Source organism: Lottia gigantea (genome assembly GCF_000327385.1).
Source record: "Lottia gigantea unplaced genomic scaffold LOTGIsca_13, whole genome shotgun sequence".
Taxonomy (NCBI): domain Eukaryota; kingdom Metazoa; phylum Mollusca; class Gastropoda; family Lottiidae; genus Lottia; species Lottia gigantea.
Genome location: NW_008707425.1, coordinates 3,542,584 through 3,614,672, shown reverse-complemented (window position 1 = coordinate 3,614,672; position 72,089 = coordinate 3,542,584). Strand labels below are relative to the sequence as shown.

The 72,089-nt window shown below is 33.7% G+C and overlaps 8 protein-coding genes across 8 annotated transcripts; 5 read left to right on the top strand and 3 right to left on the bottom strand.

Annotated features, from left to right (window-relative positions):
* Positions 1-3,687: 3,687 nt before the first annotated feature.
* LOTGIDRAFT_111382 (hypothetical protein) lies at positions 3,688-4,635 on the top strand (the record flags this gene model as incomplete). Its single annotated transcript, XM_009049078.1, has 1 exon — positions 3,688-4,635. The coding sequence occupies one exon, from the start codon at positions 3,688-3,690 to the stop codon at positions 4,633-4,635; it is 948 nt and encodes a 315-aa protein (XP_009047326.1).
* On the top strand, positions 4,629-4,796 carry LOTGIDRAFT_80581 (hypothetical protein; the record flags this gene model as incomplete). The annotated part of the gene is made up of 1 exon (XM_009049077.1): positions 4,629-4,796. A coding segment is annotated over one exon (168 nt), but the record flags the coding sequence as incomplete, so codon positions are not given.
* A 17,018-nt stretch (positions 4,797-21,814) lies between these two features.
* On the bottom strand, positions 21,815-23,768 carry LOTGIDRAFT_111275 (hypothetical protein; the record flags this gene model as incomplete). The annotated part of the gene is made up of 5 exons (XM_009049076.1): positions 21,815-22,055; positions 22,346-22,434; positions 22,714-22,941; positions 23,397-23,492; positions 23,667-23,768. Coding segments are annotated over 5 exons (756 nt in total), but the record flags the coding sequence as incomplete, so codon positions are not given.
* A 4,895-nt stretch (positions 23,769-28,663) lies between these two features.
* On the bottom strand, positions 28,664-30,968 carry LOTGIDRAFT_157319 (hypothetical protein; the record flags this gene model as incomplete). Its single annotated transcript, XM_009049075.1, has 5 exons — positions 28,664-28,784; positions 28,951-29,235; positions 29,397-29,965; positions 30,107-30,233; positions 30,757-30,968. The coding sequence occupies 5 exons, from the start codon at positions 30,966-30,968 to the stop codon at positions 28,664-28,666; spliced, it is 1,314 nt and encodes a 437-aa protein (XP_009047323.1).
* A 2,373-nt stretch (positions 30,969-33,341) lies between these two features.
* Positions 33,342-36,034, bottom strand: LOTGIDRAFT_157318 (hypothetical protein; the record flags this gene model as incomplete). Its single annotated transcript, XM_009049074.1, has 6 exons — positions 33,342-33,462; positions 33,620-33,898; positions 34,040-34,608; positions 34,743-34,997; positions 35,146-35,272; positions 35,823-36,034. The coding sequence occupies 6 exons, from the start codon at positions 36,032-36,034 to the stop codon at positions 33,342-33,344; spliced, it is 1,563 nt and encodes a 520-aa protein (XP_009047322.1).
* A 4,447-nt stretch (positions 36,035-40,481) lies between these two features.
* Positions 40,482-45,549, top strand: LOTGIDRAFT_230563 (hypothetical protein). Its single transcript, XM_009049073.1, has 10 exons — positions 40,482-40,581; positions 40,676-41,190; positions 41,486-41,590; positions 41,811-41,944; positions 42,357-42,472; positions 43,062-43,198; positions 43,605-43,699; positions 44,027-44,321; positions 44,486-44,592; positions 45,082-45,549. The coding sequence occupies exons 2-10, from the start codon at positions 40,681-40,683 to the stop codon at positions 45,170-45,172; spliced, it is 1,590 nt and encodes a 529-aa protein (XP_009047321.1). The 5' UTR covers positions 40,482-40,581; positions 40,676-40,680; the 3' UTR covers positions 45,173-45,549.
* An 11,523-nt stretch (positions 45,550-57,072) lies between these two features.
* Positions 57,073-58,820, top strand: LOTGIDRAFT_157316 (hypothetical protein; the record flags this gene model as incomplete). The annotated part of the gene is made up of 2 exons (XM_009049072.1): positions 57,073-57,101; positions 57,653-58,820. 2 exons carry the CDS (start codon positions 57,073-57,075, stop codon positions 58,818-58,820), a joined length of 1,197 nt encoding a protein of 398 aa, XP_009047320.1.
* Positions 58,821-66,557: 7,737 nt separating this feature from the next.
* Positions 66,558-67,718, top strand: LOTGIDRAFT_157315 (hypothetical protein; the record flags this gene model as incomplete). The annotated part of the gene is made up of 1 exon (XM_009049071.1): positions 66,558-67,718. One exon carries the CDS (start codon positions 66,558-66,560, stop codon positions 67,716-67,718), a length of 1,161 nt encoding a protein of 386 aa, XP_009047319.1.
* Positions 67,719-72,089: the final 4,371 nt, after the last annotated feature.

Here is a 72,089-nt window from a genome sequence, read left to right as displayed (position 1 = left end):
TATTCAGCTTTGTAGTGAAAATATTTTACCTTCTCAGTATTTCAAAATGTAAGTTGTGAAGTTTTGTCTGGAGATAATTTGTAGGTTATTACCGAATTGCCAAATGTCAGTATGAACAAATCCTACTAATTTATAATGTCAATGTCTATAAACAAATATCTGGTGTTCCAGAAACATTTAGGCTGATATCATTAAGGCATTGTAAAGATGTTTTCTAAATTTTGTATGTGTATCGGGACACTGATAACATCAATTTGCACCATTCCAATTTTCGATTGCGAAGGGCCTTATGTGATAAAGCATGTTCTGCGATTAGTAACATCATTAAAAACTTATTTTCAGTGAATTTGCAGGAACCTAAGACGCCTGATCGAAAAAGGGCATGGCTCAAATTGATGCTATCAGTGTCCCAGATACACATAAAATATTCAGAAAACCTCTTTACAATCCCTTTAAAGGTTACGTCATCATTCAGTCAAGTTTTTACATAAACTACAGCCGCCAGAATGATGCAAATATAAACTTTTGGTGTCATTGTTACGTACATAAAAGCTAGAAAACTTCTTTTGAATCAGTTCAAATCAAAATTGTGTTCTTACATAAAACCAGATTTTTTAATTAGTTAGTACTTGAAACTTAGATAAACACGAGAGTTATAAATCTTTCAGTTTTTCATTATTAAAGATTAACACTGATTCAGTGTTTATATCGTGTTAAGTCAAATATTTTACAAAATGTCGGACATGCCACTTCTACATCGTGTATTATAAAAGAAACTCTAGCGCTTAAGCTACGGGTAGATAATTTTGTCACGAATTATGATATGTTGAGGATTTATGCCTCCAGAAATAAGAACCATTGACTCAGCCATTGTTCTGAGGTAATAATGCAGTTACAAGAATCATGTTTGTATGCTTCCGTATACACCAGATACACAGTGATCGCTACTAGGTCGAATTGAGAAAATTTCTAACATTATTATACCCTACACCAGGGGTTATCAACCCTTTTCCTTCTATTACCTCTTTCATTTCGTGATTTCTCTTCGTTATCCCTGCATTCGAATAGAGTCCAGCTGAATAAAAAAACTTGAATTATAATTAACCAAATATTTTTTGCTAGATTACAAAGCCCCTAATTACTCCCCAAAATTACTCCAAGGTTGAAAACCCCTCCCTTAGAGGTCGCTTTCAAGAGAAAGCTTGGTATCTCAAAACTCACCATCTTAGTATGTAACACACTTCACATAACAAGGTAAGACGATCGTTTAACAGTAATGTAAATTATCTTGTATCAGGTAACTGTATGTCAACATGTTATTGTATTCTAGGTGTTACCAGTCTTTGTAATTTGGGGCGAGATTCTTATAATTTGACCGACTGGACAGGTGAACTTCATAGTCCCGGTTACACAAGTGGGTCTTATCCTGACAATCAACTGTGTACTTGGACAATCCGGGTCAGTAAGGGCAGTCGCATTAGATTGACGTTTACATCCTTTCAACTTGAAGATGGAGCTTTGGCTGGCGAGAAAACGGCTTGTTATGATGAAGTTCAGGTATACACTTTTAAGTCATAATTACAAAGTAAGAGATTATCCAACTGGAAACAAATGCGTAATATCTCTTTTGAGTAAGTTACACCATCAAACGAATGTCAGTATTTTCTCTGAATGAAATGAATGGATTTTCATGTCCTACTTTCCCCATGTCAACCCAAGCAATCGGAAATCACTGACATGGAGTTACCGAGTAAAAAATCAAAACGTATCATCTCGACCTGGACCTTCAGGTTACTGAGCAAGCGTCCCATCCACCAAGTCATCGCGGCACCCAATATTTTCTTTTAGTAACTTAGAAATGGCAAAGAGCGTGGTATTGCTGTGTCAGTATAAAAACACCGGTGATGGAAGGAAAATAAATTTCAGGATTACCAATTACCTCTCTTACAATTATCTCCATCTTTTTTTTTCATATCCTTTAACCACTCACGTTGTTTCTTAAATGATAAAATGTACTGTGTAGATTATAGAAGGAGGTACAGAGTTATTAAAAGAATGTGGGAGTCAAGTAAACCTACCACCAATAGAGACGAGAACCAACGAAGTTACAGTTATATTTACTACGGATGAGAAGTCTAGTAACTCTGGATTTAGACTTGAATATACAGGTACCACTTTATAACCTTAATTTACAAATAGCTGTTGCCTCGTTCAGTATATGAGAACAATACATAAATTGTATATTCTTTCCATCCGTCCTTTTCCAGCCTGGTGTGCTTCTATCTTAATGGCTCGTCTCCATAAATTTGATATAAATGGATGTTTTAAGATCCCATGCCGATCGTGTTCTGTACATTATTGGGTAATAAATGCGGAAAACGCCATGTTATATTTAGCGAAAATTTGCAATCAAGTTTTCCGGGACGAACTAAATATCTTTCAAAAGCGAGGGAGCAAGCTGAACCATTGCTGCGAAATTCGTTCGCTTTGAGATTCCTTATTCGCTAATATACTTTGCTGAGTAATTAACGATGTCTTTCAGGAATATGTTCCATCGATATATACCAGAACAGTACGATCGAAACTCCAAATTACCCTAATTCACCTCCAGATGGTGTTAGATGTGATTGGAATATCAACATACCGAACGATACAGCGGCTGTAATACAACTGAATAATCAACAGAATAATCTACCGTCATGTAATATTTCACCGTTAGTGGTAGGTGCATTGTCTTTAGTTTTGCGGATGTTTGTATTGAAATAGATCAATAAAAATAATGATAAACTCTTTATCTTACATGGGCCAGCATAAGGTTCAATACACAAGGACATGGTCCTATCTAACATTAAGCCCATGGGAACAATATAATGACTGAATGAAAAATAGCTTCTATGAGATCAGTTCTTTTGTTCTTAGTAATTCTTGTTGAAAGCTTATCAGAATTTTGGAAGCATTAGATCATCACCATTATTCAAATATTCATAGTACAAGTCGTTATAGATACAGTATTTTCATTAACCATGATTACCTCAAATATCAAGTACACAGAGGCGACTAACACAAATCAACTTTTCAGCAATCTCATTTTGATATGTTCCTTTAGGTTACAAGAAAACAGGGAGCACAAAAGACTCACAAGATATGCCTATTGGAATCGAAGTCGTTGCTGTTTAAAGATGTTATCTTTAGTTATGATCCTACTGACGGTAATGTCCCTTGGAATGGTACCTTGAAAGTTGAATACTTGTGTAAGTATTTTACATACATGAATATTTTTTATTATCATATCATGGATTTTTCAAAAATATATATCTCTTAAAGAATATTTCAAATTTAATATTCTGTTCTCGAGAATAAGTGTAGTACTTAGAAATAAGTTGTGCGTTGCTGTGCAGTTACATACAGCTACACTTGTGATATTTTGATCCATTTGTGTTTTCTTTTTCAGCGAGTCCACAATGTGAATATTTATGTGTAAATGCTGATAATTGTAAAATACCAAGATTTGTGAATGGTCAAGGTTATAGGTGTATCTGTAACGATGGTTACACGGGTAGGAATTGTGATGTCAAGCAAGAAATCGTCGACCCATGTTTCCCGAAAAGTTGTCAAAACGACGGAATCTGCGTACAATTAAGAGGACGCATGTTCACCTGCAACTGTCCAGTCAACTTCACTGGAGAAATGTGTGAACTTCCGGTAGTTCGATGTTCTCCTAATTTCTGCTTGAATGGTGGTATTTGTGAAGACACCCCTGGTAAACCAGATTGTGATTGTCTTAAGGATTTTACAGGTGACAGATGTGAGATTCAAATTAATCCTTGTGATTCTTCCCAACCACCTTGCCAGAATCAAGCCAAATGTATACCCAGTGGTATCGACTACGAATGTGTTTGTCCTCCAAATCTCAACGGGAAGAATTGTGAAAATGTAATTGACCCTTGTTTCCCAAACACCTGTCTGAATAATGGTGTTTGCGAAAAGAACGACATTGAAGCACCACGATGTTCTTGTAAAGCTCCATTCACTGGTCTACGTTGTGACAGTTTAACTGATCCATGTACTGGACAAGAGTGTCAAAATGGCGGAATATGTACATCTAATGGAGCATCTTTCAAATGTACATGCGCTCCTGGATTTACTGGTCTTACATGTTCAGTTAAAGTAGACCTTTGTACTCCCCAATCGTGTTCAAACAATGGTGTTTGCAGCACCATAGATGGTGGTATTCAGTGCAAATGTTCTTTTGGATTTACTGGACCAACCTGCTCTGTTCAGGAAGACTTTTGCGCTACAGAGTCATGTTTAAACAATGGTGGTTGTTCCATTGTGGAGGGAAAAGTTCAATGTACGTGTCGGGATGGATTTACCGGCCTGAAATGCGAAGGTGTGGTTGACTTGTGTACACCTGAATCTTGCTTAAACAATGGTATTTGCAGTACAACAAATTCCCAGATTATGTGTAAATGTCCAAATGGTTTTTCTGGTCTGAGATGTGAAGTTGAATTGGTTAGCCATGCAAAAATGGCGGAACATGTCTTCCCAACAAAATGCTGTTTACCTGTAACTGCACTAAAGAATTTACAGGAGCGACATGTGAGACAAACCTATGTAAAACCATTGACTGTTTAGATGGTGAAATCTGTAGCGTTGCTGATGGTGGTCCTAAATGCTTTTGTCCTGATGGCTTTGGTGGTGCGTCTTGTAAAACAAAATTAAATTCATGTGTCTCAAATCCTTGTCAGAACGGTGGTTTATGCTTGGAAACCTCGTCTGGATTTAGATGTGAATGTCCACTAGAACTAACTGGAGAAACTTGCGCGGATTTTAACATCTGTCAGGCACTGTGTATGAACGGTGCGACCTGTGTTGGTGATGGTGATGACGTCTCTTGCCAATGTAAGGATGGTTTCTCTGGCTATATGTGTGACGTGATTGATAATGGTTGTGCTTCTTCGCCATGTAAATATGGACGGTGTGTTCCTGATGACGTACTTGGTTTTAAATGTGTTTGTGATGATGAAATGACAGGAAGATTTTGTGACATTCATAAAGGTATACCGTATCTATCTACTTTTTGGTTGGGGACAATTTTGATATTCCGACAAGCATTATTTGCGAAGAGAATCAATATCCTTGACCATAAACATGTAGTGCGAGCCTTGGATTCTGTTAAATCACCTTAATCGTGATGTACCATATGCTAGGAGCCAAGGAAAATATGTAAAATTGCCTTTTGCTAGGTGGCATCATAGCGTGGACCTAGTGTTCAACTCTTTTCATCAACACCGGATCTGAAAAGCTTATGGATAGGTCGATTACTTTATTAAATGAAACACATTATAATAAAAACAACTGATATGAAGGATATACCCATTGTCCGATATGACAGAAACCACATGGCATTGTACAACTTCCCTTTTATATAAGTTTAATGAATTACTATCACAGTTATTCTCTGACCCTACAGCTCTTGGATAACCATAAAAATATCTAATGATACTATAATGTATACTATCTAGGTCAAAGCCATTGTACTGAAGATCAAGATGATATTGAATCAAGTCGTATTGTATGGTACGCTACAAATACCAACTCCTCTAATACCCAACCGTGTCCAGAGAATATCATAGGTAAGTCTTGGTATCAATCCGATTAAAGATTGCGTATTTAGATGTTTCTCTATACTTTATACAAATACTCCATACAAATTGCTCTGTAATCTAAAGACAAAATATTACCAATGTGGAATGGAGTCAAGTGCTCCGAAAGGGTGAAATACCTGCCTCTATTTACAAACCAAACACGGTCATTTAATTATTCAACGAATAAATGCTCTACTTAATATATCGTTTTATTTATTGCTCCCCCAAGAACAATTGGATTTTAAATTCAAATTAACTGAAATAGACAATTTGGCCCATATATTTTAATTCAGGTCATGTTTTAGCTCGCGACAAACCACACAGCATGTAAATAAATGGCATGTGAGGGGAAATGTATTAAAATGTTATGTCTTGAGTAAACTTTGTCTTGAGTAAACTTGTTGCTTGAATTAATTTAAGTTATCCTATAATTAGCGTTGGTTGTGAAGAGAATGGAATATCAGGCTAGACCTCTAGTTTTGCATATGAACTTATTTCCTAATATATTTTATTCAAACCATAACTGTTCCGCACACAGAGCCATGGTCATTCCATTCTACTGTCAAGGGTCGTATCCCTGATAAAACTGATGGTGGTATTTTCGAAGGAAAGCTCCAAGGGACCTTCAGGCGGCCAAGACGGTCACGGTCCGTCAGTTTGGATCGCATACTCTTTTTCAACGTGTTGACTGTCGTCCCAGACCCTGATTATAGATGTGCAGGTCTGTGTTTTTATATTTGTATAGGTATGGCTGAAAGATTTTGTGTGGAAGACAGCGCATCGCCAACTGGTGGTAGATGGACTCGTCCTGATCTTAGTTTTTGTGTTCGACCGCAGTTTTTCCGCCTTATTATCAAGGTACGATTTGTGTTAAAATTAAAAGGGAGAGGGGAGGGATGTCAATTGAATAAAATAGGAATGGGCTTCCATTAATATTTAAAGAAAGAATCCTTGTTTGAAGAACTTCATTGGTTAAAGCCTTTTCATACCGATACGACTTCAAATTGTGTTTTTCTCTATTAGCAATAATCTGAAAATTTGTTGTTATAATCACTTTATTTATTTATGAAATATCCGTTATAAATATACTTCGGTACTTCAATTGACGCCTCAAAAATAGTTGAAACCATGCACATTATTTAAAACAGATGAAAAACGTTTTGGCATCTCAAAAAACATAAATATGATCTGTTCTGTTTAAGGCTACTCTGATGATTGGTTTCAAGAACCTCAGTGGAAATGATCTGGCAGATATATCATCAAAGCTGGTGTCCATCACCTCAACCATGGCAAACAAAGATGAGGAAGCACTGTATCCAGGGGATTTAAGTGTGGCTAGCAATACTATTAATCTTATAGCTGAACATCTCAGACGTTCTGAGTCATTAGTTGATACTGCAATAACAGTAGCACAGGTAGGTGGTGTTTTTTAGGAACTGCTTGCTCGTTAAGTATAGGCAATATACTGTGTTTAATGTTGCCTTTCCAGCGATATACGATATCGGTTATATTCGAATCAAAGTCATCAAAAACAGTTAACATAACAAGAGATTGTACAATTATTCATCAGTTTAATACTTTGAGAATTTTGATGGGAGATCCATCAGTAATAGTGCTGTTTTATAGCGCATCTAACTAGTGATTTCATTGAAATCAGCGGGTTTCAGCACCTTTTCTATCTAGCAAGTTGTATCTACAAGCTTAGGTTTTGAAAACGGTAAGACAACGATATTATTCAGAGGTGGTGGCTGAAACTTAGAAAGGTCTGAAATTCTCACATAAGCCACAATGTTGCGCTTTTCCAATATATTTGTATTTCGCTTTCATGACACTGCCATGTTATACCACTTATCATAAGGTTTTGCTGGAGCAGTGTGTAGAAACACTCATTTGCATTTCCACTATTTTTGATTTTGAACAAATGTATTTCACTGTCTTTGTAAAAGACCACACATCCAAGGTCGCCAGCATGGCTTCGTTACAACTATTTGATCTACTTTATATATTATAATGAAAACCATTGTAATGGTATGGGTTAATATTTACCGCTTGTAATAAAGTCACATCTTTCATATTTATGGATGCTTTAACTCTGCTCTTAATCGCTGTTTGTGATAAACGCCTCTGTTTCAGGACATCACTAAAGCTATGGATTCCATTATTAATCCTGGAACGCAGCAAGCATGGGAGAATGCAAGAGCTGTGAGTATTAAATCTAGCAAAACAGTAATTTAATAACACAGACAGTTCATCACTCTTTTTTATCTTGACTAATTAGACGCCTGAAAGTAAAAACCTAAATTAAGTAATACCGGTGTATAAAATCAACATGTTTTATTTTTCAGAGTTTAGCGTTTGATTCAGTGAAGTTACTGTTGAACTCGTCTGAGGCAATGGCTGAATATTTTGATAAACCTCTTCGGTTAAATCGTAATAAAAGAGACACAGATGGTCCTTATGGCTATAACTTCGTTGGGAAAAATGTCGGTAAGTTGTAGCTGTTGGCAAAAGGTATCTCCGATTGAGTATACCGAAATCCAGATCGACAGTCAAAGCTTCAGATAAATATATGCATCTTCATGAGTTTTTTTTATACTCATATCTGAATATACGGTACTGCCTTAGACTCTTTATGTTAAATTATATAAAGCTGCTGTAATTTTAGTGAAGTTTATTTTATAAAAACGGAAGTACACTATCAAATTATTGTTACTGTTAAAACAGTACTTAATACATAAATTGAAGAGCGATATAGAAATATTAAAAAGAACTATACGTATTTTTTATAGACGAAGTAGGCCTATATCAAAACCGGTTTTTTTAGTTTCACATATCACATATATTTTAAAGGTTTTGTTTCATTTGTAGAAATTCAGATAGTTCAAATGAAGAATGGAGGCCAAACCTACTCTACTAATGATAGTAACAGTTTAACTTTACCAGGGTCTATTCTGGATATAAGTAGTCCGTTTAGAGGTAAAATGTTACATTTTATAATGGCGAAACATCCTAAACCTGTATGGTTGTGTTCATCATTACCGTTATGGTTAAATTCATATCCGGAACATCGCAAAATCCAATCACAGACATTTAGACCTTGTTCATATTCTATAATGGGATCATTAAATGTAACTCTTTGTTATGTTTAGTGTACTCAAAAGTGGGATAGCTGGGTTAAAGTAAGTAATAGTTTCGCTCTCCGAGAGAAAGAAAGCAGCCTAAATATAGATATGGTCCTCGCATTAACGATATCTTCTATTTTTTTTCCAGACTCTGTTAGTGTTTATAATGCTCGTTTCTCGTCGGTGGCGAATTTACTTTCCATGCAAGAGAAGCGTTTCGGGTATGTACCTGCTTAATGTGTATATATGGATGTGTCATGTTAGATTTTCTATTTCAAAAACATTCAATACATGATACATATGAATGTTTAAATTATTATCTCTTGAGAGTCCCGGCACTCTAACCATCTGGGCTTCTTTCTTTCGTTATAATAAAAATTGCTAGGGTACTTGATAGGTCATGGGCTCGACCATTAAAATTGAATTTAGTTAGCATATTTGTGGTTGTAGTAAGGTATGGCTGTAGGAATAATTGTCCTAAGATAACGCTATATAGCGCTGTTCGTCTAAGGTGTTACCTATGATGGGAATGGTACTAATCTTTCAGAGAGCAAGTTCGAGAACATCATGTAGTTTCTGAAATAATGTCGAGTAAAGTATTGGGATTCCCTGAAGGTCTCTTCAATGATCTTAAAGATCCAGTTATAATAACATTTAGGGTACAGGTAAGGATTTATTATTCCCCACAAATAATATGTCTTCAGAACCATATTGGTGTTTTTTGACCCGATTTTTCCCTGTCAGTGATGGTCGAAATGCTAGTAATTCTTCGTACTGTCAATAGTGTTACATATAATCATCCGTTTGGTTTTGAGCACTGAGCAAAATTGCATGATTAAAAAGTTGAATTTCGTTTTGTACACATTGAGAAATTTTGTATGTGATCCAGCTAGGAAAATAATTTTTCAATTGGTCATTAGGTGCAGAATTGCAAGACAAATTTATTCCAATCATGTATGCTTCATTTTTTAGTTATCAGCTATGAGTAGTAATTTCCTTTTCTATTTTGATAGGGCAGTTCTCAATCGAAAACTAAGAACCTTTGTGTTTTCATGAATATGACAAGCGTGTAAGTACACTATTGTTCTGTAACTCTGTATATCCGTTGAAAGTCAAATAATTCAATGTACTAAACTATGTTACGCGGTGGCTCAGTGAGTTATACGCTTGCTCGCTAACCTGAAGGTCCAGGGTTCAATCTTGAGATAATACCTTCGGATTTTTCAACCCGGTTTCCCCCTGTCAGTGATGCAAGTAAGAGGGGCTGACATTGAAAAAGCGTTTAGTCGCTCGGATGGGACAATAAACCGAGGCCCCATTAAAGATCCCTCGACAGTTGGAAATCTAAAAAAAGAGCAGGCTTATGCCGCTGTCCTGGCAAAATTTCGCTCATCGCACCCTGCATGGCGTTGCCCATGATACACATTATCTTTTTTGTAGTTCTGAAGAATATGAGTGGTCCGGGAAAGGATGCACTCTACATAGTTATAATGATACTCATGTTAACTGCCACTGCTCGCATTTAACAAATTTTGCTTTATTACTTGATGTGTATGGCACATCGGTAAGTCATATATTATTATTATTCATAGTAAATTAATTATTGGGTGCAAAATAAGAATGAACAGTTTTTAAAATAAATTGTCTATTCCTCGCCAGATATGGCAGCATTGACAGATCAGCACCTCTGTTTGGAGTTCAGCAATACTTTTAGAAATTCATGAAAGTATGATATTGTCAGTGGTTTCCGAACACGTTTGGGAATGGAATATAGAAACAAGTAGATTCCACTGAATAATCAACATTAAACATGACATCACGACCCGATAAATGACGACTCCAGTAAAAGGATTGCCTTAAACGTAGCGAAATATAATGCTAGATTATTGTTGAGGTTGGTTATATTGGAAATGCGAATGATGTCCAAGCAAATCAACAACAAAAAAACACAAAGTTCACCAAGTTCATCAGGATATACATCATCGTTTTGATCCAAGCGATTACATTCAGCTGGATATTGATTATGTAAACAGTATTTGATCATTTTCAGGAACGTTTAGACAAAACTAACAATGCTGTTCTATCCTATATATCTTATATTGGTGGATCATTATCGATTTTGGGATGCCTTTTGGCCATAATAGTCTTTGAATACTTCAGGTAGGTCCTATTCAGATCTATAAGCTCAATGGGCACTAGATACACTGTGCCAAAATATATTATACAGATACAGTGCAGTATTAAGTATCAGAGCTAAATGGGCTACCTGAAGAGCTCCCTGGCCAAAACATCTTAATACCTGAATACGGTTTGCATGTAAATCGTTGTCAATGAGTAACTAAATGCATTTTCTTAAGTCTAGTCTTTGATTTATTTGAGTAATGTGACATCTATTATGAAAATACATGAAGAATGTAAAAGGAATGATCTTTGCTGCAATAACATCGGCCATTTCTCTTCAGATTAAAGAGTGATAGAATAAGAATTCATGAACAGTTGGCTGTATCTATAATATTGGTACAGATTATATTTTTAATTGGAGTGGGAAGAACATCCGACAAAGCTACTACTCCTGTGGTAAGTAGAGTTATTAGTTGGGCGAGAAAGTCGTTATTTAATGAAAATGAGCAAAATGACCTATTCGTATTCGATATTGTAGCAAACACAAGAAAACTTGAAGGCGTCTTAAAAATTCATTTAAATTGACCTGTTTTCCTACTGTTCTGAACACATTCGCCGTAAATTTAGTCAGGACAACGGTTTGAATACGCAAACCATCTTTCAATTTGACTTAACTTGAATGTGTGAGGCACATGTAATCCATTCAGTTTACTATAAGTTAGATTATTGTCATACAGTGCGACTGTAAATGTTATATAAATGTATTTACAGTGGGCTTGTAAAACTGTGGCAATTCTACTTCATTACGCACTAACTTCACTATTTTGCTGGATGTTAGTTGAAGGTATACATATCTATGTGGTTTTGGTAAAGGTGTTCAAAAGAGGAAGTCATTTGAAGAAATACATGGCTCTTGGATGGGGTACGTTTCTTTTTTACTTAAGTTCATAACAGAGTTTCGGAAGAGCTATTCCCCAATCCATTTCATTGGAATATAATATTGTTTACAACAAAGAATACTGTTAGCAAAAAACGTTAGTAAATATTAAGGGACATTGTAAAGCAGGAAAATTCACTGGAAAAGGCAATAAATATACTCATAAAGCAAAATATAAACTAGCATATTGGTAACATGATCTTATTTTACAGGAGCACCGTTAGTAATTGTTGGTATATCATTTGGAGTTTTCTATCACCAATATGGTGTTGGGAGAATGTAAGTCAAATGTTATCTCGTTGAAACTAACTTAGTATGCTACAAGATTTTGTATACCTTAGATTGTCAATTATGCTTTTGCCCATTACAGTCGCCATGATCGAAATATTGAGATGTTCACAAAGAAGCAACCGCGATTAACCACTGTTCCAATTTTTGTTACAAACGACATGAGCAACTGATAGCTAAAACCGCGCATTAATAGCCATCAATGCTCTCAGGTCTAAAAAATGCACAGATTCTTCCAGACACTACCTTTAAATATTTCAAGTGGGATTGATTAATCGGCTGGGATGAAAGATTATTTATTAAATTCCAGCTGTTGGTTAGATAGAGATATGTTGTTGATGTGTTTTGTACCTACTGTTGGTTTAGTCGTTATTGTGAGTACTGTATTTTATTGAGGTGGTCTATAAATATTCACTTAAATATCAAAATTTAAATCTATCTACCACTTTTCAGAACGAATATTTGACATCGGTGTAGTGTTGTCTACATTTAATAGATAAAGCGCCATAATATTCTTCCTTTTATCAAACACATACTACTGGATTTGTTCAACTCGAATCGCTTTCTTTGAGTGCACGTAGCTAAATACTTATATATATTTATCTTACACGGGCCCATATCTATATTCAAGATCCAATTCAAATTTATATGATTCTATATTGACGAGATGGTGTGGTAGTCGGTTCGATGCGCTCTACCTGTCAAAAAAATGCGTTTCAATTCTTTCATGGTCAAATGTAAAGCAGCTACATCTAAATTTCTTGACTGTAAGTGTCATGTGAAAATTTCGAGTTTTTTGATCCATTTCTGTAAATAACAGACCATGTCACTGCACTATATCATAGTTATGTAATCTGTTCAGATCATCAAATAGATCCTTGAAAATTTGTCTCCTGCTTTGGTACAAGTTTAGGTGTTGAAGCTTACTCAAGACACTTAGACCTCTAGATGCAGCCATTTATCTTTGGTCCAATATGACACTGACTATGTCGTTACTTTATACCTTCAGACTAATGCCATAATACTTGGCATTGTAATACGTGTTATGGTTAGATCAATGAATTCTACTGCTAAAGTTAATGTACAGGAGATATCCAGTTTACAGTAAGTATCGTGTCTGGTAAAAAAATCTAAAATATCTTCATAGCATTCCTGAGTTGTTATGTTATCTTTTCTCAAACAAGGGTGTTTATCAAAGAATAAGTCTGCTACGAAGATTATCCTCTGGATTGTTAGATCAAATACCTAGAGATTTATTTAATACCTCTTACTCTTTTGAACTGACAATGTCGACTTTGCAACGCGGGAAAATTTTGGCAGGCGCAAAATCGACAGCTAATGTTTTAACCCCTGCCAAATGGTCTTGAAAGTCGACACCTCGGCATCTTCCTTCATACACATACGATAACGCACCATAATTATCAGATTTATCCTCATTTCAGAATTAGTTTAAAGGCAGCAGTAATTTTACTACCTCTATTGGGTTTAACATGGATACTAGCCTTTTTAGCTGTGAACGCTGATGGTACTGAAGGATTTGCAATAGCTATTACATATCTATTTACCATAGGTAATGCATTCCAGGTTAGTAGCTTCAAGATCTTTTATACCTTCTCGATGGTAATGAGTCACTTTCGAAATCTTGCCTTTGAGCCAGGACAAACTGTCGTTTGAAACTCTTTGTCATTTTGTGCCGCCTTCGTCAGTACGCATTTTCAATTTGCCCGATCCTTTACGCTGATGCAAATATAGTATAGAATAACAATTATTAATTATTTTCCTCTACGGAATGTTCTTTGCGTAATGTTATATTTCGGAGCACCATTTTAGTCCAGAATTACATCCTTGAGTTAGTGAAGGAAATGGGATTAGATTGTATCCTGAATGAATAAGTGACCGATATTCTTACTCATTTTAGGGTCTGATATTCTTCATCTTCCATTGTATATTGAACGTTGATGTAAGTATATATTTAACCTATACCGATTTCGATTTGAAAGCTGTGCGATATTTTATTACAAAACGTTGATAAGTTAGAGATGAAGAGAAATTTTTTGAAAATAATACTTTTTTAAGAAGTCAGTGGCAAATGCGTTTCTTGACATATTCACCAAACTAGAATTATTGGTCTCTTCCTAAAGGTTCGTTCAGCATTTGAGAGACGTTACCACAAAAAGAAGACCATGGACACTTCTTCTTCAAGAGCCAGGAAGACATCTGAGGCTGACTCTCTTGGTGTTGACAGTAAAGGAACAGTAAGTATTGACCATTTTAAGCCGAAAACGATAGTAATGCTGTCTGCAACAGTTGTATTGATATTGTGTGAATTTCATGTACATGTAGTTACAAACGGGATGATATTTCGTATATCAGTCGCCCAACTAGTTCAGTGAGGGCCCTAGATTTAAGATCTGTAAGTCAATTTAATGTCTGGGTGGACTGGTGGTTCCCTAGTAGAGCCACTTTCGTATACCTCACAAAAACCCTGAACAATAAAAACAAAATAGATACGACTGAAAGCAATTGTCAAACTGGATAACAATAAAAAAAATGGTAAAATTGTCATATGCCATAAATATCTGTACATATTATTATTTAAGAGTTTCTGTAATCTATCCACTAAGGTATCACATTCTTTGATTTCAGATCACACCAAAATTTGTGGCTGTTATGGACAACAGTAATAAGAATGGGTGTGGTAAACCCCACTTTAATCCTAACATTCACTTTAAAGATTACGATGACGAAGAAGATAAGATGTGGCACAATGTTTCTTTAGACGAAACCATGCTCAACAACCAGTTTGTGCTACGTTTACGTCCGACAGAAGACGACCCGGTGGTTTCAGAATGCATAACTGATATTGAAAATTACCTAGGGAAACCAAGTCGATCTTCTGTACATTTTTCGAGTACCACATAATTGTTATGATCTGAATTATATTTGCTTCGCGATGAATTTGACAATGAAAGATCAATCAATGAAAAACCTAGTTACATATAAAAGTCTATAAAGAAACTGTCTCTTATCCAAATATAATCCCTTTACTGCATCTGTTAGGCCTACTCATTGTCATAAATTGATTCTTCATTTCCATTTCTATTTACGTCAATCGAATCACTCATAACATCTATGTGCATTGAAAGAACTGCAAAAATTACAAACAAAACTTACATATTGTTGTACATTCCCGCATAAATTGTTAGTGGTCGGTTTTCAAGTGTTTATTTGGAAATTGGAATGATGTAACTAGAAGCTATGACTATCCCGATGACTTGGCCTGATTTTCATTTTCTTGAGCTAAATTAGTAAGTCCTTTGTGACTAAATATTTTTAATACACAGCAAATATAAAATCGTACCAATTGTCAAATGTTTCAACAGATCTTTTTAAAATGTGTTTATTTTATGTTCATAATCACCCCTTTGAAAATAAGTTGCTTCCATATTATTCAGAAAACTATTTATATAAGTCTATAATATCATAATATTAGGTTAAATTTTGTTATTTTGTTTTAGTCGCTCTGTTATACTTGGTTATTTTGTTACTTTTTTGTGCTTATTGTTGTTATATTTTGTAGTTGGGTAACTTCTTCTGCCAATTTAAATTCTTGCCATTTGAACCACCTCATATATGTTCATATACAATGTAACGTCTTGAATGAAGTTCGGATTGAAATTCGAATAACTTGAAATCTTAATACTTACCTATACTCTGGAACGACATTAATCGAGATACAAAGACCATTTGTATTTTCTTCATCTTGGTCGTCCTAGATAATACTATACATGTGGAGATCACGACATAACGTTTTTCTCTGATTCTTTTGAACAGTTGTCTGCGTTTCCATTTTCGCATCCGAATTTTTCTTTTGATAAAAGTTTTAATGTGGATCGAAAACAATTAAATATTTGACATTTTTGTTAGCGGCATTGTGTTTATTTTTGATAAAAAATTTAGACTTTAATGTGAATCGAAAACATTAAATTTGACTTTGAACAAAGATCATTTAAAATCAAAGCGACTTTATATTCAAATCCATATTATAATTGAGGGCTGAAATTAATTTGTGAAATTTTTCAGATTTCGTTTTAAAGTAATTCCCCTTGAATTTCTGGTCATTTTGGTATAATCTTTGTGATGCTAATTTTAGAAGCAGGTGGGTGTACCCCCACAGTCTCAAATCTCCAGTTTTTTTTGCCACCTTCTTAATTTGAACCTGTACTTACACTAGAGATGTTACATAGTAAAATAATAATATTTTTGTTCATTATTCAGGCATTAGGGGATTTTATTTTCTCTCATTTTAGCATTTAATATATAAGTGTATTTCTAGTTTTGGTTACACAAAATAATATTAGTCCCTATTACTTTGTATTACTTATTTACATTATTCTATCAGAACTGACCTAATGTGGTCCCAACTTGAAACCCATTCTGACAGATGCAGAAATTACATGCCACATGTATGTACAGATCATTGTGCATTTTGAAGTCGCCAATACGCTTATCAAATTGGCTAAAATTTTGGAAAAACATCGATAGTTTCATTTTACCATATGGATAATGGGAATCTGGCATAGATACTGGGTTTTCAGTGCCAGAACCGCAGAAAATTCAGGTCTACCTTCTGACGTCATTGTGATCCCTTTCAAACTCTTCAATAATGACCTCAACACCGACATTATCAGCATCGTTATCTATAAATCTGTTATCTTCATCATCAAGTTCTAAATCACTTTCACACTCACTGTTGTCTGCAAATAAAACCTCTTCTGGGTGAATCACGACTCGTTTTTCCTGATGATTTTAATGGGTGGCTAAAATTCCCCTCCCTTTTTTCTGAGAGTTATCTGCCCTCCAGTAATTAGAGTCCCTATCCATTCTTTTTGATATTTTACGAAAATTTACGGATACAATTAATTTATTTCATATTATTTTAAAATTTAAAAAAAATGTATATGTCCAATGGTCCTGAAATTGTTAATCTGGTCTTTTACTGACCCCAAACCAACTAGCAAAATTCGAAGACTATTTTCTGTCTGTAGAACTAACGGAATTTGTTTGAATTTAAGTTTTATCGGACTTAAGGTTAAATCTTTAAGGTTTGATTAAATCGTTGTTGGGATCAAGTTTGCTCAGTTAAATTGAAGTTTTAGTTGTATGTGTTTCATCTTAAAACAGTCTTCCGAGACTATGCGTACAAATAGGGGGCAGACTGACTCAATGGGGGGGACAATTGCTGAGACTGAATCCAAATTTTGGGTAGTCTGGGATGGTGTCATAATCGAAAGCTTCTCATAGAACGTCTTAGAGGGTTCTCTCAAGAAAATAAAGTGGGGGTACCACTTTTATAGGGAGGCAAATGCCACCCCCCCCCCCCCCCAACATGTACCACCACTGGTGCCGCTACTGTCTTAAAACTATGCGAGCTTTTAATCAGATGCATAGTAGGGTCACGTAAATTGGTCTGAAGGCGCCTTTGTTGCAAGTTAGCCTATCATTTGGTATTATAATGAGAACTATTTTCATTTCATGGAGATTTGTGTAAAAAATTGAGCCACACATTTCCAGTCTACCTAAGGGCGATAAAATGTCCAAGATAAGTTTCTCGGGTGTTTCATGTTGCTTTTTCTTATGTATCAAATTATTTTAAATATTACTAAACTCTCTTCCTTTATCGCTTTACTGTGCTGACATTTGACAAGATCTCTGACAAGATGTATCAAAAATATGAAATGGCATATGAATAGCCCATAATTAATTTAATTTTCAACAATAACAATACGTTAATATAACAAGGTTAGTCACGGAAATGTACAATAAATAATATCAATAATAACAGTATGAATACAAACATATACAATTAACTGACAACATGACATATTGTTCACAATTATAAATTTATCACAGAATTTCACTTATAAAATATCACAGTTTTAACATATCACCATTGAAATAAATCAAAATAAATAAAATTAATTTTAAATTAAATAAAATAAATAACATACATTAATACAGAATAAAAGTACTAAATATAAAATTTGTAAATTGAACACATAGATTAAATAATGCTAGGAAATGCAAAAAATAAATGAATGAATAATTTACTAATGTGTAATGAATAGCACATATCCTTGTATGATTTCGTTGTCTCTATTAATGAATAAAACCGAACGTTATTGCACTTTTCAAAATTTAATTTCACTGTAGAAGAGACACTCGGGGAGAGGAGGATCTTAAGAGTTCCAAAACAGCAGGGAATTTTGCTAACTTCATTTTGACGATCTCTGGAAGACTGTCAGACTTGGTATATCTGAAAATAAGATAAGAAAATAGTAAGAACTTTTGTTTATAAGTTTTTTATATGTCAAGTTTTTCAAAAACAAGCGTTTACAGTTAAAATTTAATGGTTTAAATCAAGGAGAACTAATGCGACCGTATTTATTTAATGATATGTATAAATGAATAACTGTTCTTACCTGTAAATCTTAGTATTGATGTCAATAAAGGTCACTGCTGTTACTGCTGATTTTACACCTAATTGACTACCATCGTTAAAACGAACCCATATATCACCGTTAGCATACTGTGATGCCCATCCAACTTCCGGCACAAATAGTTCTTTTAGCACTTGATTTGATTGCATACTGGTGTCGTATCCCCAACTCTGATTTGAGGAAGAGTTTGAGGTGGTGACGGATGACTGAGAAGCGATAGTTCTGTTGGCAGTTTCTGGAACACCGGCAGATTGTTTTGGTTGTGGCACGTTAGATTGGTTATCGTTTATATTTTCATGGTGTGTTGACGAGGATGTGGGTTCAAAACTAGGATCAGCTTCGTCTGAGGCAAGGGAAGACATTATTTCTGTTGAGGCAGTAATATTGACTGATTCAGAACCTGGTCGTCTTCCCAGAACCAAAGGAAACATATTGTTACTGTCCAGTCTTTGGTGTTGTAAGGAAGACATTACTGTTTCAAGATGGCGGCATTGTTGAAGCCATTGCTTTGCCATTTGAATTCTTCCTCGTAATTCAGATGATGATGATTGTTCTGTGATATTAACACCGGTCTTTGATTTTCCACTGATTCCTTCAGACGTTATCATTAGTTTGGTTCCTAAAATGAAAAATTTAAGAATTAATGATAGTGTCATAAAACAAGAAATGCAGAAATAAATTGATCTTGTCCCGTTACATTATTTATTGATGTGAAAGTTTCATTCTTGGACCTAAATTTTAAAAGATTGAATATAATATTTCACTTTAAAATGTAGAATTAAGAGTAAACTGCACTTACCATCATAGAAGTTAGCTTCGAAAGAGTTATCTGGAGAATTTTCCATTAACATAAATTTAGCTTCTTCAGTATACATGGTTATCTTAGGTGTTTTGGATTTCACCAGTTCGACAAATCTGAAAGTAAATTAACAATTCCTTTAGAACATTTTATACCTGAACGTGATGGGAGTGGTTTAAACAATTCATGCGTAGCCCCTATATGTAGGTTTATCCGATCGTATTTAGCAGAAAGCAAGTTCTTGAGTTCGTAGCTTTGTCTATTCAAGTATCTGCATGAGAAATATACCTGAAAGAATATACATACTTGTAAGCATAATGATATTTTTTCCATTGTTTCTCAGCGAGATTAGCATACGTGGTTCTGGTTTCCGTTTTTCTGTCTGGTTGTCTGATGATAATTTGTTGACCGTCTGCTGATACAGTGAAGATTTCTAGTAATTTCTCAACATTTTCTTTCATTTTCAAGAATTCTAAGCAAACTTCACCATTCTCAACAATTGTCATCTGAAAAATAGTGATATGGATGATGATAATGATTAGAACAATGATAATTATGATCATTATTGACACGAGACCATGGAGATTCATATTCACATAGGTAATATTTCTATAACGCCCTGCAATTGATTCGCATGTATTGTGAATTGTTTAGAAGTAAAAATAATCCTTTATTGTAGATAATATTTGATCTAGATACATGATAATTAAACATAAAAAGACTCACCACTGCATTCCGAGTTTTCTGAGAAAGTGGTTTGACTCTACATGTATCCAATGGAAGAACGAAATCGTGAATTCTCTTGACTGGTTTATCTCCCTTGGTAATCAGTTCTTCAGTTGGACTATTGCAGGCTTGACGATGTTTACAGGAACATGTTTTGATTTCATCTTTAGTATAGTGAATACTCGTTTCCAATTCACTGCAAATTGAATAAATAAATATATATATTTTTCCTTTCTGAAGACAGAGACAGGCAACGGAAAGCAGTATGTAATAAAGGAAATTTTGGCAGATCTGTTATAATAGCATACTATCAATTCCACTGACAACAAAACATGTTACTAGTTTTTTGTATAAAGGTGTCAATGTGTTGATTGTTCTGACATTCAGCATTGTACTATACCTAGTCTTCGAATCATTGAAAAAATACCATAGTATAGAATTTAAGTGACAGAATATTAATAACATTGACACTTACTTGTCCGAAATTCTAGCTGTAGGAGAAAGTGATCTATTTGGATTATGTGACGTAGTCGTCTGCATCGTATACCTTCGGCTGTCATATGGTATCTGTGGTTTCTAAAAATACAAATAATTCCCAAATCTGTCACAAATTCGGCAATATTTCACAAAATCCTTAACAGAATCAACGCTGTGTTCATTTGCTCGTGAAAATCGATCGAATGACTCAGGTAGAATTATCGATCGATTTTGTAGAGGCAGGTGTGAAACACAGCGATATACTTTCTACTATACCGCTAACTAGCCATATTGTCCATTTATCAATATGCTTATTACAGATATTATGATTGAAAACAGTTAGAAAATCTCACCATTTTGTGATAAGGAAGTTGTAAATGTCACTAGGAGGTTTAACAGTTTTCATTCAAGCATTTGTACTATTACGGAAATGAATTTTACGTTGCCAAGCAATAATTTCAACAAAACTGTTAGTAAACGGTAAATTGTTTATATATTTACTAATTCAACAATCAAGCGAATTACAGAGTATAATGAACTACTAATGATAGTATTGCTAATCCCATCCATTGATTTATCTTTAACACGTTAATCCTGATAATCCCATTATCTCAATGATTAGTTCGATCAAGTATTTAGTGAAATCCCACACTTTGCCGATTCAAAAGACTACTTTAAAGTGCTTTTAATTTTCTAAAAAAAAAAATTAAGATTTTTACTTTTTGAAAGTATTTTGTAGATTAATAAAAAATGATATGGGCATAAGTGTTCTCCTTGCGTAATATTTTTATGTAAACCTTTATGTTTATACAACCAGGATTGCCTAAAACAGTCTAAATCATTGCCAAGGTTTGTTGACAGGCGACATGACATTGACATCGTTTTTACAGTTGACGATATACCAGGGATTTTCAAATACTGATTTGTTTCAATCGATAATCCACAATTTAAGCCGATAATCTAAATAAGTTTATCTCTGTATAATGAAACATATTATTGACGCACCTGATCAATCTCCTGGGGTTTCGGGTCAGCGGCTTCCTTTACCATGAACGGGTGGTATGGGATATCTGAAAATACAAATTTATTTTATTTATGGGGGGTAAATTTTAATATCTTCATCACTTATTTTCTGTCTCGCCGACTAGCGGATTACACATACTCCCAACAAATATTTTAATTCACGAATGTTAAAGCTAATTACCTTTAAGAGCAATTCTGTCTTTTGGTATTTTCTGCAATAACAATCTAATTAAATCTCTGGCCTTTAAAGATAAATGTTTAGGAACTTTGTATTCTGCAGAGACAACTTTATTCAAAGTATGGGTTATAGTATTGGTATCAAAAGGGGGTTTCCCCACTAGAAATGTATACAACATACACCCTAGAGACCATACATCAGCTTCTAAACCATGGGCAGATCGTGTGACAACTTCACTGAAATTAGATAGAAATATTTCACTAATGATAAAACATACAACAACAAAAAAAAGTAAAACACTAGGCCCTAAGTTAAAAATACCCTTACAGACAGACATCGCACATAGACGGAAACGAAAGTGTAACATTTTTATCAATATTTCCTAAGATTCAATATAAGCAAATGTTTCTATGAAAGGCAAAAAGAGAATATTGAGTTAAATCAAAGGAACAAAAGCAATATCAAGGAACACCTTTGTACACCGAGAAGATAGAACACTTATAATTGTAAATAAAATAGTTCTTACGGTGAAATATAGTTTGGAGTTCCACACATTGTATATCTCTTTTCTCCAGCAATAGACAATTGAGTTGCTAATCCAAAATCAGCAATTTTCTAAAAACGAAAAACAATTCATTATTGTCACTCATTTTTATAAATATTTAATCAATGAACAGTTTATATATTCCGGTTTATATAGCGAACATTTAACGAAAAATTTAGATGAATTAGTTTTATAAATGAAATAAATGAGATAAAAAGGAAATGAAATAAATGAGATAAAAAGGAAATGAAATAAATGAGATAAAAAGGAAATGAAATAAATGAGATGGAAATGAAGCAGACTGAAGTGGATTTATATGAATATTTATCGAATTTATGAATGATGCTTACCAATTTATTATCTGAAGTAATAAGTATATTGGATAGTTTTAAATCACGGTGTAATATACCATGTGAATGTAGATAGAGCAATCCCTGTACTATTTGGTATAAGAAATCTTTGGCCTTTTCTTCGCTCAAAATCTTGCCATTATTTTGAAGATATTTGTACAATTCACCATTTTCACAAATTTCCAGTACTAAATATACATAGTCAGCATCTTCAAAATAACTGTAAAGCTGAAATCGATAAAATGAAAAATTTATGACCATGTTAACATTTCATTTGCTTCAATTTATCAACCTGGAATTTTAACTTGTATTAATTGTAAGTGTACAAGTGTTGCCAATGTCAAAAGGGCACATGTGTTACCGAGATCAAAAAGGCAAAAGTGTTACAAATGTAAAAAAAAAGGTACAAAAGTACCAAAGGTACAATTGTTACAAATGCCAAAAAGGCACAAGTGTTACCAATGTAAAAAAAATAGCACAGGTGTTACCAATGTAAGAAAAAAAGCACAAGTGTTAACAATGTAAAAAAAAGCACAAGTGTTAACAAGTGCTGCCAATGTAAAATAGGTACAAATGTTACCAATGTAAAAAAAGGTACAAATGTTACCAATGTCTAAAAGGTACAAGTGTTACCAATGTCAAAAATTGCTATTTTTTTAACTTGAGCATATTATCAAAGTTACCTCTAATATCGAAGAGTGTTTCAATCTAGAATGAATTTCAACCTCTTTTTTTACTCTTTCAGTCATCCCCTTTTCTTTCATAATTTTCTTGTCAATCTGAAAAATAGAATAATAGCCTACAATTAATCTTTTTTTTACTTGCAAGTCCCATGTTATTCTCACTGAAATTTACTAATGAATTTGTCTCATTCCAATTTTAATTTCGGTTATTCGGATTTCACCTTCCCAAGTTGAAAAACATTTTATTCCTCTGTGGTGTTATATACTTACCAATTTAATTGCTACAGGTTGACCTGTTTTATTTGCTAGACCTCTATAAACATTAGCAAAGCCTCCATTTCCAAGTTGGTTGAATATCTGGTAATTCTGAAATTAATAAATTTGAAATTCAAGACATAATATAGGTTCAAAAAGTCAATATTTTGTTATAGTTTTCATTGTTTTTATCAAATAACGATTTGATTATGATTAAAAATTTACCGCTAAACTATCTTTTATGTTGGCATTCTCTTTTGTTACATTTTGTTCCGAAATATCTGGCTTTTCCGATGCCATTTTTAGTTGTAAATATATAATTTTTAATTCTGGTGATATTTGAGGTAAATTTTCTATATATACTTAGAGGTCATGTGACCAATCATTGTGCTAAGCCCTAAGTACCTAATCGATTAAAGAACGACCGACAATATCTACTCACCCAGGGTTACCGGCGCATCCAACCAACTTCTACCCAATCGTTCCAACTTGATTGAATAAATCAGTAAGACTTTACCTACTAATTGGTATTGAATGAAAACGTATCATGCTGTTTATGTATTTGTGAGTAGTTAGCAGAAACAGTGTGCGGTATATTGCTTGAAAAAAGCTTATCAATTGTTATTGATTGCAGTAATCAATACCCCTTTATATTCCTAATTTTCAATGTATTCTAAAAATTTCTGTCAGTCCTACTGGACCCTGCTAACCTGCTAGTGTTAATCACCTTATTTATTTGCTTCTATTCCTCATTAATAACTTTCGATCTCATTATCATAGTCGTAAAGTGAAGTTAAAACTGCATGTTGGGTGAAAAAGTTTTACGTTTACTTTTAACACTTTAAATAGTTGTTGCCGTTATAAATATTAATGGGAAGATACTGTAAGTTGAATCTTTCAGATTGGGCAATTGTAGATTTTGAACGTTAATTCGATCGCCTTACTTTCCAGACCTAAAAAGTTAACACTGCCCCTATAAAGATAGAAATCAAAATAACATAGATATCACATGATAATTTCATCATAACCCTACTTGAGAATCAATGGATAAATATCAAAAAAATTTCAAAATAGATCTGCGTGATTATAACATTAAATTGCAAATTCTAGAACAAAGGTATTCAACCTGGAGGGTGATGTTTTTGTGGGTAATGAGGCGCTTTGTAGTCAAGCTTAAAATTATCTGACAATTAAACTTAAAGCTTTCTATTCAAACAGGTTATATTTTCCATCACGATAAAGATTGCAAGGACAATCTAGGAGAAAATCCAAAATTAGTAAAGATTTAAAGGGGCGGAGGATAATGAAATCGATCAAGAATCTTGAAAGGGGTAATAGAGAGAAAATATGAAAGGACGATCGGTATTAAAATCTAGACAGAAAGAAAACGAGAAGAGGAAAAACGTGCCACATCCTTGATAAATAATGCAAGCATACACCAGAATGGAGGAATAATCTCGCTGCACCTTAAAGTGTACTTTAGAGAAATTGACATCAAGTATTTAATTAATCCTCTCAGATCGTCATTAAATTGTATATGGAGCTACTTATGTAAAGATCATATTTTGATTTTGTTTTGAAGCGGTTGTTTTATTTATAAATCCAATTTTACTACATTTAGAAATACTTAATGTCACATGAAAATAAGTTTAACAGCCTCTTAACAGTGTTTATATATCAAGTAGTGATCTGAATATTTCTTGAAATCACAGTTAGCAATTTAAAAAATTTTATGACCAGTAATATATAAATATATTTTAATTTAAGTGAAATTATTCGTTTGATGTTTGTATAGAAGTTTGATTAAAAGCAAGTCCTTTCCCATCGTGGTGGTTCAGTGAGTTAGGCGCTTATAGGGTCCAATCTCGGCATAGTTCGGGATAATAACTTTTGATTTTTTTCAATCCGGTTTCCACCCATCAGTGATGCAGGTAAGAGGGCTGACATGAAAAGAATGTTTAGTCTTTCTGATGGGACAATAAACCGGGGCCCCGTGTGCTACAGGCTATGTACGAAGATCCTCCGACAGTTGCAAATCGAAGAGCATGCTAATGTCGCTGTCCTGGCAAAATTTCCCTCATTGCAACTTGCATGGTGCTTACAAATAGGGCGGACGTAAAACTCAATTCATTTCTTTTAAATTGACGATGTATAAAGCAATTTCGTTTTTATTTGAGTGCCACGTAAGGTTAAAAGTTAATTTTTCACATCATTGGTCAATAATAATAGTGTTTGTAAAAAGTTGTGTAGTTGTCCCGCGCCCACGGACTAACTTTAAATTTAATGTAAACTGCTTTATTTGTTTTATCGTCTTCGTTATCTTAGATGTTGATGCTGAGCTTTCGAAAGATTCTCACCCCTTTCCACCAGTACAGGGGATTGAGGATGTAATATATAATTAGTCAAGTAACCTAATTTCGTGGTAACCTATTTTTCGTGCATTTTCGGAGATGATTAATAATTTACATGTCCGACCTCGCGTGACCTCCGTATTTGCTTGTTTTGATAAACATGGGTTTTCTGTACAATATCAGCTAGTAGAATGATTTCAGCAGTTTCAAGCAAGGTCAAATGTATTAATGTATACTTTGACAAATACAAAATGGCGGATTTCAGTTATTACCAAACGTCACCATTTTTTATCGGCCGAATTTCCTTATAACCCAAGCGGTAATCGGAATTCCAAGTGTCGTCTGCTAGAATGTAGTGCAACGAATGAAGTTACGTGATCAACTAGCGGATTCCGTGTCAGCAGAAAATTTTTATGGAACACAAAGTGGGCCATATTCTTATGTTGTTTCAGTGACTTTTAGCAATAAATCACGCTACGTATCTTATTTTGTCAGTCACTATTTTTTTAAAAAAAATCGTGGTTCTTTTAAGGAATTGTCACTAGTTATAATGAATTGATATTAAAGATAAATACTAAGAGAAGTTAATTATACCACCTGGTATCCATACGTGTTTTTCTCGACTTATTTATAAATCATACATTGTACACGAAAATAGGTGACCCATTATCAACTCTCATGATTGCACTAATCAACTATCATTGAAATTTAAACGTTTAAGGTTGTACTGGTGAGCTGTATTCAACTTGTTTTCAAAAAATAATCTCTTTAGATCAGTTTGTTGTGATTGAATATGATTTCAATAATTTTTTTTAATTGCCTATTCCTAAACTACTCTCGGTATCACTTCCGTTTATAGTTAATAGAATAGGTCAATAAAATTTTGATGACTTTGAATATTTTTTAAATATCATATATATAAATATTCCGGATTGATCTTTTATTTTTATTGACCTTATTTTTCAGACCAATTTAATCATTCAAATATTTCCCTTTTCCATGACCCTCCTATATGCATATCGCAACGATCAACCGTAAATTGCTCGTATTATAGGAATCCTTCCTGTTAACTTATTTTCACAAACCAATATTATTTTGTACCACCACTCACGGTATTCTATCGTTGATTGTACCAATTACAATAATAAACTGATTAGATTGTATGGTTGTTCAGGTGAACTGATTCACTGTGTGATTGTTATAGCAATCCTATTACACCCGTTATTTAAACTTGTTGATAGGCCACAGTTTCGACTAATTTAGGGATTGGTGTATCAGTGGTGTTCTTTTATGTTTGATATTTATAGTTTTGTGTATATATTGTTAAATTCTGACCCATGTAAAATAAAGAGTTTATTATTATTAATTATTTGAGAATACATCCGTTCAAGGTAATATTCACCAACTTATGTAAATCGTCAGATTTATGGTTTGAATAAGTGAATTGGTTCCCGATTGCTACAACAAACACTATGTGTTTAACCAAGATGATTGCCTGTACAGGTCCAATCTGACACACCAGACGTTTTATTTTGATCGTGCTCTTTGTGTATTATCGGGTATTGCACAACACAACACCACATATTACGAGAACCCCATCTCATCCTTATAACACAACTACATTACTGTGAACAACCATAAAAGATTTAATCTTTTTATTATGATCCTTGTACCTATCTATATCTTAGTTAGCAATCACCTCCAATTCAGATCAGTCATTCTAGGTCTAGCCCCTTTCAGAGATTATAGATCAAATATTAATACGTTGTAACATTCTTTTATTTCAAACAAATACAATCAACTGTGAGTTAACATAGTATTTTCTCGTACTGTCCACGATTCACTACGAATAACTCCCGAAAAGGATTTTTCTTGCACGAAGATGAATGTCAGTGATTTCTTGAATTTCCTAGCAGAATATTATTTTTCGTAAGATTCCATGAATTCAGGAAATCAACGAAATTTTTTGTTGTCAACATCTGCTTTTGCATCGTTATTAGTTCTCCGCGACAGATTCATAACCTACTCGTTTGTATTTTCTATAAGTCGATTTTTTGGTATGAAGAGTCTTTTTCAGAACAATTGATACATCAATGCAACATGGAATTCTGAAAATCACTGATTTGATCTTTGAGTGGGATATTTTGTAAACATCAATTAGTACTTATACAACATTTTACCACAGAAAATAATAAATATGATATAATTTACAATTTTTTCATATGGTAACGGTACGATCTGCAATACAATTAGAAATTATCACAGAAAACTTATAAGTACATACTTTTAGACAAGAAAACTGCTTTGTTATCATTATTTTTTTTAATTATATCACAGAGAACTGACGATGTTATCATGAAATATTCGATTTTATCACAGATTCTGACAACGTAATATACAATTGTATCACAGAAAGATAACAAGGTTACCAAGAAATATACAATTTTATCACAAAAAGCTAACGACGTTGTTAAAAAAATAATATCACAGCGAATAAGAAATGTAAAATTTGATCACAAAGAATTGATGATTTTAGCATGATCGATCATATAATATGGGAGAATGAATGAAGGTAACAAATATCATGAAAATATGCCATAACAATAACAAAAACATAACAATAATATAGAACTATAAATATGCCAAGTAACATGTTGATTTCTAATAACTCTGTTCAGACATAGTTTCTGCTTTCTGTGAGGTCATTAACTGCTCAAGAACTATTGGAACAGAAGCAAGTTTGGCTTTTACGTTGTCTGGAAGTGACTGGGATTTTCTGTATCTGAAAGATTAAAATTAAACATTTAGTATAAATCGAAAAACGAGAAAACTATTTTTCTTTTATTGTTATATGTTTAAGGAATACGTTTGCTTCTGAAATCTGGTTTATTCGTGTTGCTGATTAGTAAGTTGCATCAATTAGTTCAAAGTTCAAAGACTACACTTACTTTGTCATTACACCGGTTTGGTTGATATATGTTACAGTTGTGACGGTTGGTTTGATACCCAACTGACTTCCATCTTCAAATTCTACCCAAATATCACCATTATCGAGTTGAGAGGCTAGTCCAATATTAGGAACTCTGATCTGTCTGATGACACTACTGCCTGCATCTGACGAATAGCTAGAACAACTACTTGATGTGATACTACTTATGGTACTGATGTTAACTGGGTTGGGTTTAGGTTGGAATGGTACTGCTTCCTCCACCACAGAAATAGAAGTGGGTTTCCTAGAAAAAAAGTGAGATATGACATGAAATATATTGTGATATTCAATTTTAATGCTGACTCAATACAAAGCAGACCCAGTTTGTTAAACGAGGAACATCTAGAATGTCATGTTTAAAGTTTAATGAATTATCGCATTGAGAAATGAATAAATTATACTTACTTTCCAATAATTACTGGGAACAGTTCGTTTTTATCATCAACGCAGCTTGCAGTAGATTTTATTAAAGCTTCAAATTGAACACATTGTTGCTGACACTGTTCGGCAAACTTTATCATTTGTTGGATTTCGTTACTGAATTGTTGCTGAATTCTAGGTGATGATAGAGACAAAATACTGCCCTGCTGTTCATCTACTAATTTCATACCACTCCAATTATTGATTATCTTTCGTCCATTATAAAATTGAATTTCAAAGCTGGCGATTGGTGCATTTTCCATCAACATACATTTAGCTTGTTGGTTGTACATGGTTACTTTTGGTGTTTTTGATTGAATCAATGTAACAAACTTTCTTGCGTGATCATATTTCTTATGAAATCTTTCTGGAAGCTCTTGAATGGAATAGGCTTTATTCCGTTTGTGGTTTGATTCTTCGTTGCTCTGTCTTGGGTACATAATAGAAATCTCTTGTCCATCCTGTGACACTGTAAATGTCTCTACAATAGTTTCAATTCCATTTTTCACTTTTAAGAATTCGAGACATACCAGTCCTCTTTCTGTTAGAGTCATCTGAAAAACATGGTAAAGAATAGTTAAATGACATGTACTTGCTTTACTCTGGCACAATGAAATTAATATCACGCACTTCATTTCAACAGAGTCAACCTCAATAACAATACTAAGAAAATTGTTCAATAAATATTAACTTACCACCATGCTTTTGACTTTTTGTGAAATCGGTTTCAAGCGATAGGTTGTAAATGGCTGCAATTTATTTTCATCTAATTCTGTACTAGAGGAACTCATACCGCTTGATGTGGATGATATAGATGACCGTCTGTAAGGAAAAGGAATGATTATTCCAAACGATTCAACACAAGTACACTTGTTGGTGGTCAAAACCTTATGATACACTAGCTGATAGTGAGCAACGGGCAGCAGATGGTTATTACTTAAATAATTGTTAATTTGATAAAGAAATCGATTAACATGTGTTCATTTAGACATTACAGGTATATTTACATAATTAGCCCTCTTTCATATCCTCTACTTTTATAGACCGAATAACTGTTTTTTCTCGATACAGTTACTTCAATATTAATTGGTAAGTCTTATTGAATGAAGGGTCAGAAGTAACCGGACTGACAACTAATTGTGGTACGTAATAATACCATTATGTAAGCTTTTTAATATTGTATATTGCAGTTGATAACATGTTGACATTTTGGCTAGTGTTTTGATCCATGGAAATGCAGAATTAAAGGAAATAGCAAGTCTTATTATATATTGAAATATGAAATTATTGGAACACCAAAAATGAGATCATGTTAAAATTGATTAATAATATGGACAATACATACCTTCTGATGACCGTAGGGGGAGTCTTAGGTGATGCTACTCGCAGATGAGGTGGTGTTGATGGTATATGACTGTCAAAAACAGGGTCATTGATCACTGAAGATGGTCGCATTAGTTGATATCCATTAAATTGTAAGGAATTGACGTAGCTGTCCTCATATCTTAAAGTACTATTCAAATTTAGATTTTGTGAACGATTATGAAAGAACTCCATATTTGTAATATGGCTATGTAGGAAGTAAGAGGAGTTAATGAATACTGAAGATCTTAGAAAGTTGCACTTGATTTTATAATCAGCTGTCAAGAAGTTTGTTTGTAAACTGTTAAGCAAACAGAAGATTAAATAGTTTACTTTAAACTCAGTTTGATATTGATTGTTATTGTTTATTAATTATCTTGTTATTCTCCATATACTCAGTGGTTCCAATTATCTCGTTTCAGAAGATTTACTATTTAACATTGCTAATATATCTCATAAAAGGAACCGAAAATATTAATTTCGTTTCAGTGGTAACTCCTACTGGGAGATTGGTACTGATTGTGGAATAAGGATTCGATTTGGGATTGGATTAATCTTAAAATGGTCTCATGGTCCTTTAGGCGTTGTGTAAATTTGCCTTAATATGATCTATAAAAAATTAAAATCTGAAAGTGATTTAAGGCTTTGATTTAATTCAATCTGGAAATGACGAGACACAGAATGTACCACTTGCTGTCAATATCAATAGTGAACTATGAATTAGAGATAATCCACTTCTTTTAATCTGATAATCTTAAACTTTGTTATTTTACCAACAAATATTGAATATCTTGAATATGTTTGATGTTTAACAATGTTACCACTTAAAATATCTCCATGGTGCCTACCACATGTACAGATCAAAAAGATCAATATTTCACTAGAATTAAAAGGAGACTATTAGATAACACGTTGCAAATTCATAATTTCTATTCTAAATATCAAATAAATTTCATAATTTGAAAAGAGATATCAAAATACTTTCGATTTATCTTCCTTGGATATTTTGAAATATTTGATGTTTACCAATATTACCACTTTAAATATATCCATGGCGCCTACCAGGCTTCGAACACAAGTCACTTTGTTTTCAGTCCAAATATCAATGAAATCTTCCCACATACAATAATAGCTTTTATTTAGTTTAAATGAATTTATGTTGAGAAAATACACAAGATAAATAAGAAGCAACTTAAAATTTAAAATTGTTTACTTTTAATATCACAAATGTTTCAAAAATGTGAAAGACATTGTCAAAATATAAGACATGTTATGATTTAGAGAAAGTGTCAATGTTTGTCTCAATATGTTATAAACATTTTATTCTAATGTTTGATAACTTATTATAAACATTTCATTTTCTTCCATTTTTATTCTTCATCTGTTTGATTTCGAATTTCTTTCAACAAGGAAACTTTTTCAGTTTTTCTATGTCATTGATTTGTTGAGAATTTTGAGTGAATTCAAACTCAGTTTGATATTGATTGTTATTGTTTATTAATTATCTTGTTATTCTCCATATACTCAGTAGTTTAATTTATCTCATTACAGAGGAATTATTTTCTAAATTTATCAAAGAAGTTGAAGAATTTATTGACAATTTGTAGATTTCTATATTAGATGATGAAAAAGGTTTATTAGCCCCAGATGAGGCCAGCATGGACAAACTATTGAGTGTACTCGAGAGAAATGAAATGAAACACACTTTTATCACAGAAAACTGTATTGTTATCATGAAATATACAAAAAATATCACAGAGAACTGATGATGCTATTAAGAAATAAACAATTTTATCAGATGATACTGACGACGATATCATGAAATATACAATTTTATCACAGAAACCTAACAACGTTATCAAGAAAGATACAATTTTATCACAGAAACCTAACAACGTTATCAAGAAAGATATAATTTTATCACAGAAACCTAACAACGATATCAAGAAAGATATAATTTTATCACATAAACCTAACAACGTTATTAAGAAAGATGTAATTTTATCACAGAAACCCAACAACGTCATCAAGAAAGATATAATTTTATCACATAAACCTAACAACGTTATTAACAAAGATATAATTTTATCACAGAAACCTAACAACGTTATCAAGAAAGATATAATTTTATCACATAAACCTAACAACGTTATTAAGAAAGATACAATTTTATCACAGAAAGCTGCATAATCATTAAAATTATAAAAAAAAATATCACTCAACACTGATGGATGTTTTCAAGAAATATACAATTTTATCACAGAAAGCTAACGACGTTAAAGAAATATAATATCACAGCGAATAAGAAATGTAACATTTTATCTCATCATGCAATATACAAATTTATCACAGAAAGCTGACGAATTTAAAATAACATATAATATTTTATCACAGACCAATAATGATTAGTTATAAAAATTATGGCACAGATATATAATTAGGGTTTATAGATGAATAAATATACGATTTCAGTTTGAAAATAACAAATAACATCAATTTAAACAATAACAATAACAAAAACATAACAATAATATAGAACTATAAATATGCCAAGTAACATGTTGATTTCTAATAACTCTGTTCAGACATAGTTTCTGCTTTCTGTGAGGTCATTAACTGCTCAAGAACTATTGGAACGGAAGCAAGTTTGGCTTTTACGTTGTCTGGAAGTGGCTGAGATTTTCTGTATCTGAAAGATTAAAATTAAACATTAAGTATAAATCGAAAAACTATTTTTTTTTTTATCTTTATTATGTTTGAATACGTTTGCTTCTGAAATCTGGTTTATTCGTGTTGCTGATTAGTAAGTTGCATCAATTATTTCAAAGTTCAAAAAATACACTTACTTTGTCATTACATGGTTGATATATGTTACAGTTGTGACGGTTGGTTTGATACCCAAATGACTTCCATCTTCAAATTCTACCCAAATATCACCATTATCGAGTTGAGAGGCTAGTCCAATATTTGGAACTCTGATCTGTCTAATGACACTACTGCCTGTATCTGACGAATAGCTAGAACAACTACTTGATGTGATACTACTTATGGTACTGATGTTAACTGGGTTGGGTTTAGGTTGGAATGGTACTGCTTCCTCCACCACAGAAATAGAAGTGGGTTTCCTAAAAAAAACAGTGAGATATGACATGAAATATATTGTGATATTCAATTTTAATGATGACTCAATACAACGGAGGGCGAGTATTCTAAATGGAGAAGTTTGTATTTCAATGTTATGCGAAATGAAATAAAATTGTACTTACTTTCCAATAATTACTGGGAACAGTTCGTTTTTATCATCAACGCAGCTAGCAGTAGATTTTATTAAAGCTTCAAATTGAACACATTGTTGCTGACACTGTTCGGCAAACTTTATCATTTGTTGGATTTCGTTACTGAATTGTTGCTGAATTCTAGGTGATGATAGAGACAAAATACTGCCCTGCTGTTCATCTACTAATTTCATACCACTCCAATTATTGATTATCTTTCGTCCATTATAAAATTGAACTTCAAAGCTGGCGATTGGTGCATTTTCCATCAACATACATTTAGCTTGTTGATTGTACATGGTTACCTTTGGTGTTTTTGATTGAATCAATGTAACAAACTTTCTTGCGTGATCATATTTCTTATGAAATCTTTCTGGAAGCTCTTGAATGGAATAGGCTTTATTCCGTTTGTGGTTTGATTCTTCGTTGCTCTGTCTTGGGTACATGATAGAAATCTCTTGTCCATCCTGTGACACTGTAAATGTCTCTACAATAGTTTCAATTCCATTTTTCACTTTTAAGAATTCGAGACATACCAGTCCTCTTTCTGTTAGAGTCATCTGAAAAACATGGTAAAGAATAGTTAAATGGCATGTACTTGCTTTACTTTGGCATTATAAAATTGAACTTCAAAGCTGGCGATTGGTGCATTTTCCATCAACATACATTTAGCTTGTTGATTGTACATGGTTACCTTTGGTGTTTTTGATTGAATCAATGTAACAAACTTTCTTGCGTGTTCATATTTCTTATGAAATCTTTCTGGAAGCTCTTGAATGGAATAGGCTTTATTCCGTTTGTGGTTTGATTCTTCGTTGCTCTGTCTTGGGTACATGATAGAAATCTCTTGTCCATCCTGTGACACTGTAAATGTCTCTACAATAGTTTCAATTCCATTTTTCACTTTTAAGAATTCGAGACATACCAGTCCTCTTTCTGTTAGAGTCATCTGAAAAACATGGTAAAGTATAATTAAATGGCATGTACTTGCTTTACTCTGGCACAATGAAATTAATATCACGCACTTCATTTCAACAGAGTCAAACTGCAACCTAAATAACAATACTAAGAAAATTGTTCAATAAATATTAACTTACCACCATGCTTTTGACTTTTTGTGAAATCGGTTTCAAGCGATAGGTTGTAAATGGCTGCAATTTATTTTCATCTAATTCTGTACTGGAGGAACTCATACCGCTTGATGTGGATGATATAGATGACCGTCTGTAAGGAAAAGGAATGATTATTCCAAACGATTCAACACAAGTACACTTGTTGGTGGTCAAAACCTTATGATACCGTAGCTGATAGTGAGCAACGGGCAGCAGATGGTTATTACCTAAATAATTATTAATTTGATACAGAAATCGATTAACATGTGTTCATTTAGACATTACAGGTATATTTACATAATTAGCCCTCTTTCATACCCACTACTTTCATCGATTTTATAGACCGAATAACTGTTTTTTCTCGATACAGTTACTTCAATATTAATTGGTAAGTTTTATTGAATGAAGGGTCAGAAGTAACCGGACTAACAACTAATAAGCAATATTGTGGTACGTAATAATACCATTATGTAAGCTTTTTAATATTGTATATTGCAGTTGATAACATGTTGACATTTTGGCTAGTGTTTTGATCCATGGAAATGCAGAATTAAAGGAAATAGCAATTCTTATTATATATTGAAATATAAAATTATTAGTGATGTTGGAACACCGAAAATGAGATCAAGTTAAAATTGATTAATAATATAGACAATACATACCTTCTTATGACCGTAGGGGGAGTCTTAGGTGATGCTACTCGTAGATGAGGTGGTGTTGATGGTATATGACTGTCAAAAACAGGGTCATTGATCACTGAAGATGGTCGCATTAGTTGATATCCATTAAATTGTAAGGAATTGACGTAGCTGTCCTCATATCTTAAAGTACTATTCAAATTTAAATTTTGTGAACGATTATGAAAGAACTCCATATTTGTAATATAGCTATGTAGGAAGTAAGAGAAGTTAATGAATACTGAAGATCTTTGAAAATTTTACTTGGTTTTATAGTCAGCTGTCAAGAAGTTTGTTTGTAAACTGTCAAGTAAACACAAGATTAAATAGTTTACTTTAAACTCCGTTTGATATTGATTGTTATTGTTTATTAATTATCTTGTTATTCTTTGTATCCTCGGTGGTTTAAGTAATAATTAGATTAGATTTTCCATTTATATCTGCAATTGAAAAGAAACCGAAAAGGTGAAATTATTTTCAGCCGTATCTCATTTGATAGTTCTGTACTGTTTGTAGGTTCAGATACCAAATTGTAATTGAAATATATAAACAAATTTCTTAGATTCCAGCTTTTATGTATGGCCATTCTCAATATAACTCTTGATTTTAATTAAATAGATTTTGGACGATTGGTTTGTAATTGGAATAAATAAACACAACATGTCAATCTATGTAGAATTTGCTCCAATGCCATTAAGAAACTTTACTATCATACATTCTATTTTAATTTATTTGAATAAATATTATTATAATTAATATGACTTGATTTTAAAAAAATGCTGTCACTTTAGATATTTCAATGTCTAAATTCCACATGCTTTAAGCCCATTCCACTCTAACTTTATCTAAGAGAATCGGTGACCTTATCCAAAATATCGACCCTTATATTGTATCTTTAGGTCATTTTAGCAACCTATCCGTTATCAAATGCAGGTTGTGCTATATACCGTTTAAAATATATTTCAAAGTTTGAAATAAATTTTCAAAATATAAGACATGTTATGATTTAGAGAAAGTGTCAATGTTTGTCTCAATATGTTATAAACATTTTATTCTAATGTTTGATAACTTATTATAAACATTTCTTTTTATGCTTTCTAATTTTCTTTCCTTTTCTATTCTTCATTTGTTTGATTTCGAATTTCTTTCAACAAGGAAACTTTTTCAGTTTTTCTATATCATTGATTTGTTGAGAATGTTGAGTGAATTTAAACTCAGTTTGATATTGATTGTTATTGTTTATTAATTATCTTGTTATTCTCCATATACTCAGTAGTTTAAATTATCTCATTACAGAAGAATTAATTCTTTCTAGAAATGACGAGAAACAGAATGTACCACTTGCTGTCAATATAAATAGTGAACTATGAATTAGAGATAATCCACTTCTTTTAATCTGATAATCTTAAACTTTGTATTTATACCAACAAACATTGAATATCTTGAATTTTTCCAATCGCAAAAAGTATTTTACATGAATTATTTCCCTTGTTCTTATCTAATTAATTTTATCAGGAAATGACGAGACACAGAACGTACCACTTGCTGTCAACATCAATAGTGAACTATGAATTACAGATAATCCACATCTTTTAATCTGATAATCTTTTATTTTTACCAATAAATATTGAATATCTTGAATATGTTTGATGTTTAACAATGTTACCACTTAAATATCTCCATGCAGCCTACCACATGCACAGATCAAAAGAATCAATATTTCACTAGTATTAAAAGGAGCATTTTTATACGCCCACATCAATTTGTGAACGTATATTGCCATCGTCCCTGTCCTTCCATATTACTACAGTTTTTATCTGACTTTTATGAAATTTGGAGTGATGATTGTTTATTATCACCCAAGTATGAATCCTATCGAAAATAAAAAAAATATGTATACATTTAATCTGAGTTATTGCCCTTGTTCTGGGAAATTTAGTTCAATTTATTAGCTTTCTATGATAAATTGTAAATTGCATGCTAATAATGCAGTGTTCTGTGATATAATTGTAAAGTTGATGGTAACAATGCAATATCTGTGTAAAATTGTCAGTTCTCTGTGATAAAAGTGTATATTCCTTGTTAACGTTGTTAGCCTTTTGGGATAATTAGTGACATAGAAAAAACTAAAAATATTTACATGTTGAAAAAAATTCGAAATCAAACAAATAAAAAAATTCGAAATCAAACAAATCGAATATACAAAAAGATGAAAATGAAATGTTTATAATGAGTAATTAAACATTAGAATGAAATGTTTGTAACATATTGATACAAACATTGACACTTTCCTTCTATTTCAAATTTTTGAAATATTTGTGATATTTAGAGTAAATAATTTGTTTTATTTCAAATTCAAGTATTCTTATTATCTTATATACTTTCTAATTACAAATGATATTCAAACTAAATAAAAGCTATTATTGTATGTGGGAAGATTTCATTGATATTTTGGATGAAAGCAAATGACTTGTGCTCGAAGCCTTGTAGGCGCCATGGATATATTTAAAGTGGTAACATTGGCAAACATCAAACATTTTAGAATATCCAAGGAAGATAAATCGAAAGTATTTTATCTTATTCGAAATTAGGAAATTTATTTGATATTTAGAATACAAATTGTGAATATGAATTCAGTTATCAAAAACTACTCCTTTTAATTCTAGTAAAATATTGATTCTTTTGATCTGTAAATGTGGTATGCACCATGGAGTTATGTGTGGAGCGTATATTGGCGTCACTCATATCCATCCGTCCACAATTGCTCGTACACACTCCATAAGGCACAATTCTTGGCTGATTTTGACGAAACTTTGTGTGAGTGTTAGTCACCATCCAAGAATGGACTCTATTGAAAATAAGAAATATCGCAAAAAATGTTTTACATTAATTATCTCCGTTGTTATCAACTAATTAATTCTATCAGGAAATGACGAGACACAGAATGTACCAGTTGCTGTCAAGATCAATAGTGAACTATGAATTAGAGATAATCCACTTTTTTTAATCTTATAATCTTAAACTTTGTATTTTTACCAACAAATATTGCATATCTTGAATATATTTGATGTTTAACAATGTTACCACTTAAAATATCTCCATGGTGCCTACCACATGTACAGATCAAAAGAATCAATATTTCACTAGAATTAAAAGGAGCCATTTTTGCAAATTTAAAATTACTTTTCTAAATATCAAATAAATTTCATGATTTGAAATAAGGTATACAAATATTTTCATTTTCCTTCAATGGATATTTTGAAATGTTTGATGGTTACCAATGTTACCACTTAAAATATCTCCATGCTTTGAACACAAAAAATAAATTCTATGTTTTAGAAAAAATGTCAATGTTTGTCTCAATATGTTATGAACATTTTATTCTAATGTTTGAATACTCATTACAAATATTTCATTTTCCTTTTATCTCTGATTTCGAAATTAAATAAATAACATTGATTAGTTTCGAAAATCTGGATTTTGAATATTTTGTAAGAGATAGCTAACAAAATAACATAATTATGACATTCAAAATATCTATAGTGTTATTATGAAGTCAATAAAATCTAATAATTCTGTAATAAAACTGAACTCAAAAATTCCAATAGTACAATCACACTTGGTATCCAGATCATCCCTTTTCCTCTAATTATGCTATATGATATAGTTTGGAAAGTTGCATACAAAAAAGTCTTCCCTCTCAAAACTTATACGAGTGATGGTACTTCTCTTTGGTGGAGTCCACTACTATAATATTTTTACTCTTGATTTTACCAGGCTTTGGACGAGATCTTGATTAACGGAATTGTCTTGCTTGTACGGATTTTTAGTACACAAAATTGCCCCAAATAGTGCTTTTTAATCGCCCATTGTAATGCCATACCAGAATCATAATACAAATGTATGTGCCACTGTCTTCTTTTTTTGTTACCTACATAAAGTTCATATTTCAAAGCTCCGTCACCCTGGCGTTCCCAAGGCGTTTTTTTTAATAAAGCCTACTTAATGCACTTCAATTTTATTGCGTTTATGGAGATGTTACTGCGCTTGTACCGTACGGTATATGACGCTTCCATCACGCTTATGCTAAGCTTATGGCGACCTTCACATGCTCTGAGCTAATTTTCTGTCGCAGCAGCAGCTCAGTAGGGACGCCGTTTCGGTGTGGCGGCTATTAGACGACCAATACTATTTTGAAAACATTTTGTGATTTAGATTGATCATCTTTATCAGACGCCATAAAGGGATTTTTTGAATTAGAATCCGTTCGCCGTATAAAATGTTCAGACTGAATTCATCCTCCTTAACGTACTGATTAATGTAAAAAATTGAAATAAATACAAAATTGAAATACATAAAATTTAGAAATAATAAGAAATTTAACAATCTTATGTATGACATATATTGTTTACAGTTTTAGTTGCCAATGAAATCAAACTTTGAAATAGAAGAAAAGTGTTGTACTCTCATTAATTAGGAGACGATATTAACTAATCATTCAATTATATTCTATTAATCCTAATCGGATTTCAAGGATTAGTATAAACTGTTTGTTTATCAGTTTGATCCTCTGCAGAAATTTCATATAAAACCCGTTGACATTTGGTAAATAGTATATTTCACCTGATATCTCCAACATAAAAGTTATATATATCAATTACACGCATCTACAAGGCTTCGAAATTATATTTCTTAGAAAGAAAGGAATTTCGTCATTCAATATATCACTGCTTTACAGTTACATGTAAGTATTTAAAATTATTCGAGGTATTTTTCAAGAACTGGGTAATATGCATGTGTCGTTCAGTTTTCAAACCAAAGTTGTTTATTTGTTGCAGATAAAATGGCTAATATTGAAGTTGTAAGAACTCACGAGGAAGAAGAAGTCTTTGAGGCTTTAGCAGAGCTAAATTTGTCTTCAGTTAGCACCCAAACTGCTGATTTGGACCAGACGGTTAGATTGGCATTGGGAAGCACAGCTCATACACCTCGCTTGCTTACTCCATCACCAAGAAATCAATCCACTCCCAGAATATCTGGAACAACCGTCCAATTAAATCGGACGGATTTTATATCACCAAGAGCCGGGTTTGATCCTCCTCAAGACGAAGTCTGTCCACAGTCTAAACCAGCAGTATATTTCACCCAAGCAATAGTTAACGTGACACAATCTCCTTATGCAACACCAAAACGTCACACTGGAGTCATTGGACACGCACATCAAAGAAACAACAACTTGTTGATGATAGTACCTGGATATGAGACGGAAAGGGTATTGAAACCAGAGAGGATTCTAGCACCATTAAACACGTACAGATTAAAACCTATCTCAGAAAGAGTCAAAAAGACCGGTGTAAGTTGCATTTTGTCCCTTAAGATCAATTTATGGAATATCCACGTCTGCGTTTTGGAATCTGAAGCTAAATAATTGCAGTAAACTGATGGATTTTGGGATGGACAGGGTTCTACTCAGTGTCATTAGTATTTCAATTGTCCACATTTTATTATTTACGAGCTAAAACAATCCGTGAATTGTACTGAACATTTTTTGTACTCAAATATATTGTCTGATAATCCGACTTTTAAGTTTGATTATCAATGGTGTTTATGGTGCCATTTTTATTAACTGAACGCATGATATTTTTCAGTTATCTATACGAGAATCCGGTACTGTTTGTATTGAACTATTTCAACCAAGGAATAATATAGAAGTTTTGGTCGAATCACTAGAAGTTTCTTCAGACGGCCAAGAGGTAAGATTTGTACCAGGTTGTTGTTCAAAATTGTCAATAAAACTGGCAAAGTTGGTTTCTTTACTATACGATAAGTATATTATCTTATGTTTAAATTGGTCGTTTTGTTTGAAATCCAAATGGCAGCTTTTGAGCAAGTGACCGTTACCTTTAAAGGGAAAACTTTTTAAGCTTCATAAAATTGTTTAAATGTTACTATTGATTTTTTGATTCTTTTAAGATTACTGTGATGCAGTACAAAAATACAACTGACAGAGGAAACTACATATCCTCACCCAGAAGTTACAAACGTAAAGTGTTTACTTTGGACTGTTTACCACAGAAATTTCACAAGAAATATGAATACGCAAGAAGGTTTGTAAATCAGATGTTTACCTACAAGATATTCCCGTCATCTGTTCTGTTCGCTGAATATATTATTCACTTTTCTGTAATCTTCGAAAATCGGATATTCACTCCCTCGGACACTTACTTAAAATATTCGATAAAGATTGAATATTTAGAGATTAATCGGTTAGTTGTATATTTATTGACCGGATAATACGATCTCTTACTAACAGTGGATTTTGTTAGTCATTTTTAACCAAGTAAATCGAAGTTCACGGACAAATCATATTATTGGAAGAGTCATAAATCTTATGATAATCATAGTGACAGAACAGTAGCCACTGCATTATTTCATTAACTGAAAGTAGAGTTTTATGTTTAAAGGGTCATTTTCGTAAGCTACATTCCATAACTATTCTGTTAAAATATTGTATTACAGATTTGTGAATTTAGTAAAGTCTAAAACACCTAAGATAATCATGTATAATAAACAAGCTAAATGCATGCTGATGGAAAACTTTCCCGACCCATGCTTCATGGCTAAATTTTATAACGGTGAGACATATATTTGTTTAAATCTTGTTATCAGAAAGTTACTGCTAACGATTCATATAAATAAATAAAATCAAGAAATCTGATTAGTCTATGTCAGTGCAATTGGACACACCGATCTAAGTTCTGTATTCTGGCCATGTACGGCAACCATAATGATAAGATAGATTTGAAAAGAGGCCAGATAAATGAGAACTTCCCCTTTTATATATACTGTAAGTGCAGCTTGTTTGATTGTCCACATACTGTTGCCAATAGAACGAAGACGTTAATAAATCTGTTCATTACATATTATTCAACATGTTACATTTACGACATCTTTATTACATATTGAAAATGTTATATTACAATTCATTCCGACTACATTTTTATTTCATATTATTCATTGTGTTACATTACACTAATTTTATTACATATTAATCAACATGTTAAATTACACTACACTACACTGTGAATACATTTTATTCAACATGTTACATTGCACAACATTGCGAATACATTTTATTATATATTACTCAACATCTATAAACACATTTAATCATTCAATTGATATGCGAATGCAATATGTAATAATGAAATATATTTTGTCCAGGTAAGACGTATCTAAGTACATGGAGAGGAACACAACTACTAAATGAAAATGAAGGCAAAGGTCTGTCGATTGCTAGTCCAAGATTAAGAAATCACACAGATGAAGATGATTATTCTCTGATGAAATTTGCCAAGAAGGTAATAACTGTTAATATTGCTTAATGAGAAAATGTGTTGACCGTAAAATTGATGTAAATTAATTGAAATATTTTGAGATTATTACCGAATGGACATATAAGTCTCTCGAGAAATGGTTGTATTTTATTCAGAATTAAATGTTCTTTATTAGTCCACGATACTATCTGTACAAATACTGCTCGTGTGTATAAACGATAATGAATTGATGAAAATGGCTTAAAGTGTATTTGAACCACCCTAGTTCACAATGTTTCTAACCTCCTATGAAATGAACTTTAAACATTAGACATTGCTACCAATCTAAAAGAAAATCAAATTCTCCAGTTTCTTTCTGCAATAATATTAACATTTCATCAAACATCTTCACATTCATATATTTACTAATAAAATAAAAACTTGATTTCAGTGTCATAAGCAATGTTTACAATTAGAAGGTTTAATAAAATCTTCTGTAGACGAGTCTAAACAATCAGAAGAAATGTTTCCAGTTATACTTGGAAGGTGAGGTTTTTGTCAAAAACATTTCGATAGTTTTATTCATGCCTAAACGTATCACTGTTAAAAAGTTATTGCTTTTTCAGACAATTTGAAGAATATCTAGAAGCGTAAAAAGAGCTTTTTCAAGCTATTCCCAAGTAATTGGGATATTATTTATATCAGTATAATGTGGTATACAAATTCCTTGTTTTCTTGGAAGAACATCCGATAATTAAGGATTAGTAATTAAACATTTGATTGCATCGGGGTCAAAGGGCTGTGGATGTTTTTTCAAACCAAATCTACCAGTTTCCTCTCCTTTTAGATGAACATTTCTATTGTTTATTTCAGACGAAGAGCAAAAATAGAACATCAAAACAACCAGACCAACTCAACCTTTGTAATAGAAGACGATAGAGGTTTTAGTGATGATGATACAAGCATGGATAATATCAATAATATTAACCATGACATTGATGATATCAATAATATTGACTACGACATTGATGATATCAATAATATTGACTATGAAAATGATACCAATAATGACAATGCCCTGCATATTGATGACCTGAATGATATTGAACATGATAAAAAGACAACAGTGATACAGACTGAGATACCTGATATCGGTCTAGCAACTCAGGTAAATATACTTAAACATCGAAACCTACATTCATAGTCACATGCTCTGATTAAAAGTTTTTGATTTAGATATTCAAGTGCCTCGATACAAAATAACATTGTTCAGTAAATAACAGTATCCTTTCCATTTATATTGCTCTTTGATATATAATTTTTGAATTTCAGTTGGAATCTGGAGCTATCTGGATTCAGTTCGCAGATAACAGCCATCTTGGAATACAGCCTTCTGAAGACTTATTTGCTTTTGTCGATAAGAATGGTGTTTGTAAAGAGTGAGTATTTATTTCTTTTTTGTGTTATTGTAAGAATTTGTTTTTATTGCTAGCTTTATCATTGAGGAAACATAACAGGTTGTGCTCGTTGAGTATTAACCAATATCCGTGTGTAACCTTACATGTCGGTACTTGTATCTGATATTTGTTCACTTAGGCTCATATTCCAGTCATTAAGGATTTGAACCCACCATATCGATGACTTAATGGTATCGAACCAGACCGAATCTCAAAATAGTCCTGTGCTGCCTGACTTGATTTAGATAAAAAAAAAAAACATTCAAAGTCCTGAAAAAATATACACACATCAATAAGAAATGGAGGTCTACACTCCCTTCATTTGACGTATTAAGAAAAACTCTTATCAATGTCAAAATAGCAAACATGACAACGGCAACTTCCTTAAACCAGAATGGCCCGCATAATTGTCATCTCCTTTACACCTATAAACACAACAATGCTTAATATTTCTAATTTGTGTCATTTCAGGTATACTTTAGATGGTGATTTGCCCGATGACGTCCGAAAAAAATTAGCTTTAATACCAAATGCATTGGACTATCTGTATGATAATAACTAACCAAGTAACATAGGACACAAGTATTCGGATACAGATTTTCCAGGATACGGGTAATTATGATGTAGATTGGATAAAACGTCCAGGATACCTTTGACTGGAATACATCTTAACCAGAATTGGATACAACTCGTCCAAAGAAACATCAATTATCTAGAGTAAAATCATCCATTGTTATCAGTGATTTGGATACATCCAATATGCCAATTGTTTCATTTCTGAAATTAGATTTGATAAACTTGACTCTAATTCTCGGTGTTCAGAAAACTTCAGACTGGAACTTCAATCTAATAATACTTTGTTCAGCAATCGAATTTTGTGTTTTATCATCTTTGCACTTTGAAGAATATAATGATGTTAATAAATTTTATTTTTCAAATAAATAAATTTTAAATTAGAACGTTTACTTTCGCCTCAACTTTCTTGTGGCGTTAATATTTTACACAAGCATCCTCGAATAGTGATATCACGGTGGAACGACGTTATTTCGGTGCTTCTTCTCCACTGGGCTCGTAGAGCGTTGAAGTCGTAGTATGTCATGTGCCCAGAAAGTCACTTTGTTCTTGAAAACAAGTTCTTTCGTAAACACTCTAGAAGGCACAATTCTTAAAAAATATTTAATGTTATTTCGGAGAAGGGGGGGGTTTGATTCTCTCAAATGTACAGATCTAGAATGGAACAAATATTTCATTAGGAAAATCGAATAAAGGGTCTGGTCTGGTATATTTTTTATGCTCTAATCTGAAATTAGATAAAAATAATAACTCGCCCAATAGCGAGAGGTCACATTGTTATACTAATGGGTTTACGTTTGCTGTGATCAAGGTTGTCATCAAAGTTCTGTTTATTTTTACTCCCATAATGGGTATGAACTACCCTACTTGCCTGATTGCTGGTATTAAACAAGACATCAAAAGTAGCTATGCCTGCAGTTTGGTTGGTTCACAAATTAAGGTTATCTTGAACCATTATTTATAATTACTGTTGTATATATTGCACTTTAGAAAATATTGGACTACAGCGTTGACATGCACAAGAGTTATAATTAGTATGCTCTGTTAAAATAGTAGTGTGCTATGATAATATTGTCTGTTTTCTTGAAAGTAATACCATGATAATATTGTATGCTTTGTTTAAGTAGTAGTATACCAAGATATAGTCTGCTTTGTTAAGGTATTAATATACTATGACAATATGTCTGCTTTATTTAAGTAATAATATACCAAGATAATCAATTCTGCTGTGTTTAAACAGTAGTATACCAAGATAATATGGTCTGCTTTGTTAAGATATTGATATACTATGACAATATATTATGCTTTGTTTAAGTAATAGTATACCAAGATAATATATTATGCTTTGTTTAGGTAATAGTATACCAAGATAATATGGTCTGCTTTGTTAAAGTAATAGTATACCAAGATAATATATTATGCTTTGTTTAAGTAGTAGTATACCAAGATAATATATTATGCTTTGTTTAAGTAATAGTATACCAAGATAATATATTATGCTTTGTTTAAGTAGTAGTATACCAAGATAATATATTATGCTTTGTTTAGGTAATAGTATACCAAGATAATATGGTCTGCTTTGTTAAAGTAATAGTATACCAAGATAATATATTATGCTTTGTTTAAGTAGTAGTATACCAAGATAATATATTATGCTTTGTTTAGGTAATAGTATACCAAGATAATATGGTCTGCTTTGTTAAAGTAATAGTATACCAAGATAATATATTATGCTTTGTTAAAGTAATAGTATACCAAGATAATATGGTCTGCTTTGTTAAAGTAATAGTATACCAAGATAATATATTATGTTTTGTTTAAGTAATAGTATACCAAGATAATATATTATGCTTTGTTTAAGTAATAGTATACCAAGATAATATATTATGCTTTGTTTAAGTAGTAGTATACCAGATCACCATCAGTATAATCATTTATTGCTAGAATAGAAGTTACTGGAAACTAAACCAATTTTACTAAAAAAAAATTACACCTTTAGGGTTGTGTTCATCTGTATCAGTAAGAACTGTATAATTCAAATCAACGGTAAACAGTTACCCTGATTTTAGTATTTACAGACATTTCCATAGTAGTCTGGAACCCCAACATGTATTTAAATTTATTCTTTATCTGAAATAGCACAGCACATTATTCATTAAGATATGCTGTATGGTTAACAATGATACTGGTGGCGATATTTTTTATGTGATAAATGTGGTTAGATTTATTCTTCTATAGCTCTACATAGACTAGTAAAATGCGACAACTTTCAACTGAACAAAATGTCATTCCAAAGCAGTATTTATACCATTTTTTTTACCTTTTCTTTGTTTTTTAATCGTAATTTTTCGTTTATAATTCTATTTATATATGTATTTATATTTATTATTAAAGCCCATTAGTATGTAACAATCTAACCTCTCGCCCTTGGGCGGGTTATTATCAAATTTCAGATCAGAATAAAAGAATAATATCCAGCAGTTATAGACTGTTTATTCAAATTATTCTTGGTGAGGCATTTGTTCCCTTCAAGGCCTTTACACTTGGGAGAATCAAATCCTCCCTTTCCCGAAATCTATTTAACCACGTATTAAGAAATATTAAAACAGAACCAAAAAAATATATATATGTATTAATATATCTGTATTGCTCTACAATTGATATATAGAGCACTATTGTAACAGTAGGATTTTTTTGTTACTGTTACTATGTCTTTATATTAGATAACTGGTTGAAATGTTTACCCACAGTTTTATTCAGATTATGATTTATATCAAATCAGTCTGTGGACATTGAATCGGGTTCTCGATTTATTGTTTGCTTTTCCAATATATTGTTTTTGGCAAATTGTACAGGATAATATGAGGTGGATGATATTGCTGCTGTCACAATATTGGATATGTAATCTTCATCTTTAAAGGAATAAAAGAGTATAAATATATGAATAAATTTAAATGCCGAGTTCATAATAATATAAGATCTTGAATCTTTGGGATGAATACATCGTATCCAAACCACACCATCAATCGTCATACTTCCTCGGGGCCGCGGTAACTCAAGTGAGAAAAATTACCTATTCAGAGCTAAATATTGTCCAATCAAATTGGCCATACTGTAATGATAGCAAATTCCGACAAATCAAAGCAAATCACTCGTTATGACGCTTTGTTTTTGCGGAATAGAATTGAGTAAGATTTTTGTTTTGAAGCTGAAAGAAAATCAAACCTTTCTTTGGAATATTTACTTGGAAAGAATGCGTTCTTATCTCTTCAAATGAGCGGCGGCAATCTGTTCTACCGATCTGATTGGTCATATTTAAATCACACCAATCTCATTCCCACACCCCCAAAATGAAGTGTAGTGGGCTTAGTTTAATACGGGTTAATAAGACCATGTCAAAACCGTATTCGTAATACGATGAGATGAATAGAGAGTTTCCATTTCTCACATCAGGCATTGAGTACCACGATTTTTTTCCATACTTGCCCCATAGTACAAACATATTACTTCAATATTCACAAACCTCAATCTAATAAATAAATAACCATAATTCAAGGCCACCAAATAATCTTTAAGAGGTTTTTGCTTGGTTGATTATAAACCTTCAGTTACCATGTTATCGTAAGAGGTCAAGTTTGAAATTGTTTTTAAAAGAAATTTTGAGACTTTAGGCATTCATGTGAATAAATATAATTTTGACTATTAGAGTAGCTAGAGCTTTCATATAACAACTTGGAAACAAGATATAAGGTTTTTGCTCAGGTTATGATGTACACTGCACGATCAATAAATAGTGTATTCTGTGCAAAAAAGAACGATATAGACAGTTTCAAGCTTCAATTATGACAATATATGCAAAGTGGGAGTCATCTAGTTCCAAAAGAACCCTATGAATAACGTCTGAATCTAACCAGTCTCACTTGGTCATTTAATCATACAATATAAGGCATACAAATTATACAAGGCGTAAATATATATTTTCAGACTTTTTTTTCACATACCAATTGGTTTTACAATAGTTTATTCATTTTTTTACACTGTAAAATTATCTAGTTTTTTTAACTGGAATATTGTGGTAGAAATGTTGCCCCCACAGCTTGTAAAATAGAAGAAGGAGAAGAAGAAGAAGAAGGTACTGGGGGGAACGTGATGAATAGAATTTTTCGTATGTGAATTCTGATTGTTCACCGGTGGGTTCGTTCTGCCGCATTGTCCAACTTGCCGCATCGTGCCCAACTAGGGTTAAGTAGGGCTAGGGATGGGTTAGGTAGGTTTAAGGATCCCTATCCCTACCTTACCTTACCCCAACCCTACCTTTAGTTTCGTTTTACAAGTCGTTTTTGTGCAGTTGGGCACGTTGCGGCACCCTAGGTTAACATAACCCTTTCAAATTATAGTTTTGGCGTTCTAAAAATTTACAAGATAAAAGATAAAAGAATCAGTTAAGTTTAAGGACACCTCTTCTACATTTTGTAGTTTTCCTTCATTTGAGCACCTGCCTACCGATTAAAAATTATCGAATTGCCTCTATTTTACAATGTATAAATATATATTTTATATATTTTACAGAAAGCCGAGGCTTGTGCTTATTCATCAGTTTTGACGCCAGAAAGTTAAAAAATATGGATAGGTCATCATAGTGTACATTTTATAAAAAAATTTTTTTATTGATTTAACGTATAAATGAAAAACATAAAAAAAGCCGTCATCACCACTATTTCTTCCTTTAAATTAAGCTATATGTACAGTCGGGCTCATCCGATACCGAAAGAATGCGGACAGATGATCATTATGGTGCTACAGAATAATTCTAGCAAAACTCAGCCAAAGTCAATATTGTTTGTAAGACAAATAGAAATAGGCATAGGTAAAGAAGCTCAAGATATGGATATACTATATTAACTCAATGTTTTACCTGCTCATACAGGCAGCGTACATTTTGTTCCTTTGATAACACTGTCTGTATGAGCATGTGAAACGTTGAGTTAATAAATGTCAGAAATATATATCTTGTGCTTCTTTAAACTCAATATATTGTAACTTTGCAATAACAAAGATTATTTTATTATCAAATACGTCGTAAATTGTACCTTAAAGTGATACTACGTCTTAACATGAGCATGAAATTTAAGTTCTCAAGAATGGTCGATATGAGTATATATTCATCAGTGAACTTACCTGGTGTCATAAAGTCTGTAAAATCTGGAAAACTGATAAAATTAAGTAAATATTGAAAGCGCTTGAATCGTAATATTATTTTTTCAATAGTTAATTTCATATTTATGGATAATTACTAAGTTTTTTTGATTTATCAGATTATATAAGGATCCTGTTATGTTATATATGACACCAGGTATATCTACCGATGAATATATACTCTTATTGGCCAAGTTTAAATTCTTAAATTTTATGTTCATTCTAAGACGTGGTACTCCTTTAAAATACTTTAAAAATATGCTATTTATAATTGTACCTTCGAAAAATAACAGAAATGCCACTTTAAAGAATATGATCTGATATGGTCTACATCAGGAGTGAATAAAAAAAAAGGATAAAATTGGATTAATTCTAATTCAAATGCCCGGGGCTTTTTTCACGTTTACGGTCTTTAATAAACAAATATACATGTTATTATTGCTCATGTATTACATACATTTTTTCAGATATTTCAACATTCGAGAACAATGAAAATTGTCCCATAAAAACGAACAAATTTGAAAATGATGAATAACTTTGGACGCTTATATACATGTCAAATTTAATTTTTAATATTTCTTGTTGTCGCAAAGTTTAATACACAGGGGAATTTGAAATTGCTTTGTTTATCTTCAATAAACTTGTTATATAGATCCATAACAGGGCATTATGGATTTTTTGTGGATCGACAATTTTCTTTTATTTTTGGTCTTAGCTCAATTTTATGCAAACTATACACGAAAATATACAGAAAAGTGTCCCTTAACGTAGAAAGTTTTACTAAGAAAAAATAAGGCCGTTAATATTTTAACTTCAATTCCGTAAACTGTTTAAGTTCGTTATTGGGAAGCATATCTCCTACTTATTATGAAGGTTTCAATTCATAATATCGAGCGAATATAAAGCTCAGAAAAACAAAACAAGATCAAACTGCTTAATTAACAATTAGTACACCCCATTTTTAATTAACCCCTTAAAAGTAAATTCAGTTTGATCAAATTCAGAAGATAGTATATTTTAGAAATGTTCTCAGATATAATTTACAACATTTTTGACAATATTTTTTATAATAAACATTATTTTGTATACTTCCTGTAATTATTAACAATTTGATAATTCCATGTTTGATGTATGCGGACGATACCACCTTATTGTCAAGATCACAAGCAGGCCTACAAAAGCAATTAGTTGACCTGAAAAGCTATTGTGACCTACGGAAACTTGAAGTAAACATAAAGAAATTTAAAGTAATGGTTTTCCAAAAAGGGCATTTAACTACAAGTTATGATTTTTACTACGACAATCAACCCTTGGAAATTGTTAAATCTGTTCATTACTTAGGTATTGAACTTAGTATGAATGGTAGATTTAACACTGCTCATATCTTTGATGGTGATATTAGTCAGAAATGTAAATTATTTGATTCCATACTGCAAAGGAAATTGAAACAGTGCACCTTAAGTTCTGCAAAAGAATACTGGGAGTGAAATACTCAACGCCTACAGCTGCTGTTATTAGTGAATTAGGGCGGATACCCCAAGGTGTCAAAAGGCACGTACTTATTTTAAAATACTGGATAAACATACTGCTTAATGATGATTTATTAAGTTTTATTTATAAATCAGTTAGAATATCAGCTAACTATAGACGAGGGGATAACTGGTGTTATAAATTAAAATGTCTGTTAGATACACTAGGTTTAAGTGTACCCTGGGATTACCAAGATTATTATATTATCTCTAAACATGTACTTACTATTTTGAAACAAAGGCTATTGGATCAATATGTACAAGTCTGAAACAGCTCAAGAAACAAATGTAGCAAACTGTTTTATTATAATTTATTCACTGTTGATTTTAAAATGCAACCCTATTTAAACTGTATTGATAAAGAAAAATATCGAGTAGCATTATCACGTTTTAGGTGCAGTTTAAATATTGAAAGTGATAGATTTGTTAAGGCTAAAAGACACACCCGACTATGTATTGTTTGTAACCTTTAACGCAACAGAAGACGAGCTTCATTTCCTCTTAATATGTCCCTTTTATAATGACCTCAGATCACGGTTTTTACCACAATATTATTGTAAATATCCATCATTAGATAAATTCGTCTCAATTATGTCATCAAACTCCAGCTTGATCTTGATATCTAAATTCTTGTTTTTTGCACTTAAAAGAAGAATCGAATATGTAGACCCTCTTCTTCCATAATATGTATATTTTTGTATTTGTGTTAGAATGTTTTTTTTTGTTTTATTTCTTTTTTTATACTTAAATGTTTATTGTATATTTATATAGAGCTATAAGGTATTGATCTTAACGCTCGGTAAATAAATGAAAAATGGATATAGACAAATTGAGGATGATGAACATTTTGTTTTTAAAGGGGAAGTATACAAAAGTTTATTATCAAAAATATTGTAAATTATATCTGAGAATATTTCTAAAATATACTATCTACATAGCGTTCACAGTAAATGAAGTGTTTAACTCAGAAGTTTTGTCAGAGTTCCACTTTAACAAACGTTGACTGCATACTGGTTCGGTGGGTGTTGTAATCACAACATATTTCCTGCTACTGCGAAAGGAAGTACCTTCACCGGGGGCCTCCTTTCCCAGTCGCAGTAAAATATTGCTTATTTGTCGTCTGTCGCTTAAATAATAGTATGAACGTATGATTTAAATACGGGGGTATGAAAAATTCGAAGCCATTTTGAAGTCTAAATTAACTTACACAGCCAGTTTCTGAAATCTTTTCCCCCAAAAACTTCTAAGCCCCTTTTTAGTCTCATTTGCCACCAAGGAAAACCCCTTGTCTGGATTTCTCTTCCCCGGTCGCATTATAATACATGTATTGTTGTCTATTATTCGTCTCCTATATAATAGTCCCAGTATACTATATATGCATGTTTTAATGCAGGGATCAGATTATTAATAGAAAATGCACATTTGACCATGGGATAACATTTTTATATTCATAAGAAATAAATCCAAAGCAAACACTACACAAATTTAAGCATAAATATGTACTAATGATATATTCTACATTGTGAAATCAAGTATTTTGTGTGGCTGAACTAGTGGTAACAGTGTTAGTTAAAATCCGCTCACGTTTAGAACATGTTTATCAGTGAACCTTGTGGTATTAATTGGTAGCACTAATAGTCAGTAGTATCGACGGGGGTGATCGATACTGAACTGAAGATGTAGCAACGACTTGGAGTAAGGGGGTTTCGCCTGTGTAGCTCTGGGAGTTGAAATGGTTTTCTAAGCAGAAGTGTCGGGACTGTCTTTGATGCTTGAGTTCGGGTTTTGGATTTAACTTGTAAATAATAAGATCTGAAATGTTGTACAATGTAATATGAATTGGTGACGACTGATGTTTGCTGGTCATATTTATATTGGTCATTGCATCATAGACTTCAAGGGTGTTTTAATCAGTCGCCATTCAATTCATATACATTGGGTAACTTAATGAGCTAACTATTTATATTAGCAGTCATATTATCTAAGATTATTAAAAACATGAAACACAGTTGATTAGCATAACTATATAATTGATATTCTTAGATAATATTACATGCTGTTATATAGGCTATTATACATGCACGAAGTTTCAAGTCTTCATAATTCTTATTTTCATCTGTTGTCTCTATTGTAGCTATGATAAGCCTGATTCGATATCAGTTCACCTTAGTCGATATTCGCGTTATTTTTAGTTATTTTAATGTCCATTACTCTCATTGCTTCAACAAAAAAAGTTTACGTTAAAGTTTTGACGGATCGCCCAGATATAACCATCTCTATTCAAGCGTTCACTCCACTCAGTGGACAATATATTATTTGCATTGGATACAAGTGAGTAGTTCACATTTTGACCGACTTTTTGACTCTTTTATTGCTGACCGTTGAAGTGCCACGCTATTTATCAAGCTAAATTTAACATCTATTAGAAAGGAAATATCTGCACGGGTCAAACCCCATACGACAATGTTAGAAATAACACTGGGATTATTCATACTTCTTTTAGGATAATTAAAATCGACTTTCGAAGGTAAGTATATAAATATAAATAAATATAACGCTATTGGTTAGGATAGACAGTACAATAACTTTCTACAGTTGACATATGTTGTTTTTTGTGAGACGTGCTTCGTTTACAATACTCAAAACGTAACAATGAGTTCAAGCTGTTTGTTGGCAATATTATTTTGAATTGAGCTTCAATAACTGGAACTACCTATCCACATACCTAACTGCGTTTCATAAATCATTCAAACCACGTGAAATTAAGGAATGTACAGCAAAGGCGTTTATCTACTAAACCATATATTCATAAAACTAACCGATTCACAATGATGCTTGGTACGTGGTCAATTCGATATTCACCATAATAATGTGCAATAAATTATAGAAAACAAAATCTATAACCGATTTACCTCTGGAATTATTACCAACATTATTCAGATCACATTCTGTGTAAGAAACATACTGTCTTTCGTTTTAAAATTTGCCAATTTTTCTTTTATCTGAATCAAAGTATTTATTGTAAAATTTAATATATATATTAGCAACTTCGTCTTATTAGCGTCAGTACATGCTACTACAGAAAGTTTTGTTTTATAATTAGGGAACCAAACGTCGGATTTTCTTTAAAACATATAGTACGGATAGCTTGCTGAAATATAGCTAATGTACTGGTGAATCAAAAATTTAAATGACTTCATCCCTTACACTAAATAAAAGACATACCCTATTGATTAATTTTAATAGATTCCAGATGGAGAGAATTATAATCTTCCTGAGATTTATTGACAACTTGGAACAGGTGTTTTGATGCCTCGGTAGTTTTGTTATTTTGTTTATCCTTTTTACTGCGTGGTAAATCGATTTTCGGATTAGCACACGCCAATCGAAATCGGAACCTACAGAACCATGCAAATGACTCCATGTCAAGAACCTACTCTCTAACCGACTGTGCTATAGAACCTGACAATAACAATAATTTATTGAGGGTAATAAGGTGGATACAAAGTAATAAGGCCATTTTCAATTAAACTCAATAATACAGAAGTAAGGTCAAACCGAGACGATATTGGGGTCTATAAATAATATAAACATATATGTATATATATGCTGTTGTCACCTGAATTCTTTCTACATATAGCGACACTGTGTTTATTAGTGACACGTGGTATAGGAACAAAATCAAAAAACATAAATATAAAACGTCTATATATAACCACCAGGCCTCATGGGCCTGCAAGTCACTTTAAATTGAATACCATACAAGTCACTTTTAATTGAACACCCTACAAGTCACTTTTAATTGAATACCCTACAAGTCACTTTTAATTGAACACCCTACAAGTCACTTTTAATTGAATACCCTACAAGTCACTTTTAATTGAATACCCTACAAGTCACTTTTAATTGAATACCCTACAAGTCACTTTTAATTGAATACATCAATTTTTCGTCAATGAAAGTTCATTAATAGTTGTGAATTGAAATTATTCAATAAAAAGTTAAGGTTTATATGAACACCAGTTTTAATCATACAAATGACGTTATACGTCTCAATTCAATTACACTAGTTATAAATCGTGGACTTGGACAGTGTTACCGATTTAGTTACATCGTCTAGTCCAAGACATCTGCCTCTATTCCTCCAGCCTCTGTTATATATTTTGACAGTATATCGGCTGGAGTAGCCGACCACTTTCAAAATAGCTATCAGAGGCTGGAATAGAGGCGGGTGATTCTGTATTATCATAAAAAACCTTTCTCATGATCTTTTGCTTGGAGTCAAGTAACCTTTATTCTTTATATATCCCGATGAATTCGGAAATCCTACTTTGATCTGCATCTCGAATATGACATATGACAAAAAAACAATTATATGACAAGCGAGTTTGTTTCGATTTTCCAATCGTCAATGTCCGTTTATGTGCAGCGATATTCCGCATTCGCCAGCTTATGGAGTGTCTCAGATATTTTTGTCTAACGGCCAAGTTTAAACTTGGATTCACACACGTTACATGTCATGTTACCACCAGATGGTTCTATAATTTTACTCCAGGTTTGTTTTGCCTCCCTATTTTATGTATTGTGTTAAGCAGTTATTGCGAGTGCAGTTGACAGGGTATGATCACTTGGTGCCTCTTGAATTTAATTATATGTTTTTTATGAGTTACGTCCCTTGAACTTCTCAAAATTCATCAGTCGAGTCACTGTTCCCTGTTGGTAGGCTCCTCTTTGTCATGTTTGTTGTGTATATTAAACAGCTATGACGGGTATTTTATTTCATTATGAAATACTTACTCACTTATGATTGATATATTTCCTCATGTGAAAAGTTCATTAGCTGCAACTAATGTTGTTTGGACTTGAGTTAGTACTTTATTCTTTATTTGTCTGTCTCGAGTGTAAATATGTACTTGATTTATACACACCCACCCTACGCAGGAATTTTAATTCCTTATTCACCTAATGGAACGCTTAAAAAGGACCGGGAGTTAAAGCGATGGGATAATCTCGTGCCACACTCAGAGCTATCCCTATAAGTTGTTTTTTTTATCCGATAATCAGACAAATAATTCAGCCAATTGGCGAGAGCTTAGTCTGTTATATACTAATAGATTTTAGATTACTATGAAAAAGTTTGTCATTTAAGTTCTGGTTTTGTAAAATGCAACTATCTTTTGTTTGGAGATATACGTAAGTTTCTCTTTTAGACTTGCATAATGGGTATGGACTATCTCAAATACTGTAAATAGGATAACTTAGTGTGCCATGCCTATTTTGGTTAATATTAAGTCATATCGGTCTTGCTGTCTCAATCCAACGAGCTTCTCAGCTTGACGGATCAGATATATTTGCTTCGTAAAAGTTTCTGAAATTAAGGGAAGTATTTCGACATAAAGTCTGTTTTAGCTGCTATCACCGCTATTGAGATTTTTTATGTTCATAAAAATTGTTTAGAGTACTCGCGATCTTTCAGTATCGTATATATTATGATTGGTTAAGTCAGTAGAATCTGTATAGGTATTTTTGAGTGAACTGAACCCTTGTGCGAGGATCAGTGTGTGTCTGTTTCTTTATTTTTTAATGTTCCACTACGCCCCCAAACCCCCCTCTATCAGAACAGAGAGGCGTTGACTTTGTGTGCTTTTGAATGTTTACATATATAGATATCGGGTTAAACAAACCCCTTTAGTCCTTGTAATGGAAATATTTCTGCTTGACACACACTTTTGCTTATATTTTAGGATGGCTAATACGAAACGCTGGTGCTGGTATATTCCTATAGTATCATTAATATGTACAGTTATATGGTATTCATACACCATGGAATCGACTAGTCGAAATCGTGTAGCCATTACGGCCTTAAAGCCGCGAGTTATTGATGACACTAAACAGAACGTCGTAGCGATCCTGAGTAAACAGAATGTGGTACCAACTGTGAGTAAACTGGAGAAGAAAAATGAAAAATACTTAGTATATCTGTGCGATGAAAAGAGAGACTGTGGTGGCTGGGGTGACAGACAGAGAGGAATAGTTTCTTTGTTTTTACTTTCTTTGGTGTGGAAACGGACATTTAAAATTTTGATATCCTCTCCATGTGATATTAAACCCTATTATACACCCACCAAAGAATATAACTGGATATTCACCGACGATGAATTGAAAGGGTTGAAAGATCAAAAAACGAAAACACTGGATTTTGTAGGCGTTGATGAACCTCTGATGAACATGAATATGAACAGCTCAGAGATTGCGGATGTGTTGTACATTAAAACCAATTGCGTGAATTTTTTAATAATAGCCCTAAAATATGCCAATTTTTTACCTGTTTATTTAAGAAAAAAGGGAAGAGCCAGTATATTTCGGGAATCTTGGAACAGATTTATGATTCCAACGGACAAACTGCTCAGTCAAGTAGTGAAAATAGATTCAAGGGGAGAAATAAATTCAGATGCAAAAAAGTTGGGAAAGGAACTAGTTTGTGCACATTTACGAATAGGTCACAGTAAATATTTACCTAATGATTATGTTGGATTTCCTCTTGTGGCTGTTCCAAAGGTGTGGAATTTTATTGATGACAATTTTCATAAAAAATCTAGGATTTTTGTGGCCACAGATAACCTCGATGTCAGAAAAAGCGCTATTTCTAAATATGGTAGAAGATATATCGGAAGCTACGCTTACACCATGAATCCAGATAATATGCGATCAAACTTAACATTGGCTTGTAGTTCTCAAGAATCTGCTTATGTAGATCAGTTGATGTTATCGAAATGTGATGTTCTTATTTTTTACAGACGAAGTGGCTTCAGTATTCACGCTTCATATCTCAAAACTGAGTGGACAAATATTTATTCTATCTTAAGAAACGGTAGCAGTACATTTTCTCTGCAAAAAACAAATATTTATTGATTTCGTAATAGATTCTCCCAAATATACAGGCCTCAGATGAAACAAATACTTCATTGAAAATTGGAATAGGTGGTCTGGATCGACATGGTAGTTCCCCGTAATATAATAGTCATGGTTTTACGAGGACCAGTAAAAAATATTGACTATACATTTTACTCAATATGACAATTTTACTCTTTTTGGAAATCATAAATTATTTATAAACTAGTGTCCAAAAGAAACGATACCACCTGTTTGCAACGACATAAAAGAAAAACTAAACAATGCAGAAGTTTAGGATTGGTGTTATGCTTTTGAGAAATCCTTTCACAACATCTGTACAAAAATTCCATTTCAATAAAATCTGTACAACCAATATGACAAGCCTTTAAAGATGGGTGGGGTCGAAAAAAGAACATTTCGTTAGAGCACTGATCACAGAAACAACGGGAAATGTCACACCACACGTCACAAAGTCAAGCCAGTAGCGGGTATGTCCACCGTGAGCATCAATACATGCCAGAACACGCCTACGGACTGATGCCGTCAAACGTCTGATGACGTTGGGAGTGATTCGTTGCCATTCCTCGAGGAGACATCGTTCCAAGTCCTGGACGGTGACTGGAGGCACACGGCAAAGTCGGATTTTGCCGATCGAGGTGGTCCTATAAGTGCTCGATGGGATTCATGTCCGGTGAACATGCGGGCCATGGCAAAACCTGTACGTTGGCGTTGGCAAGGAAGTTCTGTGTCAATCTTGCTGTGTGTGGCCTTGCATTGTCATGTTGGAAAAGGAGTCCACGAGGCTGTTGCTGAATAAAGGGCACCACAACAGGCCGTAGGATGTCATCAATATAACGCTGTGCATTCAGGTTTCCACGAATTACGACAAGCCTCGTTTTGACGTCACCACATACGAACGACCGGACCTGTTGGATAAAGTTAGGCGCCAAACGTTCACCAAATCGTCAGTATACAAGCTGCCGTCCATCGTTTTTGAAGATGAGGAATCTGCTCTCATCAGAGAACATATCACGTGCCCAGTCCCGCCGTTGCCAACGTCGAACTCGCCTGGTCCAGATCAGTCTGTTGTTCCGGTGTCGAGGCGTCAGGAGCGGTCCGCGGTAGGGATGACGTGGCCGGATACCATACTGCTGTAGACGGTCTGTCGACTGATCCTGTGTCCCAGTGCTGTAGCCGCCGTGGACGTCGCTGTTACGGTGCGGTTCCTCAGGTGTAATACCCGGATGAACCGATCTTCATGGGGCGTGGTTACTCGTGGTCTTCCACTCCTGGGCCTGTCTGACCTGTCTGACGTAACCGCTGCATCAACCTGGTGATAATGATGCGTGCGCAGCCCAACCTTCTGGCGACGTCGACGTGTGTCGCTCCTTGTTGGACCATTCCAACGGCTCTCTCTCTGTCGATGGCTGTCAAAAGTGGCATATCTTGTGTTCTTTTTGTTGCTGTGATATCAACGTGTCTGATGAGCCGTTTTATACAGTTTTTATGCACGTGCAGAACATGCTAGACAGGGAAATGTCACTTTCACGAAATTTACGTTTTTTCCCGGAAGTGATCACGTGTTCAAGGTATTTTTATCGACTATGCTGTGTTTGGGATGTGCAATACGAATTGGCATGTTTTCATATTAGACAATTCACTTAGTAAAAAACAATTTTGAAAATAAGTTGGTATCGTTTCTTTTGGACACTAGTTTATATAGTTTTTTATACGCCCACATTATAATTGTCATCACCCATGTCCGTCCGTCTATCCACAATTGGCTTGTGAACGCGTTAGAGACTACAGTTTTCATCTGATTCGAATGAAATTTGGTGTCTTTATTTATATTGATGAGATCTTGGACATGTTCGATATTCACGATTTTTCGATGAACGGTTTTTGAGTTATTGCCCTTGACTTAGCCAAAACGCGTCAAAATTGGCTTGTGAACGCGATAGAGACTACAGTTTTCATCTGATTTGAATGAAATTTGGTGTGATCATTTATATTCAAGAGATCTTGGAAAAGAACGAATTTGAAGATCTTTCAATGAACGGTTTTTGAGCTATTGCCCTTGACTTAGGAAAAACGCGTCAAAATGTGTTTGTGAACACAATAGAGACTACAGTTTTTATCCAATTTCAATAAAATTTGGTGTAACTAGTAATAATGATGAGATCTTGGACAAGTTCGAATTTGACGATCTTTCAATGAACGGTTTTTGAGTTATTGCCCTTGATTTATGAAAAACGCGTCAAAATTTGGTTGTGAACACAATAGAGACTATACATTTCATCCGATTTAAATGAAATTTGGTATGATCGTTTATAATGATGAGATCTTAGTCCAGATTAAATTTGACAATTTTTCGATCAACGAAATTTGGGTTATTGCCCATGATTTAGTAAAAACGCATCAAAATTTCTTAGCGTTATGGGTGACAGTTTATGTCAGAATTTTATTAAATAATGTGTGTTTGTTTAAATCAACAATATCTTGCACAAATTAAATTTTTGGTATGATTTGACACAGATAGGTGACTGCCCTTGATATACTGAAAATGTATCAGGAAAGTGGGCGTATCTTGCTAGGCAACCACTGTCTTGTTGGGGGTTGTTTTATGGTGTTAACTACTAACATCTAACTTTGGATAGTTGGATATTGTATATTGTATATTTTTCAATGTTTATAATACCGTTAAATGGGATTGATATTATTGTAACGCTATATTTTTTAGACGTATTATCGTCCAAATATTTGCCAGACAGATTAATGTATTTATAGGGGGCCATTACAAAATGTTTTTTTCTCGTTTTGCTGTTAAAAGGTTAAAATATTTAATTATGGTTCAAAAGCACTTGAAGCTGTTTTTTTTTCTTCAAGTACCACCACTCGGATCCATGAAATCGTCCAGGTGATGAGTTCACTATCGTATAACATTTAAACAGGTAACGTTATCAATCACTTGATACTGAGAGAAACTGTTCCGTTTCAGGCACCACAAAAATTTAGTACAATAGCCTCAAACTTCCGAATAACACGTAATATTATAAATTGGCACTCCAAAAATATTTACTTCCACCTTCAAAAACTGTTAAGTCACTCTTTACATTAAACAGAAGTTCTCGTGTGTTCCAGAATCTTTGGAAGTCGAGTTTGAGTCAGGTTGAGAAGGAATTCCTTTTCCTCCTGATTCACTCTGCTCTTTCAACTCGACTACTACTCCTATTCAAACGGAGCACACAGGAGTTCGATACTAAGGGTCGGTATTGTCCGAAACTTTGTTACATCTCTTTGTAGTGTGTGGCAAATTGTCACCACTACGGAACAGCTTCTGCTACTTTATGTCGAACTCTTTGGGAAAGCCCACCCAGATACACGAATTTGCAGTATTCATGGCATGGATGGACCACTCTCTGTTCCCCCACATATACCATTATTTTCAAATCATATGGACAAATCGGTCTGCACCAAAGCCTGTTGGTGACATGATTGATAATCTATTGTATCGCCTATATGTATCCTTACCCTTCAACAGCAAGGCCAACCAGCGTTTACCTTCAAACTCAAAGTCTCTGAGTTGGATGGTTTTATCCGTCCAGCAATGACGCGAATATTAGATCCCTCAATCGGACATGGCTCTCTAAGGTTACGCAGGTCCTGATCGACCATTACCAAAACATACTTCAAGAGAAGCTGACCACCATTCGTACCAAGTCTTTATCATCACCTGCCGTCGACCGCATCGTTTCTCATGCCCTGTCCTGGACCCGTCGCTCCTATGGGAAACGTCTCACTCAAGCTGTAATCACCAAATTCTACCAAACAATCAACGAAACAAAAACCAACTGAAATGGGCACTACACCTGCACCATCTAGAGCCACGACGCTGCCGAACCAAACCCCTAAACGAGTCCAGCAGACATAGGTAAACGCTCTCATAGAGAGGGCACTCCCCTTCTCTTTTCACTTTCAGACTCGTCTTCCCCTTCCACACCATCTGAATCTTCACCACGTGATCCAGGATCCACCAACCTTTCTTCCTTCTGTGCGTTTTTGGACCAGCAAACCACCCCTCAGTCTCTATTCAAGTCGAGACGTGTATCCAGACCTCCCCCCCCCCCCCCTCGAACCAGATCCCAGTCCGTTCCCAATGCTACAATTCTAACAACTACCAAACCAGTACCAATCACACCGTCGACAACCATTATATCCGCTACCAAACCATATTATCACCAAACCAAGGACAAATTATTATGGAAACTACCTGCTCTAAAGAAATCTACCTTAATTATTGGATCATATAACCTGAATCGAATTACCAAAACCAGTTCAGACACTGACATATAATCTTACCCCGGTGCCCAAATCCATCACATACACTCAATCCTGGAATCATACGACCATGATCCCAAACCTACTACCATTATTCTTCATGTAGGCCTCAACAACCGTGATCAGCTACCAAAGACCTCCTTTAACCAAGCCCAGAAATTAATCGCTACAGCCAACAAAACCTTTCCAAACTCCAAGATCCTCTTCACATGTATACCCATTTCAAATAAAATCTCGAAGAAAGCACAACAGAACCATCAACAACATGATGATGGAGTCCAGTATCAACAGCGCAACAATCTTACCACCCTACGAAGAAGAATTCGAACCAGTTGATAATCTTCATTGGTCTCCAGAAACAGCAAACATTTGTATTGTAAACGATTTTTACGAAACATGAAAAATTTCACCTTAGCACAGATAGCAGCTAAAACAGACTTTATGCCGAAGTACCTCCAGGTTTAAGAAGTGCTCCATGTTTCTCCAGTAGATGCAAAACATGCCCCCTTATATCAGAAACTTTTGTAAGCAACTCTACGAATAAAAGGTACCCGATCCATGAATATCTAACATGTGAACATTCGAATGTAATATATTTAATTTCATGCAAGAAATGGCCCAAACAATATGTAGGAGAAACTAAGAATAATTTACGAACTCGCTTTAATGCTCATAGGTCAGACATCAAATTAAAGAAAGACAAGCCTGTTTCTAATCATTTCAACCTCGACGACCATTCAATAGACGATCTCACCCTAATCCCAATTGAGCGTATAGAAATTGACTTGCCCGAAGATGAAACTACCAAATTCCGTCAATCTAGGGAGGCCCATTGGATTGAGACATTGAATACAGCAAGACCTATTGGACTAAATATTCATCATAATGTAGGAATAGCACCCTTTGTTGTCCCGTTTAATACAACCAGCAATCGAGCAAGCAAGATAGTTCATGCCCACTATAAGAGCCTTCAAGAGAAATTCCCCCATGTCTATAAGCAGAAAATGATAGTTGCATATTCAAAAAATAAGAACTTAAATGATAATATTGTTCATAGTAAACTAAAAACAATCAGTACATAACAGAAACTATACTTCTCGCCCATCGGGCGAGTTATTTTTCCTAATTTCAGATCAGAATAAGAACAGAAGAAAACCCAATATCAAGACCCTTAATCCTAATTTCTAAATAAAGTGTCTGCTCCACCCTAGGCCTGTACATTAGGGAGAATCAAACCCTCCCTTCCCCGAAACCTAATTTCTAAATAAAGTGTCTGCTCCACCCTAGTCCTGCACATTTGGGAGAATCAAACCCTCCCTTCCCCGAAATATATATGAGCAGTGGATATACTTTAATATATGTTAACAAAAGTATATCCACCTAACACTTGATCGGAGTATGGGTGGGATTGCGGGTTGACAAAAAAAAATAGAAGCAGCGCAGATATGACGTCGTTTAACTGGAGCTATGGCATTATTTGAAGATTCGTGTATAAAATATTTAACCCATACGCCAGTTGAGTCAAAAGTTTTGGAATAAATCTTTTAACGTGATTTATATTTTTTGCTAAAAATACTAAATATCTCCAACTAACTATTTTTAAAACTAATTAAATTCCTCTAAATTCTTAACACTGAGAACAAGAGTCTAGTTTTTCATTCTTATTTCAGAAATGAAAACAACTGGCATCCTGGTTTTTGGGTGTATCCAAATCACCGATAACATATTACTCTAGATAATAGATGTTTTTTTTGGATGAGTTGTATCCCATTCACTCGTACCCTGGTTAAGATGTATGCCAGTCAAATATATCCTGGACATTTTATCCAATCTACATCATAATTACAAATATCTTGGATGGTATTCAAAATACTAAGAATTGTGTGCATAGATGGCAAGGAGATGACAATTATCTGGGACATTCTGCTTTTAGAAAGATGCCATTGTACAAAGCACAAAAAATCTCTGTGGCCCTATGCTTCAATGTTTGATAAGAGCTCGGGCGGAGCAGAATATTGAGGTCATAATATATTAAGTATGCAATAATCGACGACGACGACAAGGACTATTTTGAGATTCGGTTTGGTTCTATAAACATGTAGGATGAATATATGACGTTATATGAGTCTTTGACTCTATCTCGTGACCAGCAATCCCGTCACTATACAATGTCATGTATTTGATTGCAAGAATTATGCCACTTAATTTATATTTTGTTAAGAGGAAGAAAATTATTTTGCTTGAAAAACCTCAATATCAGAAAAACATGTAAATATATTGAAAAGCCAACTAACAAGGATTTATCTTCGATCAAAAACATCAACACTAAATTTCAGGTGGATATTTGTAAAGAATTGTTAAACAGAAGACCGAGTCTTTGTACTTTACAATTTCTGTATAGAAAGTATTTGTTTTCATTAGAGGACCGTCTATTTACACTTAAATAAAGGACACGACGTTTTAATTGTACTTCAATTTGAAACCTCTAAGGCAAAGATAATATAGTATGTAGTTAAATACCTCGATATGGATGAAGTATTTTTAACACTGTTTGTTTTTTATATTATAAACCTTTCACACAATTGTCCGTAATGGCTTGACCAATAAATAGTATATTTGTAAAGTTGTGATAAATTATGGTCACTGTTTGAGGTACTTTATAAGGTTGTTCTTCGAATTAAAAAAAGGGGTATACAACACAGAAGGGGGGTAGGATGATGTATTTTTACTTTTATGTTGTTATTTGTTTTTTTTTTTAAATTCTCGAAAATTAAGCCATATTAAGCAATTTGTTCAGAAATCAAGGGTAATAAAGGGAGAAAATAAGACCTTCTTTGGCTTTAAAAGAATGTTATACATAAGATATTTTGAATACGTTGTAATTTCAACATTTGACAAATCAAATGGGCAGACTTACTTATGTCTGGTAGGTTTCTAAATTATAATTTTATGCAATCAGTTCTTGTTCATTTTAGAATCAAAATGGTGCTATCAATGACAGATATTTGCTAGTTTTATCTTATCGTTTTTTATCTATCTCGATGCTTTAGAATGCAAAATACTGAGAGCCTTACCACATCAATAATAATTCCAGTCAACAATATAGTACACTATGTTTCTGAACCCTTAATTTTAGTGCTCCATCAATAAAGTGTTTTTGTTTTTTTTTACGTTAGGTTTTATTTATGTTTGACTCGTTTTTGTTTTACTTGTTATAATTTTTCACATCATTGTTATTTATCACCTAAATATATATTTTTGCATTTTTCATCATAACTTTCATCTTACTTTATATATCCCCAAACCCAGTTTGACTTATTTGCATAATTTGATTCCCACATTTTCAAGCTAGCATATACAGTTTCCTCCTGTTACATCCGCTGTACATTCCCTTTCTAACCTCAAGTTATTTTCATTATGCTCCCCAACTACAACAACCACTGGCAAGAAGCCAGAATTAGAAACACTAATCGTCAACCAAACCAGTATCACGTACCCTACAACGGCCCTGTCTTCCATCGACCTCTACCACATACCAATCGCCGACCACCAACCAACCCATCCATCTATATCCCACCCCATCGCCGACCTACCTACAACACCTACCAATCAAGAGGTAACCATCGACCTGACCAACAACAGAAACGACTACCAGCCCACCGACGCCAACCAGTCCCCACTCATAAGGAGGAAGAACCCTTTGTGAAGGTGTTCTTCCAAGTTTTGCAGTGCCTCCATCATTTGGCAATCCTTACCCTTCAACAGCAAGGCCAACCAGCGTTTACCTTCAAACGCAAAGTCTCTGAGTTGGATAGTTTTATCCGTCCAGCAATGAAAACATCAGCTGTTGACGCGAATATTAGATCCCTCAATCGGACATGGCTCTCTAAGGTTACGCAGGTCCTGATCGATCATTACCAAACTACACTTCAAGAGAAGCTGACCACCATCCGTACCAAGTCTTTATCATCACCTGCCGTCGACCGCATCGTTTCTCATGCCCTGTCCTGGGCCCGTCGCTCCTATGGGAAACGTCTCACTCAAGCTGTAATCACCAAGTTCTACCAAACAATCAACGAAACAAAAACCAGAGTAACCATATCTCTACCAACTGAAATGGATACTACACCTGCACCATCTAGAGCCACGACGCTGCCGAACCAAACCCCTAAACGAGCCCGAAGTTCACCTACTCCTAGTCCAGCAGACATAGGTAAACGCTCTCGTAGAGAGAGCACTCCCCTTCTCTTTTCACTTTCAGACTCGTCTTCCCCTTCCACACCATCTGAATCCTCACCACGTGATCCGCGATCCGCCAACCTTTCTTCCTTCTGTGCGTTTTTGGACCAGCAAACCACCCCTCAGTCTCCATCCAAGTCGAGATGTATATCCAGACCTTCCCCCCCCTTGAACGAGATCCCAGTCCGTTCCCAATGCTACAATTCTAACAACTACCAAACCAGTACTAATCACACCGTCGACGACCATTATATCCGCTACCAAACCGTATTATCACCAAACCAAGGACAAATCATTATGGAAGCTACCCGCTCTAAAGAAATCTACCTTAATTATTAGATCATCTAACCTGAATCGAATTACCAAAACCAGTTCAGACACTGAAATACATTCTTACCCCGGTGCCCAAATCCATCACATACAGTCAATCCTGGAATCATACGACCATGATCCCAAACCTACTACCATTATTCTTCATGTAGGCCTCAACAACCGTGATCAGCTACCAAAAACCTCCTTTAACCAAGCCCAGAAATTAATCGCCACAGCCAACAAAACCTTCCCAAACTCCAAGATCCTCTTCACACGTATATCCATTTTAAATAAAATCTCGAAGAAAGCACAACAGAACCTCAGCACTCTCAACAACATGATGATGGAGTCCAGTATCAACAGCGCAACAATCTTACCACCCTACGAAGAAGAATTCGAACCAGTTGATAATCTTCATTGGTCTCCAGAAACAGCAAACAGCATCTAGTTGTTTTGGATACACCAGCTTCAAGCATCGAGTAAGTCTTTAAACTAATTACTGGGGATAAAAATACTGATAGGCCATCGCTAGGCCAAACTGTAGTTAACTTGAGCCGCAAAATTCTCACACCTCTTCAGCATTCAATCTTAGACCGTGGACTTAAATTTATTCCCACACCAAAGATAGCTTACTTGAATTATCTCCGACCATCCATTGAACGATTTCAACGAAATCTTAGCTGCACATATTTTTTTCGAAACCACCCCCCACGTGGTGCTAGAACAATGTTTATTCCAAAATCCACGTGGATACCCCCTCAGGCCGCCATCCATCCTGAAATATTGAAAGCATTTGTGAGTATGAATAGCCAAATAGTGAACCTTTCCATAACACACGAAAAGCCTAATCTCACACGAGTGGAACGTGAAGCGTTAAACTTACTTAAGAAAGACGATAGCATTGTTATTAAAAAGAGTGACAAAGGTTCATGTTGTGTCATTCTGAATAGGGAGGATTACGTTTCAGAAGCAGAGAATCAACTGAATAATCCTAAACATTATGCCATTTTACCGAAACCAATTTTCAAAGAAACTGCTAACATGATTAACAATATTCATGCCGATTTAGTCAAAACTAGTTATCTCAAACAGAAACAATATGACTATCTGTCTGCCAAACCTGATTGTCGCGAGAGACATTTGTACACTTTGCCTAAAATCCATAAGAATCCAACCAAGGAGTGGTTTATCTCGAATAAAATCCCTATAGGCCGCCCGATTATATCTGACTGTGGTAGTGAGTCATATGCAGTGTCAGAATACATTGATCATTTCTTACTACCTCTAGCATGTCAACATCGCGCCTACCTTAAAGACACAACCGATTTTGTCAATAAAATAAAAAATCTTCGAGTTCCCTCTAATGCTATTTTAATTTCTATCGACGTTTCTTCTATGTATACCAATATCGATAACACTACTGGTTTAACGGCAGTTCGTAAAGCTTTTAATAGAAACCTAGATCCAAACAGATCCGACGATGCAATTCTACAGCTTTTAGAGATTTGTCTTAGTCGAAACGATTTCACATTTAATGGCAAAAACATATTTACAAACTTCAGGGACAGCAATGGGAAAACGATTCGCCCCTTCGTACGCAAACCTTTTCATGGCAGAGTGGGAACGTGAGGTGTTGCCCCTCTGTCCATTTGACCCACTTTTTTACGGACGCTTTTTGGATGACATTTTTATGGTTTGAACTTATTCAATCGAACAGTTTTGGGAATTCTTTGAAATTCTCAATAACCACCATCCTTCTATCAAACTAACCGCAAACGTGAGTGACAAAAGCATAGACTTTCTCGATACCACAGTCTTTAAGGGAGATTCCATAGCAGAAACAAATAAACTGGATATTAAAGTGTATTTCAAAGAAACTGATACTCATCAACTCTTGTACAAGAGCTCCTTTCACCCAAAACATACCTTTTCTGGTATAATCGAATTTGTACAAGATCTTCTGATTTCAACCAAGCCTGTGCGATTGTTTTCTCAAAACTGAAAGAGCGTGGGTACTCTAAACGATTTTTACGAAACATAAAAAATTCCACCTTAGCACAGATAGCAGCTAAAAACAGACTTTATGCCGAAGTACCTCCAGGTTTAAGAAGTGCTCCATGTTTGTCCAGTAGATGCAAAACATGTCCCTTTATATCAGAAACTCATTATTTTGTAAGTAACTCTACGAATAAAAGGTACCCGATCCAGGAACATCTAACATGTGAACATTCGAATGTAATATATTTAATTTCATGCAAGAAATGGCCCAAACAATATGTAGGAGAAACTAAGAATAATTTACGAACTCGCTTTAATGCTCATAGGTCAGACATCAAATTAAAGAAAGACAAGCCTGTTTCTAATTATTTCAACTTCGACGACAATTCAATAGACGATCTCGCCCTAATCCCAATTGAGCGTATAGAAATTGACTTGCCCGAAGATGAAACTACCAAATTCCGTCAATCTAGGGAAGTCCATTGGATTGAGACATTGAATACAGCAAGACCTACAGGACTAAATATTCATCATAATGTAGGCATAGCACCCTTTGTTGTCCCGTTGAATACAACCAGCAATCGAGCAAGCAAGATAGTTCATGCCCACTATAAGAGCCTTCAAGAGAAATTCCCCCATGTCTATAAGCAGAAAATGATAGTTGCATATTCAACAAATAACTTAAATGATAATATTGTTCATAGTAAACTAAAAACAATCAGCACCAAACAATTACTATACAACTCTTGCTCACTCTACAGGCTACAATTCTTTACAGATTCTTTTGATTTTTATTTTGTGTGTCAATGTCATTATGAAGATGATCCCTATTGATTTTCGTGATGATCGGATACTTTTTCACCGAAATATCGTGTCTGACCTGACGTTTGACTCTATTAGCTATATTGTGCAACTCGTGCTCACTCTACAGGCTACAATTGTTTACAGATTCTTTTGATTTTTATTTTGTATGTCAATGTCATTATGAAGATGATCCCTATAGATTTTCGCGATGATCGGACAATATTTCACCGAAATATCGTGTCTGACTTGACGTTTTACTCTATTAGCTATATTGTGCAACTCGTGCTCACTCTACAGGCTACAATTCTTTACAGATTCTTTTGATTTTTATTTTGTGTGTCAATGTCATTATGAAGATGATCCCTATTGATTTTCGTGATGATCGGATAATTTTTCACCGAAATATCGTGGCTGACCTGACGTTTTACTCTATTAGCTATATTGTGCAACTCGTGCTCACTCTACAGGCTACAATTGTTTACAGATTCTTTTGATTTTTATTTTGTATGTCAATGTCATTATGAAGATGATCCCTATCGATTTTCGCGATGATCGGACAATATTTCACCGAAATATCGTGTCTGACTTGACGTTTCACTCTATTAGCTATATTGTGCAACCCTGTAGTCACTAAAGACTGTTTAATCATTTCTGACAGCTGCCAGTGGGCGTATGTTACCTTGCCTGGCAAGCTATCTTCTAATTTCAGATCAGAATAAGAACAGAAGAAAACCCAATATCAAGACCCTTAATCCTAATTTCTAAATAAAGTGTCTGCTCCACCCTAGGCCTGTACATTTGGGAGAATCACACCCTCCCTTCCCCGAAATCTAATTATGATCCCTGGCTATTGACATAATTGAAACAAAATAGTTCGCCGACAGGGTTCAATTTTAAATGTAATAAAGCAGTGTTACGTTTTACTCTTCTGCAAATATTTGGACGAACAACGCCATACAGTTTACAATTTTCCCAGCTTAGCGGCATTAGCTTACTCTTTTTTGTAAGCAAAGTAAAAGGTTTTTTGAATTTTATCCATTATTTTAACGAGAATTAGAATTGCAGCCTTAAACTAGTATCATAATTCTTATGATGTCTTTCCGTTGATTAAAATATAATTTTACATTGAAAAGATTTGGGCTGAACATTTAGCTCTGTAAAAACAAATTTTGAAGACATAATGTGTGCTCATGTTTAAATTATATTATACAATCTAAGAGTACTATTTTGAGGGCTGATATTTCAATTCTCATAAAAAATAATACAAACAATTAAAAAACACTTTACTTTGCTTAGACAATAGACGCTTTTCCCCCACCGGCATCACCGACAGAAGGAAAGCTAGTTGAAAATAGTCTTTTTTAACAACAATTTTCTACGTTACTTAATGATTGATTAATTTACTATTTAGATAGGGCGGTTCAAATTCTAGTTACTGAAATATGAATACAGGTGATCAAATATTAGAATAAACGTGTCATGTAAAGCTACACAAACATATTTTTTAACAAAATCTTTTATGTTTTCCTCACTAAAAATAATAACAAATTCTGACAATAACACATTGAAAAAAACCAAATAAATACTCACTCTTTA

Coding starts and splice junctions, on each gene's coding strand:
- LOTGIDRAFT_230563 (XM_009049073.1), top strand. CDS start 40,681: ATGGCTAATATTGAAGTTGTAAGAACTCACGAGGAAGAAGAAGTCTTT. Junction 41,591..41,810: donor TTTCTTCAGACGGCCAAGAG/GTAAGATTTGTA, acceptor GATTCTTTTAAG/ATTACTGTGATGCAGTACAA. Junction 43,199..43,604: donor TGATGAAATTTGCCAAGAAG/GTAATAACTGTT, acceptor ACTTGATTTCAG/TGTCATAAGCAATGTTTACA.